The sequence below is a fragment of the Mustela erminea genome, chromosome 12 (genome assembly GCF_009829155.1).
Source record: "Mustela erminea isolate mMusErm1 chromosome 12, mMusErm1.Pri, whole genome shotgun sequence".
In the NCBI taxonomy this organism is placed as follows: domain Eukaryota; kingdom Metazoa; phylum Chordata; class Mammalia; order Carnivora; family Mustelidae; genus Mustela; species Mustela erminea.
This window is the reverse complement of record NC_045625.1, coordinates 67,324,366-67,396,454: the sequence shown is the minus strand read 5'-3', so window position 1 is coordinate 67,396,454 and position 72,089 is coordinate 67,324,366. Positions and strand designations below refer to the sequence as shown.

At 42.1% G+C, this 72,089-nt stretch overlaps 1 long non-coding RNA gene across 2 annotated transcripts; it reads left to right on the top strand.

The window, feature by feature from the left end:
• The first annotated feature begins 15,777 nt into the window (after positions 1-15,777).
• On the top strand, positions 15,778-21,875 carry LOC116570987. 2 transcript variants are annotated; one of them, XR_004277630.1, is made up of 4 exons: positions 15,778-16,392; positions 18,065-18,149; positions 20,759-20,909; positions 21,642-21,875. It is a non-coding gene; the product is annotated as an uncharacterized LOC116570987 (long non-coding RNA). The 2 variants fall into 2 exon arrangements; XR_004277629.1 differs by having other exon boundaries at positions 15,778-17,029.
• Positions 21,876-72,089: the final 50,214 nt, after the last annotated feature.

Below are 72,089 nucleotides of genomic sequence, written 5' to 3'. Positions count from 1 at the left end.
TAACTTACAGTCTTATCGTATGACATATGTTTATAGGAGCAGCCTCTTTTTTGAGCTCAGCTAGGAACATGCACATTGGGTTACTCAAATTTTTCACCGACACATCTGCCAATGATAGCAAGGTTCCCAGAGTATTGATTTTTGGAATGACCAGTACATTTTGGCCACTAAACACAATCACAAATCTGGAACATCCCTTCTAGATACTTAGAACTGTTTCTCAGTTCTTGCCTTCCTTTTCTTAGTAAAATAAAATAAAAAGTAAAATGTAGAAGGCACCTGGGTGGCTCAGTTGGTTAAGCGACTGCCTTTGGCTCAGGTCATTATCCTGGAGTCCCAGGATTGAGTCCCACATGGGCTCCCTGCTCAGCAGGGAGTCTGTTTCTCCCTCTGACATTCTGCCATCTCGTGCTCTCTCTTTCATTCTCTCTATCAAATAAATAAATAAATAAATAAATAAATAAATAAATAAATAAAATCTTCTTAAAAAAAGTAAAATGTAGAGGAGAATGAATCACTGAAAATGGGGAAAAATGGAAAGTAACAAAACTTGGAAGATAACTAGATTGGAAACTGGATTGCTGTTAGGTTTTACAATGCTTTCACAAACTCAAAACCCTTACTGAATGTTTCATGAAGGCACCAAGAGATTCAGAGATATATCCATGGTCAGATAGCTAGCAAGTCATAGGACCACAGTTTTAATCTACATCTTCAGATTTGCAAATTCTATCTAACATCCATGAACAGAATTAAAGAGGAAGCATGGTCATCATGAAGCTTTGATTAAAATGTGCAAAATGAGGAGTCCTCTGGGTGACTCCTTCAGTTAAACAGCCAACTCTTGATTTCGGCTCCAGTCATTATCTCAGGGTCATGAGATCGAACCCTCCACCCAGGTCCATGCTGACCATGGAGCCTGCTTAATTAAGGTTCTTTCTCTTCTGCTCCCTCTGCCCCTTCCTTCTCACAAGCTCTTTCTCTCAAAAAAAAAAAAAAAAAAGGCAAAATGATATTTCTTATGCGTATTTACAAAGCTCATACTAGATGGTTCCCAAGATCTTTGAACAGTAAAATATCAACCCCACAAGGAAACATTAAAGTAATTCTCACAAGGTAAAAAGTGAGGAAGTGTAGAGAGCTATTGAGGAAAATACCAGGCAATACATTTAGAGAGAAAATATTCTAACTCTGGTTACAAGATGATGGCCCTAGCTTGTCAGGACCAACTTATGAAAAGGCTCCTAAAATCACTGGAAACTGTGTTCTGACAATATCAGTCCCTGAGGTGGGGTGTAAAAGTGGCTAATAAGATACACAGGAAACAAATCTCTCTGATTAAAGGGGCACCTGAGGAGTTCCACTTGCGCTGAATTTGCTACATCTGATTTTCCAAGAAAACGTAGAAATGCTTGTTTTTATGTGAAAATCTCCATGGTAGAGACAGCTGGTGCTCACCCCAAATCCAGGAGCTCCACTACACTTTCCAGCCTCCCTTGAAGTTTGGTTAGAGCCACATTACCAATTTTGTCCAGTGGTCTGTGAACAGAAGTAGCTTTAACCATAGTGACTTAAAAACCTCTCTCTCTCTCTCTCTTATTTGTGTCCCTCTCCAGGAGAATGATGTGATTGTACCTCAGACTCTTATTGTACTCAATCAGTTCCCTCCAGGATCTCCCAGAGGTGTAAAGCATCAGAGGTATAATGCTGTTTTCCCCCTCTCTTCTAAAATCCAGATTGACCAGTAAGATATAAGGCAAAGGCTGAGAGTTGTGTCCTAATATCCATTCTTGCTTTCTTCCATGCTACTTTGGTTATCCACACACATGTTCAGAATGAAGGTTAATTTTCAAGCTATCCTTATTACTTGTCCATGGCTCTATAACCAAGTTTTGGCCAACTGGATGTTGCCATTTTGGAGGCGTTCCCTGTCTTGCCTTGTTTTTCTTCATCCTGCCAAGTCAGAAGCAGACATGGTGAAGAACCACACTGGAGCATAGGGATGAGAAGGCTGTAAAAAAATAGTGTATAACAAAATCAATAGATATTATCAGACAAAAATAATCATAAAAAGAATAGTCATCTTGAAATTATGTTAATAATGCCACATAAAAAATGTGCAAAAAATTATTATATAAATAGAGGTATAGATGACCAGAATTTAGAGCAAAAGGAATATATTCCTGTATTTTTATCTTGCATCAAAACTTTATTAAGCATATTTATGCTAAATAAATATATAACAAATGTTTACAATAGTCACTTCTGGATGGAATATTGGAATATCATCAAGAGAGTGTGTAGGCATGTATGATGTTTTCTAATATGCATTACTTAACTGGTACATATCCAGATAAAATAAATATTAAGAGACATAAAAAATAAATAAATAAATACATAAATACATAAATAAAATAAATAAATAAATAAATAAAAATACCTTCCAATATATTTAGTTCAGTAGTGACTTGTTTTGTTTTAGTATTTTATTTTTCTCTTGCTTTAATTTTAATAAAATTTATAATTTCAAAGAAAAAAAATAATAATCTCCTGGACACCATGGAGCTGCCACATTGGTACCGGATTGCTTTTGTTTGGCCTGAGAGAAATTCGAATTTGTAGAAGCTACTCTTACCATGCATGGGTCTTTGTCACAGCACTCACAGTGGATCCTAGGTAATCCAGGCATTCCAATGTTATATCTACAGCTGCAATTCCTGTCAAAACTTTTAGGAGGTAGAATTAAAGGGGTTGGGGAAGTAGCACGACATAGCCTCAGAGTATGGATTTTAAGGTCACGTAGACATGACACCGAATCCCACATGGCCACTTCCTAGCTATGTCTGTAAGACCAAGATAATTAATATGTCTGAGTTTAGTTTCCTTTGCTTCAGATTTGAGGAGGATAATACATCACTGGCTTATTGTAAAGGTTAAGTGAACCAACATATATAAAGTTCTGGGCACCCGATAAATATTCAACAAATAGTTCTTGCTGTCATTCGGGAGTCCAACACACTAAAGAAGTAGGGTGGCAGGAAGAAGGGTGAGAAGGGCTTCAACTGCTGGCCTCACGTTGACAACCTGGTGACTTGGGAGCACCATGAGGTGGCCCAGGACTGCCACAGAGATGGCAAGCAGCCAGTTAGTTCTGTGACCCCCTCATCACATTCCACCTCTCACTGCTCCACTCTGGACAGAAAACCTCATTCTTTGGTCAAATGACATCTGGACTTGGTGTGCTGTGCTCATTCTTCAAAGTTTATCGTGCACTCACTCTCTTCGCCTGCGCGGAGCAGTGGCTCCTCTTGGGCAGCAGGTGTTGATGGAGTGAGAAGGGCCTTCCAAAGAAAGATGTGCTCTAACCCCTCCAAGCTGAGTCAACGCTAATGGGCCTAACACGCCACCAAGTGCCAGAGTCACTGGAAAGTTCTGAATCCAGCTGCACATCCCAGATGTGCACGCTGACGGAATGCCAAGCCATTCCAAAGTATAGCTCCAGGCGTGATGGGCTAGCACCAGGGCTTGGGATACAGAGATGCCGTTCCAGGGAGCAGGCAGCTGGGGAAATGGGGTGTGAATGCCCACTGTAAGAGGAAGCCCTTCTCTTTAGGGTTTCCTTCCTGACTAAGGACATCTCTGCCTCGCTAATGTAGCACCTGTCCTCCAGTATGGCTGACCCATGTTGGGGTTGGTGTGGGCTGCCTAAGCCAGCCTTCACGTGGACAGTCAGGAGACACCTTGATAAGAATTGACATGATCTCCCCTTGACAGCCAAGTTGCCTAAAGCTGGCCAGCAGAGACTTACAGCTTCTTGTTTGAGGCACCAGCCTGTGAGAGTATTAGACATGGGGAGAAAATAAAATTGGTGCAGAAAGTCACTTAAACATCCACCTGTCCAGAAGAGCATAGATGAACTGACTTATCTTATGCTTGTTTCTTCTTTTCAGTATTTAGTAAAGGACAGGCAGAAGGAAAGAGCTTGGGTCCAAAGTCCCTCTGCCCCAAGCCAATTTCTCAGTCCAGACCCTCTGCATTTCCATCTCTCCTCCATCCCCCACATGCAATTTCCCCTGACCTCCCCGGTAACGATGTTCCCCCTCTTTCTGTAAGACTTCAGCCATGTTCTTGCCTTAGCAAGTGGGAATCAGAATGTTGATTCACTTACCAACACTCAGCCTCGATGGTCAGGGTTGGTTATGACCACAGTGAACCTCAGACCCTGGTGAGCTGGTCTTGAAACCCACCCTCCAAACACAACCCACTCTTGGCTTCTAACACAAACTGGTAAGTGGCTGAGGAACATATTCACAACATGTCTGAGACTGTCTGTTCCTGAAAGTAGGCGAACATCTAAAACAGTGTAGGAAAACACAGATGTGTGGCACAGAGAAACTCAAATGGGAAGAAGTTGCCAAGGTGAAGGACAGAATCAAACACTTCATTTTAAGTTTATTTCTACACAAATCTATTCCTCTTCTACCTGGTAATGAAGGAAGCACTTGGGAGGGGGAGTGAGGGAAAGAGAATCAGCTCATAATGGACAGATCTTATCAGCCTGTTCCTTCAGAAGCACCACAGCCTTGAGCTTTTCCCACAATCCACCCGTGACCATAAACCCAGAAGCCAAGGCTACTGCATCACAGAAAAAGAGAAACAGGTGGCCAGGGTTCTTCAAGCCTCTGCGCCTTGTCTACACAGGTGTTTCATTTCATGTGGTCACTCAGGATTAGAGGAATGAAAGTCTAATTTTAAATGAATAGTGGTATGCATTGTGTTTTTGATGAACAACCCCCACCCCGGCCATGAGTCAAACCCAGCTTTTCTTCCAAGAAAAGCATAAGGAATATAAAATCTTCAGAGGAAAGAACTTGACAGAAACTAGGGGCACAGAATTCCATAGTCTGTTCCTGTTTAGGAAGAGCACAGAGCACGAATGGGCTGAGTTCCCTGCACTGGCCCATCCATGTATGTCCAGCGTGGCTCTTCTTCTCAAGTCTCCATTGCACGTGGGCAGGCATACTCCTGCTCACCCTGTTCCCCCGTGTTCTTTTTGGGTAATGTCCAGAGCTTTGTGAAATCTCAGGGTGAGCTCATAAGGCACAGGTATGGTGTGTGTAATGTTTGAATGAGCAAAGGTTCTTGTCAAGTCCTCTACAGGCACAGAAAACTTTGGTGGAAGCTGGAGTAAGGAAAGGTTAGGAGGGGAGCCCCATGATCCCTGAAAGGTGAGGGGGTTCTTAACTCAGTGGTCATTTTATTTACTCCTTGCTCTTTCCCCTCTAAATTTCCAACGTTGCCTTCACCCACAAGCAGTATTTGACATCATGGAGCTCGCAGAGGGCCTCATTCCTATAATTTCCAACAACTTCCTAGTCCCACTTTCCCGAAATACGTAAGACTTGTCCCCAAGATCATTGGCTGCCTTCAATGGTGTGAGCAGGAGGCAGAGAAACTGGCTCACCAGAGTGATCAATAAAGCATAACACACACTTTCTTTAGAACTGTTCCAGCATGTTCCATTTCTGGAGTCAGTGAAGGATTGGACCAATTACATGTGATTCATTTATAGACTCTCCTGTGCACGAGCGAACATATTCAGGGTTGTGCCACACTATATGTGCATTTTTAAAATGTCCCTCCTGAGGTTTAAATAATTAGTAATTAGGATTCGATTGACATGCTATTAATGACTGAGTTATCTGCTATGAACAATACAGGAAAGGAGAGAAAAAGACAGACCATTGCCTTGAACTGTTATTCTGTAAAAGTGATCTCTATTTGGACAGGAAACAACCTACAAATGCTGGAGCTATTGGCCCCTGTGGGCTCTTTCAATAAGTAGGTCTAATATTCAAAGCCAAGTTTCAAGAACCCCAAGTTCTTTCCAGGCTCCGGATACCCCTCACAAATAGGGAAGTGGACATTATAGAAATGCAAGAGAGAGGTGGGACAGTTCTTGCCATCCTGAAGTTTTTGTGCTGTCAGATAATCAGGAGGAAACTTCAAAGCCAAGGGCATTGTGGGATCATGGAACAGGTGATCACAAGACTTAGAATTGAAGTCTTGGGCTGAACTGATTTTGAACCCTAATGCTTCCACTTATAAATCGTGTGTCTCCCTTGTCTCCTGTTCCTCGTCTGTAGAGTGAGCCTAATAATACGCACCTTAAATATATTATGGGGAAGAAAGGAGCTTTTATAATGTACTTAGTCTAGGGACTGTCAAGGGCTGGTGCTCAGTGCATTTTGTTCCCTGCCTTCTCTTGTCCCCATGCCTCCATTAACCATGGGCCACTTAGTGCCCAGTTGTAGGTAGTCTCAGTGACAACCTGTCACCTCTTGTTACAAAGACACTGTGTGATGGGATATGGGAATTTTTTAAAAGTAGATTCAGCCTTAATCTTTAAGAGCTTGTAATTTTTTATAGGGAAGATGACATAAGGGATAGAGAACACAATTAGGCAATTAGTGTTATCAAAATCTCAGCTGAGTCCCAATCCCCTGGATATTTAGGCAGAGACTGGCTGGCAGAGTTATAAACTGGGTAAATTATCATCCATAATGGATATCGAAATGTTTACCCAAAACACACACCAATATTTCCATGTGACAGCCTCCTGTAACACCCGATGCCTGGGAAAACAGGGTTTACTTTTCATGTAGAAGAATCTACAATCAGTTTGGGCACACTTAAAAGAGACAGAGAGAGGGTGTAAATTCAAGTACTTCAGGATATAAATGATGGTGTGTAAATGGCACATGGAAATGGCTTACTTAGGGTTTTGTTTTTGTTGTTATTGTATGTGATGGTTTCCCTAAACTGAGGGACAGTCACAGTGGGGCAATGACAAAGTACTGAAACGTGGCTTAGTTTAAGAGAATGCAAGATCAATCTCTCTCTCTCTCTCTCTCGCTCTCTCACACACACACACACACACACACACACACACACACAGGCACACACACATACAGGCACAGACTTTTTGCCCTGAAACTGTCCTACATTAGTCTGAACCACTCTCAGTATCATTGGGTTGGTCCATTTGAATAAGAACTTGCTCCTGCTCGGGTCTATCTGTCCCAGAACAGATAAAGAGCAAAGCCTTCTGGTTCTGAGTTACTTCTCAGTGAACTGTGATGAGTAGCAATTGGAGCAAAAGATAACTCTGAAAGCAATTTCGGTTTCATTAAGACTTGTGATTCCCATGTCTATCCTCCTCAAATAAATCTCTGATTTTGTACCTTACATCCCCAAAAGGAGAGCATGGCTATGAGTCGGGATTGCTTAAGTGCTGACATGAAACTCAAGAAGAGGAAATGCAAACTTTAAAGTTTTATTATCAGCTATGTTCAGAATCTCACAGTATTATCTTGGAAAATAAAAACCATCATGTGAGTTATGTTTATCTATACTTCATGTTTTGTTTTAAAATTTCTAATTAAATAAATATTAGTTGACAATACTTATTTATTTTAGAATATTTGAAAAATACAGAAATGTACGAATAGCTAGGTGGGGAAACCATAAGTTAACTACTTGAGGGAAAAAACAGGTAACATTTTGCATATTTCCACCAAGGGTTCTTGCTATACATGTTTTTCTATAATTAAGATAATATTTTAGATTTACTTTAGATACTGGTTTTTACCCCTAGTAAGATAGCATAAGCATCTTTCCAGGTTTTTTTGGGGGGGGGTATTAAAGTGCTCCCTATGTTGTAGGCTGTATTCTTTTTTTTTAATTTATTTTTTATTTTCAGCATAACAGTATTCATTGTTTTTGCACCACACCCAGTGCTCCATGCAATCTGTGCCCTCTATAATACCCACCACCTGGTACCCCAACCTCCCACCCCCCGCCCCTTCAAAACCCTCAGATTGTTTTTCAGAGTCCATAGTCTCTCATGGTTCACCTCCCCTTCCAATTTCCCCCAACTCCCTTCTTATTAAAACACTGTTGCCTATCTGAGAGCACAAAAGACTCCTGGTTAGAATGAACAGGTAGACCTAGAAGGTGTTAATGACCCATGGTGGTTGCAACAGCAAGGATCGCCGTAGAAAACTTTCGATGAGTCTTTGGACAGGTCTAGAGCCCCACCTATAACCATGGTGGCTTAAGAAAACTATTGACTCAGGCTACCAGTTCTCAGAAAGAGAGGTAGATAGTATTCTTTGGAAAAACAAAACAAAACAAAAAACCACACTGGAGCTCATCGAACTGGAATTTTACACTCAGCTTCTGCGAGGTGAATGATTTAAAATGATCAGATACAAGTTCAACTTCTCTAGTTTATAAACAAAGTGAAATGATCCACAAATGAGGAACAGACTCATGCAAGCCCCACAGAATGAAAATCTGTGAAGACCCAAAGCGTGGAAGACACTGGGTCCAACACTCTTTGCTCTGCATATCCCTGCTTTACTCCCACTTCCCTTCGCCCGCAGCCCACATTAGAACAGAAGAGGTGCTCACCACTAATTTTACTGGTCTCACACGGTGGAGAGGCTCAGGTGGTTAATGGCTATGAAAAGTCTTTGTAATCTGTAAATGGCCAAAAAAGAGTAAGGCTTTATTGATGCTGGTGATGATGAGGTTTGTTTCTACCTGCTGAGAGTAGGGACAGATGCAACCATCTTTGCCTCATTTATATATTCATCCAACAATTTTACTGTGTATTCCAGGCACTTGTACTGCAGTGAACAAACAGATAAAACACTGAAGGAGTTTACATTGGGGGGGGTGGGGAGGAAAAACAGTAATGAGTAAAGAGTAGGATAGTTAGTGGAAAGTGATAAGGAGGTAAAAAAAAATAGGCAAGAATAAAGTATATAATGTTCTGGGGGCGAGGCCAAATGTTAGATGGTGTGACCAGGAAAAGAAGTCATGTATCCATATGAGGGAAGAGCATTCTGGGCAGAGGGAACAAATGCCTGAAGGAGGAATGTGCCTGTGCTCGTGAGGAGCACGGAGGAGGCCAGTGTGGCTGGCTGGAGTGGAGTGAGGTAAACAGAGTCATGATGGGACAGCAGGTTGTGTGGAATCATGGAGGTTATCACTAAGGGAAGAGTTAAATAGAACTCTCCGGGTGCCCAGAGAATAGACTCAAGGGAATTGAGGGTATGGACAGGAAACAGTTAAGTTGGCAGGACTGGGTTGTTCAAACCATGCATATTCAACAGAAAAAGAGCTTTGCTTCAGGAGATGCCCTTTCTAGGCTCCTGGACACAGTCTTTGAGCCTTTGGAATGCTCCGCTTGCTGTTGCTCATAAGCCTGGGACCAAGTCAGAAGGCTGGAGTCTGAGTAGCTGGGGTCAGTTGTGCAGATGCCGTGTGCCTACATGATAGATCCCCAGTAAAAACCCTGACACCAAGCCTTCCCTGGTTGAACCCTTCATACATATTGTCACACATCTTTGCCAACAGAATGGATTGTGTCCTCTGCAACTCTACTAGAAAGACACACAAAGAAGCTTGTGCCTGGTTTCTCCTGGACTCTGCCTCATTGCCTCTTCCCTGTGCTGATTTCCATCTGCATGCCTTTACTGTGATAAACCATGATATGAGTATAACAGCTTTTCTAAGTCCTGTGAGCCCTTCTGGCAAATCACTGAACCTGAGAGTGGTCTTGGGTCCCCCACACATGGTGGGAGTAGCTGAGACCGGTGAGGTGAGTGCACTAATCCATGCGAGAGGTGATGGTGGCTTCTCCATCGTGATTTTGTCTCAGCAATATCCTGGGGGATTTCTGTTGAAAATTTTGAAGCTCATTGGCAGGAGAAGGATACCTTCCATTAATGGCAATTGACATAATCTAGGCTGTCTTTATTAAATGACGAATTCTGGTCTGATCCCTCAGAGAATCCTTTCTGTGTTTCCTGCAAGGAAGAAGTTCTTAAGAAACTTAGTTACTCTAAGACGGCAAGAAAAAATAGGAAGATTTGTTTCTCTGTTGGCGTGAGAGAGCAGATCTGCATCCATCAGCAGAAACAGTTGTAATCTGAAAAGCTCAGGAACAAAGAGATGCCTGAGCCACTCAGAATCATCTCTGACCTCCATCACCATCAACATTGCCATAACATTGTCATAATCCCAAACAAGTGGACAAATCACTAATGTTGGGGGCCTTCAGTGTAGGAAATGGGAGAACATGAGAAAAGAGATTCTTTTTTTAAAAGATTTTATTTATTTATTTGACAAAGAGAGTGAGAGAGCACAAGCAGGGTGGACAGTGGGGAGAGAGAGGGAGAAGCAGACTCCCTGCCGAGCACAGAGCCTGATGGCGGGGCTTGATCTCAGGACCCTCGGATCCTGACCTGAGCAGAAGGCAGACACCTAACCAGCTGATCCACTCAGGTGCCCTGAGAAAAGAGATTTTTAAACTTCTACTTGAATGGAGAAATGAGAACATTTCTACATTCTAGGTCATTTTATTTATTATAATTTCTCCTACAATATTAACAGCAGGAGTATATTAATGCCTTGTGTCAATGGGTTTTCAAGAGAAAACACAATGGATATTTGTAGATGAAGCCCAAGCCTTTCTGCAGAGTGAATGTTCTATTGCAAGGCTTGTGGAGGAGGGTAGAGTGTGTTCCACACAGCCATGAAAGTTTGGGGAACATAAGAGTTTTTCTCCAAGGAGTTCGATGTATGTTTAGAAGACAGAAGACAGGAGCTGAAGCTTTCTAGGTTGTTTAGCTGCCTGTACTAACCTCCCTATCTACCCAAAAGGTCAGGGTGTAGGACTGGAAGAAGCTTCTCTAGGGAACTGACTCTTGTGTGTGCAGGGGAAAGCATGGACCAAAAAACTAGCCAGACCTTGGATCAAATCCCATGTCTACCACTTACCTTGACCTTGGGCAAGTTACCTAGCATCTTCAAGCCTCTGAAACTCCCATTCTTCCTTCATTAAATAGATTATGTTACCTGGCTCCAAGCATCAGTGTATGAGGTTTAAATAATTTATGTCTGGCACCCAGCCCACAGCAGGAATCTAATGAATATTCACTACCCTTTTCTAGATATTCCATGTACTAATAAGTAATATCAGTACAAATGGAAGGAGAAAAGAAAACAAGTGACTTGCCCTGGGCAGTGGGAGAGTACTTCCTTAAACTACTCCTTTCTTACTTGCAGATTTTGATGAACAAAGATCTCCTCCTTAGGAAAAGTTTTCTATTCAAGTTTTCTGCCCCATAGCTGATTTTTTTTAATTGTACACATAGTAAGGCCATGTGGAAATTTATGATGGGTACTTGGTTGCCGTAGTTATGCTGTGCCAGTTGTTGAATATTTTAGTATTCCTCCTGGTTTTCTGCCAGTAAAATGGGATACTGGATGGAGTCAATCAGTCTTTGTTTTTGAGAAGACCTCAGTTAAGTTTTTGGCTATGCAAAAGTAGCCTTATAAATTAATGTGAGGCAGAAAGTCAAAATCTGGACTGGAACATAAGAAACTTGTGTTTTGGAGACACAAGCAGAAAGGAAGAGAGGCTATAGAAAGAGAAGGAGGCCCCAAAAGATCAAGACAAGATGGCGCCCAAGACAGCTTGACTACTGATAACTTGCCTGTTGGTCAGGAATGGTTGACAGAATCTTTGGAGAGTGATGTCTCACATCTAAGGTGAAGTTGCCTGAAGTAATCTGTTAGTTCAAACTTTCTGTAAATTTTACTATACATAAAAGACTTGGTAGTACAGTGAAGGAAGAAAGCTTTTGGAGTGATTTCCAGCATGGGATGAAGAAACCAACAAGATAAAACCTAAAGCCATATTGCCAAACTGGTTGCTCTGTAGACTTACCAGAAGACCAAGAGCCTCCCAGAAATCACCTGGGATGTTAGGAGGAGTATCCCATGGAGGGTAGGATAGGTGTTTGAGTCTTACTGTGTCACACTAAGATAAAAGGCCACCCCCGGAAGTCTGAAACACTTGGGCAGCAAATTCGAGGGTCTTTTGAGGAAAGTATTTTGTTTTCACAAGTGCACTTGGTAAAAAATAATTAAAATCACTTACAAATGCTTTTTCCTTGCATCTGCCTGTGTGAGTGAATGAGTTATACTTCTCCCAACTCTGAAAGGTATATTGTGACAACCCAGGAGCTTTAGAGGCCAGAAGGAAGCCTTGAGATTCCTTTGAGGGTTCTGAGACTTGAAATAAGGAGAGCATCTGTTCAGTGCACAGGCAAAGGACAGATCTTCCCTGCTTATTTATGAATAACTTGATAAGAGGCCTAAAAAGCAGTGACTGCTGAGTCCATTAGCAGAGTCTGCAGACTCTTGAAATTTTTCCATGCCCAAACCACTGAAATCTATTTCTGGATTTGCCTTCAACGCCAAGTAAAAATGTTCAACCCACGTGTTCATGCCCTGGCCCAGAGTTTCCCATGCCAAATTCTAGGAAAGTGTTTCAGAGAGGAATATCAGTTAACTAGGGGGAAAGCATGCACAGGCCAAAAAGGGTAAGGTGTTCTCAGTGGTTTTAGAACAAGTAAAAGAGTCATTTCAAAGAATTTCCAGAGCTGACACTGAGGCAGGGTAGTGTTTTGCTGATGGAAGATTCCATGCCTGGCAGCTGGGACCCAGTTTGTAGGTGCTTTAGCTCTGAGTAAGTTACACGCTGCTCAGATGAAGAAAGGCATGCACTCATTAAGGATAAAATATGAAAAGATTCTTTGCTTCATGAATTCCTGTCTAAAACTTCACTGGCACATATATGAGACATAGGTGTCAGGAATATTTTTGAATTCTTCTTTGGCTCATGATCATCACGAACATACAACTTTCTGTGAAGGAAGTGCCATATTTTGCTCAAACGCCATGTTCTTCTATTCCAGGAAAAAGAAATTTTAAAGGATATAAACCAAGCAGCAGTTTCTATGTGGGCCTCTTTGGCAGGGAAACAAAAGAGCTGGGAAATACAGTCCCTTGCTTGGAGTGGAGCAGAGGAAAGATTCCTTAATAAAATGTATGTACTACAAACTCCTGCCTGGAAACAAAGAATGATATAAACAAGTCATGGCTTGCAGCTTCAAAATCCAGTAAATTATATTTATGGTTGTGCATTTGTCAAGATAAGTAGCTAATGGTAATCCCATAAGCAGATAAGGGTAATAAAATGCATTGACGCAGAGCAGAAGTCAGACTCGGTGGTGGGGACACCCTTTCACACTGGCAGTTCCTGAAAGACCTTGTCAGATGCCTTCAGATGGGGATGATGGCCAGGCCAGGGGTAGAAAGTGGGAAAGAAAGGCCATTTCTGTGTGTGGCCCTTTAATGATAGAGCACTTAGCATCTTTAAGTTTTATCATAGTTGAAGTGATAGAAGAAGAAATCTGCAGCAATATAGAGAAGAGAAATATTTCTGCCTTGGAGAGCATTTTAGAAAAGAAAAATCTAGGGCAAGAACCAGCATTCTTTGGGAGAATACTGTACCTAGGCTGCAGAATTAGCACTAAACACATTTTCAGACTCTGGACTGAAATAGAAATCCAATTGTCAAGCTCTTAAAATGTGCCCAGGACTGGTTCTAACAGACTCCTTTAGATCTGTATCTGCTGTGTTGTGACTACAGGAATAGATGCAGCTCTGAACTCCCTTCTCGAGGTGTTCTGTTTCCAGGTAACCTCCTGATCCTTCTCTGCCAGCATTTTATGGTTGTAGCAAGATGGCAAGAAGACTCTCCGTGAGAGCAACTCTCCATAATCCAATATCTTAGTTACTAGGAACATATGAATGGACAATCCTGCTATAGGTAATAAGGACCATTTCAGCAAGTTAAGTCTGATCTTTGGATTAACGTTGTGTCCATGCATCAGGAGCAAGTATATCCGTGCCTTCCTATCTGGGCCTCAGGCTCCAACATGCAGTTCCATCTGGGGATACACTGCTGTCCTTCTGGCCTGAAGAAGCTGGCTTTACAGCAAGGCCAAGGCAGGACTCACCACAGTCTCTGCTTGAGCCCATTTCCAGCCTATACATGAGGGCCTCCATCTTCAGACTCCCATTGACCCAACATACACAGATCAAAGGAAAGGAGCCTGTGGCAGGATACTCTCACAACGATGACCCAAAGCATGTGATAAGATTCTCCAGTTTCTCAATTTTCTCTTGCATCGACTGTTATTCTTCCAGAAAATTCTAAAAATATTAACCATTTTTATTTGGGCTGATTTGGTTTTGTTGTCAGCATCCATTCAGGGCAGGAAGAAATTATTCTGTGTCTGCCGTCAGACCCCCTGCCAGGGTTCAGGTTCATGCTCAGTCACCGTGATCCTGAGCAAGTTGTTGAAATTCTTTGAACCTCAGGTCTGTCATCTGTGAGAAAGAAAATGACACTTTCAGGACAGGGTTGTTGTAATGATTCCAAGTCATGTGGAGCAAGCACTTGGCATATAGAACATGCTCATTTAACAGGAGCTATTATTCAGCTCTTCTGTAACTAGGTTATAAGTGTTGAAGTTGATAACAATTAATCCTGCACCTAGAGTTCTTCTGAAATGTTTATTTAAGGCCCAGTTTGCTTGACTCTCTTGTAAGTGATATCCTATGAATATCTTAAGAATATAAAAAGTAAGTTTGTTTGACTTTATCATAAGTAATATTTTATAAATATAAAAAATAAGTTCACAAGTGTTTTCAAGTTTATTATTCCATATAGTGTTCACAACTCTCAGAAATGTTGGTTTCACAGTTATCTTTACTTTAGAGATGAGGAAACAGACTAAATCACTCGGGGCCACAAAGTAAGCACACTGGCCAATATGGAGATCCATGATACCAGACTGACTGCTTCATTTATTACTGGAACACAGTTCAAGTTCACAAACAACCTCACTCTCTACTTAAACTAAGATTTTTTATACCCCTGTAGGCACTGGATAAGGTGCTGAGAATACAGCTATAAGAAAAAACGTCACAGGTCCAGCCTTCAAGGACTTCATCTTCCTTCAGGGAGCATAAGCATTAAACAATCAGAAAAGGAACCACCTTATTTTACAAAATAGACTAAGAACATCAACATACACTGCACCAAAGAAGATGAACAGATGGCAAATAAACATATGAAACAATGTCCAACATCATATGTTAAAACATAATACACCTATTAGAACAGCCAAAATCCAAAATACTGACCGCACCAAATTCTGGCAAGATGTGAAGCAACAAGAACTCTCAGAAGCTGGTGGAATGTAAAATGGCACAGCCACTATGGGAGAGATTTTGGTGGTTTCCTACAAAAATAAACATATTCTTACCATGTAGTCAAACGATCATGCTCTTTTGTATTTACTCAAATAAATAGAGAATAGATATCCACACAAAAACCTGCATCAAGATGTGTATAACACTCTTTATTCATAAACACCCAAACTCAGAAGCAACCAAGATGTTCTTCCTTAGGGGGATGGATATGGAAACTGTTACCTCCACCTTCTGGAATATTACTTAGCACTGAAAAGGAAGGTGCTATTAAGCCATGAAAAGATATGAAGAAAATTTAAATGAATATTAATAAGTCAAAAAAAAAGCCAATTTGAAAAGGCTACATAGTGTATTATTTTAACTAGGTCACACTTGGGGAAAGGCAAAACCATGGAGACAGTGAAAAACATCAGTGGTTTTCAGAGATTGGTAGGGAGGGAGGGATGAACAGGCAGAGCACAGAGTAATATTTAGGACAGTGAAACTACCCTGTGTGACATCATAATGGCAGATGCATGTCATTACACATTTGTTAAAACCCACAGAATGTAAACACTGAGGAAAAACCCTAAGTAAACCATAGGCTTGGGGGCAGAGTGATGTTTCAATCAATGTAGGTCCATCGATTATAACAAATGTATCATTGTGGAGCTGGGTGTGATAGTTGGGAAGGCTATGCAGGTGTCAGGGCAGCAGGTCTATAGAAATTCTCTCTGTTTTCTGTTCAATTTTTCTGTGAACTTGAAACTGCTCAAAAATAAATCTTTTCCATTTTTTTTTAAGTAAAACTACACCAATTGTGGGAAATGCAATGAAAGAGGTCACGCAGGGAACGTAACCGTCCAGCACAGTCTGGCAGAGTCAGGAAAGCAGTTCATCGTAAGCGACCTTTGAGCTAAAAGTTGAAGCATAAACGGTGGAAATATCAATTGTGCTAAATGCTGTAACTTGACAAACCAAAGGGATCATATGTACAACATGAACCTGATACAGGACAACATACCAGTCCTACTTAAGACTGTTACCGTATGTGGCAAGTAATGCTTGTAATGCTAAGTTCACTCATGTGAAGTGTGCCTCAAATCTGGAAAAAGAAAACACGGGAAGGGGCCAAATATTGTCATGGTAATGGAAACACAAAGCACCCAGGCTAAAGGCTTTCTAATAAGGAAGAACAGCCAGCATTCGGTGAGTGTTCCTCCCATGGAAGTTGACATCTGTTATTCATTTGTTGATTCAAGCTTTGAAGAAAAGCAGCGTAACTGGAAATACTTCTATGTTCTGGGAAAACATAGAGTGGAAGACCTCTTAGTTCTTTTTAAATATTGGTCCATTACTTTTAACATGTAGTACAAACTGGCTCTCTCCACTTCAAGAATGGGCGAGAGAGTTTGGACAATATCAAGAGTCAATAATTTCATAGCTGTGAAAGATCAAAGTTGGTGTCTTGACTAAACAAGGAGAAAGGAGCTCTCTGATCATGGAGAGGACAGTTTTGGGGTGCTCGGGAAGAAGTAAGAGAAAATGTATATTAAAGAGGAGGTGAAGAGGGCATCATAATGGGTAGATAATTATCACTGTATTGCCAATTTTAGAAAAGAAATAACAAGGTAAAGAAGAATGCCCATATAACTACCTAAATACCCATGCAGTGTATGGTTCAAAGCCAGAATATTGGTAACAAACAGATGTGGATTTCAGTGTACCTTTGACCAATGATGAGCTCTAAGTCTTCAGGCAAGTTTCTGGGTCTCTCTACAACCCAAAGTCTTCATCTGTAAGATGGAAACATTATTAGGATGTACCTCATGGGTTTTTGGCAGAAGTGAGTACTTTAGTGGGCACAGTTATGATCAATGTCTAGTGCACTAAAGCCACTCAGTAAATATTAATTATATTATTATTTTTTAATGGGGCAAGGAGCTCCCCCCAGCATAACAGATTTGCTATACAGCATTCCTGTTAATCTGTAATTCCCACTGGACCGCAAGAGTTTAAAGAAGTGCTAGAGGAAAGTAGGAATCCTTTGGTGAGTTGCCAGATAACTAAGAGAACAAAGGAAAATGTCAGACAGTGGTTTCCTGTCCCTGAGGAGTTCCATTTGGCCTCTAGATGATCTTGGTATCCACATTACTGTATCATGCAAAGATGTGCTGAGGCCTGCACTCCCCCGTTTATGATCCTGTCGCAGCCCAAGGGGTGACTGACACTGGAAAGCATGAGAAGAGTTGGCTGGCGTGCCCACCCTCCTCACCTGGTTTCATATGCCCACCTGAGTCGCCATCCAATCCCATTTGAGAAAGCTCAGCTCTAGCCATGTTCTCCATTACTGCCATGTCTGAGGATACTTTGCTCTGTGCTCATAAAAGACAACAAAATTTCACCCATTATTCTTTGCAAGACCTCAACCAAGTTATATATGCAATCTGAGCTTCCGATGCCTCATCTCTAGTGCTGGGGAGGCTTGGGCAGGGCCCAAGCAAGGCCTGCCCAAGCAAGGATCAGAGGGCCCACTCAAGCTGGATGACTGGGGACAACCTCAATGAAGGGATTATTTACAGGGTTTGGGGAAACCAGCAAGAGCTGGTAGAGGGACTACATGAGCAGTGGAGGGCCACTACCCGTCTTAGACTCAGGGCTGGGAGAAGAATGGTCATCAGAACCCGGACAGCTAACTTGACAGACAGGCTCATCTTTGCCTAAGAGATGCAGCCAACCCTTGGCAACTTCCCAGAAGAGTAAATTACTCTGAGTAAATTTATTAAAAATTATTTATTTATTTATTTATTAAAATTATTAAAATTAATTTACTCCCAGAAGAGTAAATTAACTGCTTTTCTCCTGCTTCCATCTCTGTCAGTACTAAACTATTGGTCACACTCAAGTGGACAGAGAGCCTGTTGACTCCTTTGCTCCAGACCAGCTTCCTGGAAACATGGAACAAGGTAAGAGTGGGTCTGGGTTGGGAGCCAGGAGGTAAAGCAGAAGAAGCCCAAGAAACATCAGTATGAGCATGGAACAAGTCAGTGTGTGAGGTCACGGTCTTGAACATGATAGGAGAGCAGGGAACCTCCACCCCCGCAGCCTTCACAGAGAAACCCAGAACTCTGCAGCCCCAGTCCGTGCCCCACGCTCAACAGAGATCTCAACATACACACGCACACATGCACATAACGCTCAGGGCACGTCAGGCTTTAGATTTTCAAGTTTTCAATTTTGAGGTTTTGGCTGCACTGCCCTGCACATTCTTTCATGGAGTTTTTAGCCACCCAACTTCAGCCTGTCCTTGCAAAGTTTACCAGGCTCATGATCCCCTTTTGGTGTGCACCAAAGCGGAAGTTACCTCCCAATTATGTCACCTGCTTGGAGGGATACAAGTGTCAGCACCAGCTTTTGCCGGGTCCCAAAGGGGTGAAATCTCCTTATCCAAAAAAGAAGGGAAGTCTTGGGGGCCATCATCTCCAAAAGGCTTTGAGCGCCCCAGGCGATGGAGCAGACATTCAGAGGGGGCACCAAGAGCTTGATCTCTGGAAAGAGGGCTCCTCTGGTTTAGAAACATGCGGCATATCTGTTAGCCCGCTGAGCAACAAACCTCTGCTCTCTGGTCAGCCCGCTTCATTAAATTAGTTTTAAAGACAACCAATAAAAGGTGCCAGTCATTCTACTTAACTATGTGGCTAACCATCCATTATTAATCAGAGCGCATACTTCTGGAAAAGGAGATGGGGTCTCAGAGATCTGAGCTCGATAAGCCCCATAATGCAATAACCCACGTGCCTGGTATCTTGTGATAAATGCAGTGGTTGATCAGAGCTGCAGCCAAGAGATAGATGTTCTCTGTTCTCTCTCAATCCCCTCTCCCTCCTCCCTTGTGGTTCAGAATGGCTAAAGTACGTTCCATGGAAATATATCTTTATACCAGAAGTAAACAAGCAAATAAATCTTTGCTTGTAAATGTTTATTTGCAAGAGGCTAAACCCCGGGGATCTGTAAAAATCAGGAGAAGAAAGCACACTGAGCAAATCTGTTGTATCCCTTTTCAGCCACATTTTCTTTAGAAGCAGGAGATTTCTCATAGGACAAAGTCCTACAATCGGATTGGAAATGTAGGGCATCTTTGCAGTTAGGCTCTGAGGTGACTGGAAAAGCATCTTACAGACCATGACATGTTTGGGTCCAAAGTGTCTTTCAGAATGCAGGTAAAAAGGTAAAGTCTCCCATTGAGCTAAATGTCTGCATATCCCATGCTGAGACATTTTGCAAACTGAAGGAAAACCGCAGAGTGTGTGGTTTGGGCATATCCCAAAGGGAGATGCTGTCTCATTTTCATATCTGCTCAATAGTAAAAATGAAATATAACATATTTTTTGTATAATCTCTCAGTCACTTGGTCTGGGGACCTCAACTTGCTTTACCAACGTTAGCCTGCTAATCCCCGCAGGAGCCCTAGGAGGCTGGCAGGCTCCCGTTGGTGCCATGTCAGGTGAGTTCAGGGATCGTTGCAGATGTAGTCACTGCTTAGGGGCCAGAGAAAGTGAGTTCTCCTCTACCCATTTTCCAATAATGGGTATCAAGGTATTATCACTGGGGCATTGGTAATGCTCTTGATGGGCATTTGAGGCCTGGGCAAAATGGACAGCTGAGTGTCCAGTTGTCTCTGACTCCTGAGAGGAAGAGAAGTGGGTTGGAATAAGGACAGACTGTTCACAGGGCCCATGAGTCCAGTGGTTCACAGCCTTGGTTGTCCACTGGCACCAATGGGGGACCTGCAGGAGTCACTGGTGTGGGGCGGGGGGGAGGTGTCTTGCTTCAGGAATTGTAATTTAATTAGCCTGGGGTGTGATCTGGGCCTGGAGAGTTTTTAGAGTACAAGAGGTGATTCTAATATAGATCTAATATTCTAAGATAGAAGTGATTCTCATAATTTTAGAGTACAAGAAGTGATTCTAATATAATGGTTCTGATGGTTGAAAACCATTTCCTAAAGTAAGGAGTCTGATGAGGAACTGCTCTTTTGGGGCGTTTTTGCTTTGGAAAGACCCAGTTTTGCTAGTGAACAGCAGATGTTCATCTGATGGAATTTTAAAGAAATGACCTGATCCAGTCTTTACAGTGATCTTGACCATGCCTGACAATCGTGTGCCTTGCACTGGGGGCTGTGCACTGATGTTTTCCAGACTGTTGGGCAATGGTTTATTAATAGGTGATGAAATAGATCTAGATGGTTACAACTGGCACCTTTTATTTAAAAAATAAAATAAAACTGGGGGCTCCTGGGTGGCTCGGTCAGTTAAGCATCTTACTCTTGATTTAGACTTGGGTCCTGATCTCAGGGTCATGAGTTGGAGCCCTGCCTTGGGCTCTGTGCTCATAGGGGAGTCTGCTTGAGATTTTCTCCCTTTCCTTCTCCCTCTGACTCTTCTCTTGCTTGCACATGCTCTCTCTCTCTCTCTCTCTTTCTCAAATAAATAAATAAATAAAACATTTAAAAAATAAATATGTAAAATTCTGACCTTTGATGTTAATAAAGCATTCTTGGGATGCATTTCTTCAGTTTTAGGTGGTTTCACTTTCTCCAAGCTCGTCCTGATACACCAAGTGGTGACTCAGAGCTCAAGTCCGGGTCCTGACTGTCCGCAAACCTTGAGCTCCCTCTGCCATGCAGGATGCCTTTCCACCAATCAGCATCCAGACTCACACCAATGGTACTGGCATATCTTCAATTCCCCTTGCCTAGAAGCACGAGTTAGAAAGACAGCCAGCTAACCAGGTAAAGTAAAAACAAAACAAAAAACCTAAAACCAAAAAACTCGCGACTGCTCCTTTAAACTTCTACCAAGTGAAGGAGGCTCACCTGCTTCCATCCCAGGGCTTCTCAGCCTTGGACCGGAAGGCTCTTCCTGCAGAGTCTGGTGCAACAGAGTTGAAGAGCACCTTAATTGTCCTGCCTGCCTGTGATGGCCCCATATGTTCTTGCAAATGGCACCTGGGGTACACTCAAGGTGAACAGATTCACAAAATATGAAAATGGGAATAGCTCATTCCTTCTGAAGAAGCACAACTTCCCCTAAGATACAGTCAAACCCAACTGGCTATGAGTGAGTTCTGAGCATACTAAGCAGTGCTGAGATTTTTCAAAGTAAACCTTTTTTTAAAATTTTTATTTAAATTCAATTTAATTAACATAGAGTGCATTATTAATTTCAGAGGCAGAGCTCAGGGATTCGTCAGCCTTATATAATATCCAGTGCTTATCACGTCACATGCCCTCCTTAATGCCCATCACGCAGTTACCCCATCCCCCCACCCCTCTCCCCTCCAGCGACCCTCAGTTTGTTCCCTAGAGTTAGTCTTTTATGGTTTGTCTCCCGCTCTGTTTTCATCTTATCTTATCTCTCCTTCTCTTCCCCTACATTCATCTGTTTTGTTTCTCAAAGTCCATTTTTAATTGGAGTACGACATCCATATAGGAAAGGGCATCAACCCTAAGGGCACAGCACAGGGAATCTCCACACACCGGACGCGCCCACATGACTATCACCGCACCAAGAAGGAATGCGGGACCGACAACCCAGAATCTCTTCACTTTCTCCTTTCTTGTCACTATCGCCCAAAGGACTAACCACCGCCCTGACTTCTAACCATAATTTTTTGCCCTTAAAATTTTTAAATAAAAGGAATCATACTCTATTCTGTTGTGTTGGTCTTCTTACATTCAACATGGTATCAGTGAGGTTCACCCACATAGTTATGTGGTCATAGTTGGTTCATTGGTATCGACATTTAATATTCCACTGTATTAACACATGACAATGGATTAACCCACTCTTCTATATGACCACTTGAATGCTTTCCCATTTGAGACCATGGACTGAAACGTCCAACTGAACATCTTTCTGGTGAACACAGGTTTGCACCTCTCTTAATTATTGGAATTCTTGGATCAAAGATATGCCCAAATCAGTTTCAAAAGTTCCTTCAAAAGAAGAATGATTTCCAACATTTTACCTTTTATTTTTCTAGCAAGGACCATAAAAGTTCCTAATGTCTCACATCACTACAAAAACTTGGCATTTTCTTTTTCATTTTAGCCATCCTGAAGTCATGTGTGTTGGTGTGTCTCTTTAGTGTTTATCGTGTATTTCTTTTAAAACAATTTCATTGAGGTACAACTTATGTATAAAAAACTATACCCACCTAAATTATACATTTCGATGAGCTTTGACAGATGTGAGCACCCATAAAACCACTGCCACAATAAACACAGAGAATATTTCCATATCACAAAAGTTACCTCATGCCCCTCTGAATTTTCTAGAAAAGGGTCTGGAAGACAAAACGCTTCCCTTTCCAGTTCTACGGTGGTTTCCCTTTTGTCTCTGGGAGAGTTTCCCTTTCACTTCTCTTCCAGGCTGGTGTAGCCCCTGCTAGGTGTCTACAGGGCACAGTTCCCCCCAGCTCTTGACCTGGACAGCGCAGGCAGGAGACCCAGAGAGCATCGCATTAATTGCATTAGCTGTATTTAATTTTAGTTGATTTAAGCTTAAATATAAATATTCGCATATGGCCAGTAGCTACCATATTGTGCAAAACAGGTTTAGATTTTACTGAAAGTTTATTTCAGAATTACTGTATGCTACAGTCATGTGGACACTTTTCTCTGTTATACAAATGGATTTCATGGATTCTGAGTTGCTGGCAAGAATCAATGGCAAGCCCCTGGTTGTTTCTGTGATTTGCATTTAAGCCCCAAGGGTTGTCAATCAAGAAGACCCTTGGTTGAGTATCATCCCTGGATCTGGAGCTGCGGTATGGTGAGCAAACCCGCCCATCTCTCCACATTTCAGCTTCCTCAACCTCAAACCTGGTATAGGAAGTCTACTTCATGAGTGTCTGATGCATCCTAAACCTGCAGTAAATGTGACTTGTGGCCCATACTCCCTTGATCTAATGCTGAGAAACATCCCTATCTCATAGAATTGTATTGTCGGGAAGCACAGAGCATTACGAAAAGTGTGAAGTGTTATTCCCCAAGTTAGCATGAGTAAGAAGAAATAGTCACTTCCATGAGCTGAGGCCTCAGAAATAAAAATCTCCACCAGTGTTTGGTAAGCCTGATCTCACCAAAGCCACTGAAAAAAACCTTGGCTGAGAGCCATTCAGAAACGCACCTGCTATCTGGCCAGCGGGAACAAGGGCAGCCACAGAAGGAAACCAGGACTCAGGTCAGGCCCCTCCCGTGGAAGACACCTCTCCCCTCCTCCCCACCCTGCTCTGGCCCTTCACTCCCAGGAGGTCCAGGACAGGATCTTACTTGCTCATACCTCATGGTCAGCTTCTCCTGGGAAGAGGTATCATTCACACTGGGGGGAAGGGCTCTGAGAATGGTGACCAGCCTCAGCAGTAGATACTAACTAGGTGCACAGGGAGGAGGCTACTGGCTGCTCTTGAGGGGTACGTGGGGAAAGAGAGAGACTGGAGGTAGAAAATAGGACCCCTGAGTGCCCACTGGGAGCCAGGCGTTGGTGGATTGCTTTCTTGACCATATGGTTCACCACTGTATTGACTGCTCAGTGGAACCCAGGGACAGAAACTGCACTAAACCACTGGACCCTTGCAGTCTAAAGAGCATCACTGTTCCCATCTTACAGATGATCAATGTAAGGTTCGGAAAGGAAAAAATAATTTCCTGGGACCGCACAGCTGGCTGAGATGTGTGCCCAGGTCATTGTAGTGCTAGAATCTACACCCCAGATCACCATGTCGCTCTGCCCCTGCTTGCACATGTTTTCCTGCTTCACCCTCTCAGAAACTCTAGAAGGTAGATGCCACTGCCATTTATAGATGGAAAACAGACTTCAGAGTTGATATAACATCTCCCAAATTCAAAGACCTGGAACGCTGACAGCAAAACTAAGGTTTGGACCCAGCGATTTTGACTGCTTCTGGGACCCTGTCCATCACACTTTGTAGTGACAGCAAAGATCATGATAACAAGCGTTATTAAAGACCTACATCCAGACCTCATTTTATCCTCATAAAAAGCAAAATAAAATATCTCTGCAATATCGTCCCCATTTACAGACAATGAAACCGAAGCACATCTTAAGTGCTTTGCAAGGGTGCACGGTAAATCGAGAAGTAGAATTTGAACCTGAACCATGTGGATCCAGGGTCACTTTTTAATCACTATATTAGAGCCAATCCCGACATGTGGGACCTCTCAGCCACAGGTGGGACAGCCTGCAGGACTAGGACAATGTCTCTGGGCAGGTTCAAAAGCCACAAGACGAAACAAACATCTGCAGAAGGAATAATTAAAAAGGACAACTGTGGTGGAAAGTGCTTTCAGAAGGGCAGCAAGTAAGTTCGTTAGCCAAGAAGGATTGCCCTGGTTCTTCACGGTCCACAAAATTACTTTGTTTTAATTCTAGCACACAAGACTGGCCTTGATCTAGCCATAGTGGAAATCACCCTAGTCTAGAATTGACACAAGAAGTTGATTTATTTTTATTGTTTGTTACAGCGTTTCAGTGCAATTTATTTAGGACCACTGTCTCTCACTCAGAGGCAAACTCATAATGCAAACACATTAATCTTGAGAGACAGTATCTTGGATACCAGCAGTTTGGATAATTAGATTGTTACTCTCAGCATGCATGGTCTGTTCATAAGCAACAAAGAAGCTTATCAGATTCGAATAACCCTTAGCAAATATTATACAAACTACTGTATACAAAGACATTCACAATTTGCAAAGAAAATTCCGTAACTTCTTCTCTTCTTCACCATGGGGAAGCCTAATATATTTTTTCCTTTAACTAGTGAAAGGCCATTCCTCTCATCAGCAGTCTGGCTAGAACATTTTTTATTGATTTTTCTAAAGGTTCTTCATTAAGGAAAATTTGAAATTAAAAACCAGGAGGAGTGTGACCCTGAAATCATCTGGGCTTCGATCCAAAGACAAGACCCATCAAAAATATTGGTAAGTTTCTACTGATTAGTGTTAAGTTGAAGCCCTCAGACACCTCATGCCTTTTAGCCAATAGTGTTTACCATCAAGGTTTTTGAGTTCAGAGACCTCCAAGACCCTTGAAACAGAATGTTTCAAGTGATGAGGAGGGCTTGGCCCAAATTTTCAAGCTTCAACCACCCTTTCAGTTGGACATGATGAACGTCTTGGGGTTGAAAACCTCCTGCTACATCGCCACACTGTGGCCAACTCCAAGATGTGACTCTGTCTTTGACATGACAGTGGAGTATATGTTCAATGGAGATTCTCAGAGAATTCACATTCAGAGTTTCACAGGGTCAAGCTCTCAGTGGTATAAAGTCATCAGAAATCCACAAATATCTAACATCCCAAAGATGCTCGGAGTGATGTCTCCCCCTCAGGGACTTCTAACCCATGACTGGGACTTGACACTATAGAGTTCCAGCCCACTACCTTGGTTTTGTGGATTGGATCCAGATTTTGGTTCTTGTGAGTTGCCTCACTCTCTCCTCATCACCGTCTCTACCACTGACATCTGGTCTCTGACCCCAGACTCCTGACCTGTGCCTATCGGATTCTAGGTTGCTTTGACTGATAATCATTTCTACCTAACTCAGCTGCTCTTGCACAATGTTCCACGAACCAGGGAATCCTGAGAAACCCTGTGGCCTCAAATATTTTCCTCAAATTCTGTCCTTGGAGGCAGAGAAAGCCAGGTGGGCAAGACTCTACGTCTGCCTCCAGCTTCAGCCTCCATCACAGGCCATCTGTAACTGACCTCTTTAAGGTTATGCTCGAACAAAAGGATGCTGATGCCACCATGAAATGCTCGACAACGCTGAGCCAGGGAAAATGGTAAGGCCAAAAGGAGATAAAGGTAGCCTACACCCTCCTTCTGACCTCATTCTCAGGCTTGTATACTTCTCCCTGTGCATTTACATCCAAATATGAAGATGTCATGTCTTTCCATTTGTCTTGTCATTGCTGCGAGTGTCCATTGTCATCATCTCTAGAACTGCCCCCCACCCCCATTTCTCATTTGCTTTTGCACCTCTGTTCAGCCATTTCCCAACATGGAAGGCTGTCCTCCTGCCACAGTATCTCTCCCGAGAAGGAAAGAGTCCTCCTCTGTGTTCGCTGAGCACAATGCTCATATATCCCTGCCTGGAGCCCAGTGCATACATGTGCCAAACCCTGATTCCCAGCCCAAGGTGGGTTTGCTTTTCCTAACCTCTAAGAAGGGTATGATGCTATTTAACTCACAGTGGAGAATTGTGTAAGAATTGTTGTAAGAACTAGGGGAGATGCCATATATACAAGAGTCAAGTGGGGTATTCACTGCACAGACATGTTAATAAATCAGTGCCCTTTTCCTCTGCATGACTTTGAACTATTACAGGGCAAGGAATGGACCTCAGTAGCAGTTTGATGGACATACATATTACTTACTGATGGTTTACTATGTGCAGGGGGCTGTTACATTTCCTATCTCATTTAAGCCTCACAAGAAACCCCTGAGATAAATTCCATTTATTAGCCTCATTTTGAAAATGAGAAAACTCATGTGCAGGAAGGTTACGTAGTTGTCCAAGTTTACACAGATAGTCAAGCTGGGATGCAGTCAGGTTGGCTGTCTCCCGAACCTGAGCATATAGGTTTGTCTGTTGCCTTTAGTGACAGGTTATTAAATATTTGTTGTGCAGAAGTTTCAGCTCCAAGGACCACCTCCTTTCAAAGATTACTCCTGCCCACAGTGATTTCTCCTTTCTCTGGAATCTTTCTTGCACACTCAGTGCTTCTCATTAAGAGACTAATCACTTTCATATTCAATGTTTCTTGTGCCTCCACCCAGCTCTCCCCAGCTACACTGTAACCTCCTGGCCCGGAACACAGTAGCTACCAAATACGTATTTATCATATGGGTGGTGACTGGCATGGCTGTCATTTTTATGGAATCTATAAGTCTGAAAACTCATGATGAAAACAACAGTATTCATTCAAAGCGCCTACAGTATCTTAGACAAGTCAAGGAAAATTATGACCTTGGAAATGGGCAAAAAGTTTTGATTACTAGGTCTCCTCTCTAGTACATCCTTCTGGGGTTTTTCCTCCGCCTTTTATTGATTTGAGCCATTTTACAATTTTTTAAGTTGGAGAAAATCGACAATAATGCAAATGATTCTTATCCATAGAAATGGAAATGAATTATGTCCTGTGAAACACAATTGATTATGGCCTCGTGGATAGACCAGTTATTTATAATTATTTGAAGGTTCATTCCATTATCCCTTATTGCTCATATATTTCTCATTCTTTGAATTCTCCTTTGAACCTGCTGTTAATCTTACTAATTCCCTCATTAATTCATGAATTAAATAAAGTCTCTGATAGGGGTTTATTTTACATTTGTATGAGATTCATGATTTTACCCTTTTTTAAAAAACTGCCTCTTAGAGACATCAGAAAGTGCTCAAAATAAAATATGTCTATCCGGAGTCAAAATAAGCAAGTGAATCTCCAAACACAAATTCAGGATCTGTCTCTTAGCTATAAATTGCTGGGCTGTCAGTTCATTTTGGAGATTCCTTCTTTTTTAATTGAGATAGTATTCACAGACTATGCAATCTACCATTTTAAACCTTGCAATTTGGTGGGGGTTTTTTGGTATGTACAATCATCACCAATAACTCCTGATCAGTTTTCACCCCAAACAGAAACCCCATATTCGTTAGCTGTCACTCCCTCTCCCACCTACCTCAGTTCCAGGCAACCACTAATCTACTTCCCAAATACAAAAAGTATTTGCTTTGTTTAGACACTTCATTTAGACAGAACCACATACTAGGTAGCCTTTTGTGTCCAGCTTCTCTCACTTAGCGTGTTTTCAGGTTCATTCATATTGGAGCATGGATCAATTCTTTGTTCCTTTTTTATGGCTGAATAATATTCCATTATATGGATATACCACATTTTGGTCACCCATTTATCTGCTGATGGACATTTGGGTTGTTTTCATGTGGGGGCTATTACAGATAATGCTATCATGAACATTCATATGCAGATTTTCTTGTGGACGTGCTTTTAGTTCTCTGGTGTAGATACCTAGGAGTAAAATTGCTGGGTCATACAGTAATTCTGTGTTTAACTTTTTGAGGTTCTGCCAGGCTTTTTTGCAAAGTGCCTGTCCTATCAGCAAGGTAAGAGGCTTCCAATTGCTCCACATCCTCATGGGGGTTTCTTTTGGCAAATCATAAAAGGAAAATGTCTGCAAAAGCAAAGCCCCAGAAAGTAGAGAAAGTAAGTCTTGAGTCATCACCACAGTACACATCTATCTCACAGGTCACCCAGGAAAATGCTGTCCTGCCCCAAAGACACGGGGCTCCACTGGCTCTTCCTCAAAGAGCACCCTTGTCTTGTTCTGATGCCTTCTGGCCCCATGTGTCACAATTTACAGCTGAATATTAGAATTTCTCTTTATCATGGATATTCTGCCAGGCTCGTGGAAGAAGGCTGGGTAATTTTATATTTGCACCAAATCAGACTTACACATCTAGGCCTAGCGACCACTGGGAGCCATTGGGAGCTCAGAAATTTGGCAGTGGTTCTTGTCCTTCAAGCGATAATCCCCCTGTGGCTGACCTGATTGGCTACCATTATCCTCCTTTTAAGTGCTGGGAGTCACAGGGCTAAATTCTGCTTAAATAATGCAGCTCTTTATGCCAGCACAGAGCTGAAGCCCAGAGTTGGTACAGAGAAAATTGCTCTGAGAGCAAATATGAGTCCTAATAGAAAAGAAACACTCCGCCCTGTACCCAGACCTTTCTCCAGGCACCTCGCCAGTGCCCCTGCCATTACTGACAAGGATAAGTGTGGGAAGTGAAGGGAGAGAAATGTGTTATAAGCTGGTCAGAATTTCTGTGAACTCAGAGATTTTATTTTTTGGCTGACTCTTCCAGGGCTTAAGCAGTGAGTGACATGAGTAACGGGCCATTTCAGGCTTCTCACACCCACCTTGTGGATCTCTCCAGCTCTGGACGTGTTTCAGCCAGCCTGTGGGGGATCGTAATCAGGTTTGTTGCTCGAAGGCTGGGCTTTGGTGTGGTTTCACTCCGGGCCTCTCCACCATGCCCTTTTTAAAATTTCAGCACCCCCAACCAGCTGTTATTTCACTGCCTGTGGTTTTCTGTCTAACAGTCTATAAGAAGATTAATAGTTCCATGGCTAATGGGATCATGATTTTAACAGGAGATTGCAGCCAGCTCCGAGGGAGGGCAGACAGAATTCTCTGGAGGCCTGAGGAGTCCATAAGGATCTAGGAACACCACAGAATATGCACCCTGTTTCTTGCACAGAAGATGGTAGCAAAGACAGCCAGCCCCCTGTGTAGACTCAGTCAGTACAAGAATAACTTGACCCCACATTTGGCAAACCAGTTCCCCCAGGCCTTTTTAGTCCAGTGTCTTCAGAGCTGAAGAAACAAAAATGTTCAGAGCCATGCTTTTGTTCAGAGCAAAGGGGAGCCATCTGTATATTGGTCTTTTTAGCCACATACATTAAGTTATTCCCAGCTTCTCAAGCACACTGGCCCCTTTGCAGTCAGGCCGAATGGTACAGTAGCAAGCACGATAGACATCCCCACCTCTAGGTGATGTAATCCTCTGAGCCCAAACGTTGTCCTCTGTCCTTGAGTCCTGTCTTGAGGCTCTCTCCACTGGACTCCGCTTTCATTCCCTGAGGCACTCTTTTCTGCTTTCAGGGAAGCTTCCACACTATGGATGGTTGGGCTCCTCAGGTAAACTTACAAAAGGAAGAAGATAAAGCAAGAAATAGTCATTCACTGTCTGCTTTTGTGTATTTCATCTCATGGAATCTTGAGAAATAAGAATTATAATCCCCATTTGGCAGATGAAGAACTAAGGCACCACTCAACCTAGGCCATTTGTCCAAAGGCCCACAGCTCATGGCCAAGGTTAGATTCAAACCCCAGTCTGGGTGATTCCAAATCCCAAGCTCAAGCTGTCAAACTGTATCTGGAAATAAAGAGCGTAGCAATGATCTTAGCCTTCTCCCACTGTATGTAGCGCAGTAGCTCGTTCTGTTAAACACTCAGCGTTGGTATTGCCACTAAAGACTCTTGGACAGATATATGGACATATCCTCGGACCCTGGAAGCCATGCATAATATATCAGGTCATGCCAGGTCAGTATGAGATCAGTACTACAAGATCATAAACAAAGACATAATTTTAAAACCTCAACTAGCTTGTCATGAACACATCTTTCCATTTCCAACTAGATTCTAACCAAACCATATTAGGTTACATTAAGTCCTACATATATGGGAAAACCCATTTTCCCCTAAACAAATTAACTGGGTCATCTTTCGCAATTATTGCTGTAATCAAGCTAATGTGTTATTAAGAAGACTGAAATAATTGTTTATGATCTGGTTACTTTGGTCAATGAATAATTGAATTGAGTGACCATTAGGGAAAATCTAATCCATTGCTGCGCACTGAGTCAGTCCACAAAGGGTCAGTGTGGTGGAGCATGAGGTTGTGTGTACTGAATTTTAGGGCCGATAGGAGTGTTCTGATACCGGCTACTTCAGCTTTGCCAATAAGACCAACCCATTTGCTAACCCTCCCCACTTTGTTTTATACCTTCCAATGTACTTCATCCTTTATGGCCCTTTTCCTTTCCTGGGCTGCCTCCTGCTCCCTCCCAACTTTGTACACACTAGTCCCTATTGGCATAGCAATCTACTTATCCCAAATCCACACTCAGTCTTAACTTCCTCAAGGAAAGCTTACCTGATACCCCCTAATCTTCTTAGCATCCTACTCTCCCTTCCTGTCAAGCATCCCAGTTATACTCAAGGTCTAAGGTCTAATTCATTGTCTGTCTCATTAGCCAGCATAAATGCCCTAAAAGGTGAGAGTCGTGGGGTTTGAGGTTTTTGTTTGGGGTGAGTGTAGAGGTTGGTTCTCACTGTATGTCTAGCACTTATAAGAGTGCCATCACATATGATAAAGGACAGAATAAAGGGCAGTGATCATTGCTAAGAGGGTGACTGAAAATGGAGCCAGGAGGATGCTGAAGAAATAGGGTTCATGAACATCTTCTGCCTCAAATTCTTGGCACTTTTGCTGACTTCCACCTAAAGCCAAGACATGGGCTCTCCCCACTCTAGAAATAAATAAATAAATAATTTTTAAAAGGTGCACATGTCTTGATTTCAGCTCTGATCATGATCTCAAGACCGAGCCCCAAGTTGGGCTCTGTGCTGGGCATGGAACCTGCTTAAGATTCTCTCTCTCCCTCTCCCTCTGCCTCCCCTCCCCTTGTCTCTCTCTCTCTCCTTCTCTCCCTCTCTAAAAATAAATAAATAAAAATAAATTATTTTTTAAAAGCCAAGACATGGGCACTACGTTAAAAGGGGCACAAATGGACTTTCCATGGAACACTACGTCTGGCAAACAATCACATGGAGATTAGCATAATCTTTAGCATTATCTCCATAATCTGCTGTAGCTACACCAGCACATTTTCTTCAAAACAACCTATGTAAATTTTGTGTTCCTCTGTAAAAACTCTAACCTCTTTTGTCTCTCTGGAGCTCGCTTTCTGTTTAGGTTGAATCTGAGTCTCCCACATTGCAATCTCTAAGACCCCGAATAAACACATATTTTATTTAGCAGCTTACAGTTTTGTCTTTCTTTGGCCAACACAAGGTAGGTGTTCAAAAAAGATTTGTCGATTGAATGAATTTATAGAGATATGATTAAATGGAAAGAAAGACAAATGACAAATAACACTTACTGAGGGTTGTGTGTTCAATCCTCACACAATTTTGTGAAAAAGGTGCCTGCCTCATCTCTTTTCCAAAAGAAGAGACACACTTGGGACTCCTGGGTGGCTCAGTCAGTTAAGCATCTGACTCTTGATTTGGACTCAAGTCAAGATCTCAGGGTTGTGAGATGGAGCCCAGCCTTGGGAGCAGGGAATCTGCTTAAGATTCTCTCTCCCTGGGGTGCCTGGATGACTCAGTGGGTTAAAGCCTCTGCCTTCAGCTCAGGGTCCTGGGATGGAGCCCCGCATCAGGCTCTCTGCTCAGCAGGGAGCCTGCTTCCCTTCCTCTCTCTCTACCTGCCTCTCTGCCTCCTTGTGATCTCTGTCTGTCAAATAAATAAATAAAATCTTTAAAAAAAAAAAAAAAGAAAAGTAAAGAAAAACAGATTCTCTCTCCCTCTCTGCCTCTGCCCCACCTCTCTCTTAAATAAAAGAAGAAAATACACATTTGAAGAAGCTAATTTTTTTTCTGGCGAAAACCTGAACTCACAATACAAATGTTTAAGAGCATCAGTCCACTGCTGTTTCCACCAAAGCCTACCTGCCTGCCTTCTTTCCTTCCTTCTTCTCTTTTTTTCTTTTTCTTTCTTTCTTTCCTTTCTCTCTTTCTTTTTTCCTTTTCTTTTTTCTCTCTTTTTTCTTTTTTCCTTTCTTTCTTTCTCTCTTTCTTTCTTTCTCTTTCTTTTCCTTCCTTCCTATACCCATGTATCATGAATTTCACTTCCACTTCTTAAGGTTTAACTCCGGCTGTGTGCAAGGTGCCTTCTAGGCTTCTGGTCAGTGGCACTCTGCATCCTCCCTTGGTGACCTCCCCATTGGGAAGAATCTCTGCGACCCGAGGGCTGTCTTATTTCTGGGGTGAGTCCCACCTGATGCTGTTCTTGCTTTTCCTTATCACTTCTAATGATAACCTGCAGGCAGAAGAATAGTTTTAGAATTGGACTAACCCCCACACTCCTGCCAGGATACAGCCATGCTTCCTGGTGTAAAATTAAAACAGGAATAGAAAATGTAATTTTTTTGAGAGACCATTAGGAGAAGCATTTTAGAAAGACAAGAAACCCTAGAGAACATTTACATGAATGAAGTTTACCTTCTAACTAGGGAGTATGTTAATGGAATTGCTGCTGCTACTTAAGAAATACCAAAAAGGCAACCCAGGCTCTGACTGCCCCCAGGGATGGGCGAGCCTCAGCATCGAGATTCCACAGTCCTTGGTGCTCAAAGCAAATTGGAAGCATCTTCCAGAGGTCGATGTCCGCTTCGTCTAGAGTCAGCAAGAGCCAGAAATGAATTTTATGTAACCTGTGACCTCAAATAAAGCCCATAAGGTGTTGAGGAATTAATTTACACAACAAGCGCACTGACCGTCAACTTGTAATTTTCCAGGGTTGGCTACTGAGACAGGGTCGTAAGGCTGTCCTCAGTGATGGAATTTCTTCTGCTGTTGGACTAGGCAACCTCTGGGGTTCTAGTACCTACTTCTTTTTTTTTTTTTTTTTAAGATTTTATTTATTTATTTCAGAGAGAGTACATAAGTAGGGGGAGGTGCAGAGGGAAAGCTGACTCCCCACCCAGGGAGCAAGCACAGAGCCAGACATGGGGCTCCACGGGGAGGGGACGAGGAACCCCCTCATTGCAGGGCTGGAAACCAGGACCCTGGGATCAGGACCTGAGCCCTAGTCAGACACTTAAGCAACTGAGCCCCCGCAGGCGCACCGCACGCCTACTTCTTTGTTTCATGTTCTGCTTCTGCCAAAGATTGGCTGCTAAGTAAATCACACAATTTACGACAGCCCTGAGTCACCCTCCATTTGACCCCTCCCCGCAGTTGTCAGATTAAGCAAATAAACATCTATAATACCTAGATACATTTTAATTATTCTGAATTGCTCATGCATTGTGAATTGCGGGAAAAAAATCTAGTCTGGGATATATTATACTTAAGCATTACTTGTTGTTTATCTGATAAACGGGGATCTAAATTGCCTCCTTTTCTTAATTCTATTTCTTGGACGATTTGGCTTGCCTGACCAGTTACTTGTTTTGCAGAACCTGCTCATAAAATTTCTTGCTGTTATAGACTCTGTACCCATGACATGGCTTCTACAGTAATCCCATCAACTTACTTTGCTCTTTTGTCCATCAAACATTCATCAGTGGGCTCGAATACTAACCACGGGCTTACAGAAAGCTAACAACTCTAGGCATTGCTCCTCAAATTTGGTTTCCCGCAACACATAAGGCCATCTTTCACGATGTAACTTACTTTTCCATTCTTCACAGGTGCATTGGATCTCACCAGCAATTTTTTAAATGTCCACTGACCAAAAACAAAAGCAAAAGAAGATCATGGTCATCCATTTTAAACCCCCCCTTTTTTTTTCAGCACTACACGTGCTGTAAGAGTTCTCAGTAACATCCATACAACATAATTTGATTCTTCAGGGGATAAAATCCATTTCAAAAGATAGTCATGGCAAGTCATGGTGGCGATAATTATCCATTTCAAGTCAGAATTTCTTTTCCTGTTCACAAGTAAGTTTGTCTTTTTACAAAGAGCCTTGCCACTTAAAGAGGTAAATTTCTCTGTTGTTTCTTTCTTTAACACATTCAATGGGTTTCTGTAAGCAATGGAGTGAGTCTTCAGTAACGCTATTTGCTTTTCTTTCCATTTGCATAATCCTATTGCTAAAGATATTGAAAACTGTAAGAAAAAATAAGTAGACTTCATTCAATAGATTATTTAAAAAGTCAACAAGAATTTGGAGGACCTTTTCTTCGGAATTAAAATACGATTTCAGTGCTTCAAATAAAACTGAAGATTTCTTAAAGAGAGCCAATGGGCTTTTTGAACGTGAGAATATTTGAAGACTACTAAATGCCAACAAAGTCGCAAAAATCCTTTAATTGCTCAGTTCAATAAAAATGCCTGAAATACAAGAAAAATTTCCTGACAATTATTTTGATGTCAATAGAAAAGACATTAGATGCTGTTTGAAGAGCATTTTGCAAACTATGGACAGGACAGACATATCTTCCATAGAATTGTCTGTGCTTTGCTTCAACCCTGAATAAGTACTGTCTGCACTTTTATCCAAATATTTACTAAAATTTGTGTTTGTATTATCTCCCCTAAAAGCAATATATATATATATATATATATATATACATATATATATATACACACACAAACACACACACCCCAAAGTCCAACTCAACCATGGAGTCGTGGCCAAAATTCACTATTATTGTTGAACTTTTATCTGGAAGGAATTTTATTCACAGCAGCCTACAAGCCAGTCTTCTTGTGAGAAAAATATACATACTGCACAAGCAAAGGGAAACTTTTTTTCTGCATTGTGATTGCTTCTATCCATGGCTATGCCTTAAAAAGATCTCTGATCATCTCTGTAATTATAAATGGATATAGTACATATTTTATTATTACAGTAGATTTCATCTTGGCACTTGAAAATGTGCTTGCAGTTTCAGAATCTGAAAATACTTCTGGTAGCAGTCCATTCAAACACTTTTTTGAGCTGAAAGACTAATGATAATGTACAGAGTGGAAGGAACTGCTGCGAGAACCATCTTTCACTCATCACGGGGTCTTCCCAGGAGGCTCTCATGGGATAGCTTCTCCTTGCCTCCTGGATTCCAACAAGGTATGAGGCTTTCTGTCCCACTCCCACCTCGGGTACAGCGCAGGCTATAAAAACGTAAAACTGCAGCGGGGCACGGGCTCAGCAGCACCGGGAAGGCTTCATCACTGGTGTAATCATCCAGCCTCTTTTGCTCTGGTGTCGTCTGGTGGAACAAGGGACACAGACAAGCTAGCACATTTGCTACTCTGCTCTTGCTGTGTGAGAAATAAACAGCTTCAATCGAGAAAGGGATCCTGGTTTCTCTACCAGCCGAATTCCTCAGCCTTTCCTGATACAATCCTGACACAATGTGCTGAGTCTCTTGCCAGCACACGGCACACATCTGATCCCCAGAAAACAACGGGGCCTGTCTTCCCACAAACCGAGAGTGGGGAATGATTCTAACGCAGCAAGCGGCAACCCCCCTTTTCCTTAAGCAGCCAAAGCAGTAGTCAGCAAGGACCGTGATGACACTGCATACGGAACTACCCCAGATGCTGGTGGGGTAAAAGAACAATAGTTTGTACCTGTACCTGTAGACTGGTTGGAGCAGAAGATCTGTTCCACGTGACTTTCATTCTCCCTGGGCCGGGGCCGGCCAGATGTATTCCTCTGGTGTCAGAAACAGAGGCTCTGGGAGGGCGTGGCCAAACACGCGCGCTATTCCAAGCCCCTCCTCGAATCTCATCCCTTACCATGCCATTACAAATCAAGTGACACCGTAGAGTGGTAAGTCACAGGGCAGGTGAGGTGTACTCCACCCAAGGAGATAAAGGTGGAAGGACTACGTTTTACTAATCAGGTAAAATTTCACACAGAAGAACCCCTGTGCACTCTGAGTTCAGGGGACCCAAGACAAGCTCTTAGAGGAGTTCCAGCACAGCTTTTCTCTAAAGAGGAAGCATCCCTTCTCTTAGGGAAGGGATGGTGGGTAGGGCTCAGCACAACTCCCTTCAAAGAAACCTTGTCACCCAATCTTCCCTTCATCTACTCCTATCTAGAGTCTTTTATAGTCTGAAGGAGGTTAGGGGAGTAACTGAGTTTCAGTTCTCTTCTTTGAAATCCTCCAGGGGAATATGCTGCAACTCACTTTAAGATCTGATATTTCGTGCCTAAGGGTCTCTACCAAAGCTTCCATTTTAACATCCCCTTCTATAACCAAAACCTGGCAATGCACACAGCGATGACCAATTTGGGAGCTTGTAAAAAGGCATTTTAATTATTAAAAAAATGGAGTTATTTGCCCTCTCTCTTCGCGATCAATCTATTTGGTTAGGTTTTTGGAAAAATAGGAAGCTGCATACTCAGGAGTCCTGGAAGAAGTTCTAGAGGGAATAAATCTCCAGTGACGTAGTGTCTTCTCCTACCCCTTCATCCCTCATTTAGTCACCTTTCTGGATTTTCCACCAGTAACAGTTCATATCCCCTCTCTCTATTCAGGCACCAACTGCCCAGAAACTAACATTCATCTTACAAATGCAAGACGGTTCACTCGACAGGAACGCCCCGCTTTTCGAAAGTTCATGTTAACACCATTTCACTTTTACAAAAGACCTACATTAGTACCTGCAAAAGCAAAAATAGCATGTTGCCGCCAGATTGCCTTCACATCCTCAGAAGTTTTCTTCTAAATGCTCTTGTGCATGTATCAGAACAAAACTCGCCCCCTCCCTCTTCTGTTGCTCTTTCTCACATTGAGTAAAGGAGTGTGGAGCATTGACCTGAAAAGGCACTGACCTGAAGAGGCACTGACAAGGCAGGAGTGAGAAAGAAAGAAGGGGCAGAAGTCTTTTCAGCAGAAGAAATCATCAGGGTCTTCAGCTCCCAAACTTCAGAACACTAAGCGGTTCTAGCGGAAATAAGCCACAGGCTGTAAACACTGGGATATGGCTCGAGTGTATCCTTCTGCTGCTGACCGGTGCATTTTGACTGGTGTCAAATTTGTATTAACTCATTCATTACAGCCCCACTGAGATGATGAATTTGATGGCAAGAATATTTTGACGAACCAGGTATTTACAGCCATTTAAGAAAGAATAATTATGGCGCGCTTCGGTAGCTCAGTGGGTTAAAGCCTCTGCCTTCGGCTCAGGTCATGATCCCAGGGTCCTGAGATCGAGCCCCGTATCAGGCTCCCTGCTCAGCTGGGCGCCTGCTTTCTCCTCTCTCTCTGCCTGCCTCTCTGCCTACTTGTGATCTCTGTCTGTCAAATAAATAAATAAAATATTTTAAAAAAAAAGAAAATAATTATTAGAACAGAAATCAGTGGCTTTCTTATACACTAACAATGAAAATACAGAAAGTGAAATTAGAGAATCGATTCCATTTACTATAGCACCAAGAACCGTAAGATACCTGGGAATAAACCTAACCGAAGAGGTAAAGGATCTGTACTCAAGAAACTACAGAACACTCATGAAAGAAACTGAAGAAGACACAAAAAGATGGAAGACCATTCCATGCTCTTGGATCGGAAGAATAAACATTGTTAAAATGTCTATACTGCCTAGAGCAATCTATACTTTTAATGCCATTCCGATCAAAATTCCACCAGTATTCTTCAAATTGCTGGAGCAAATAATCCTAAAATTTGTATGGAATCAGAAGAGACCCCGAATCGCTAAGGAAATGTTGTAAAACAAAAATAAAACGGGGGGCATCACGTTACCTGATTTCAAGCTTTACTACAAAGCTGTGATCACCAAGACAGCATGGTACTGACATTAAAAACAGACACATAGACCAGTGGAACAGAGTAGAGAGCCCAGATATGGACCCTCAACTCTATGGTCAAATAATCTTCAACAAAACAGGAAAAAATATACAGTGGAAAAAAGACAGTCTCTTCAATAAATGGTGCTGGGAAAACTGGGCAGCTATAGGTAGAAGAATGAAACTTGACCATTCTCTTACACCGTACACAAAGATAAACTCAAAATGGATAAAAGACCTCAATGTGAGACAGGAATCCATCAGAATCCTAGAGGAGAACATAGGCAGTAATCTCTTCGATATCAGCCACAGCAACTTCTTTCAAGATATGTCTCCAAAGGCAAAGGAAACAAAAGTGAAGATGAACTTTTGGGACTTCATCAAAATCAAAAGCTTCTGCACAGCCAAGGAAATAGTCAAGAAAACGAAGAGGCAACCCACAGAATGGGAGAAGATATTTGCAAATGACAGTACAGATAAAAGGTTGATATCCAAGATCTATAAAGAACTCCTCAAACTCAACACACAAAAAACAGACAATCATATCAAAAAATGGGCAGAAGATATGGACAGACACTTCTCCAATAAAGACATACAAATGGCTATCAGACACATGAAAAAATGTTCATCATCACTTGCCATCAGAGAGATTCAAATTAAAACTACATTGAGATATCACCTTACACCAGTTAGAATGGCCAAAATTAGCAAGACAGGAAACAACATGTGTTGGAGAGGATGTGGAGAAAGGGGAACCCTCTTACACTGTTGGTGGGAATGCAAGTTGGTGCAGCCTCTTTGGAGAACAGTGTGGAGATTCCTCAAGAAATTAAAAATAGAACTTCCCTGTGACCCTCCCATTGCACTCCTGGGTATTTACCCCAAAGATACAGATGTCGTGAAAAGAAGGGCCATCTGTACCCCGATGTTTATAGCAGCAATGGCCACAGTCGCCAAACTGTGGAAAGAACCAAGATGCCCTTCAACGGATGAATGGATAAGGAAGATGTGGTCCATATATACTATGGAGTATTATGCCTCCATCAGAAAGGACGAATACCCAACTTTTGTAGCAACACGGACAGGACTGGAAGAGATTATGCTAAGTGAAATAAGTCAAGCAGAGAGAGTCAATTATCATATGGTTTCACTTATTTGTGGAGCATAACAAATATCATGGAGGACATGGGGAGTTCGAGAGAAGGGGGTTGGGGTAAATTGGAAGGGGAGGTGAATCATGAGAGACTGTGGACTCTGAAAAACAATCTGAGGGGTTTGAAGTGGCGGGGGGGTGGGAGGTCGGGGTACCAGGTGGTGGGTATTGTAGAGGGCACGGATTGCATGGAGCACTGGGTGTGGTGAAAAAATAATGATGCTGTTATGCTGAAAATAAATAAATTTTTAAAAAATTTTTAAAAAAGAATAATATTGCTAAGTATATTTCTTAAAGGGGTTATCTTTTCTAGTGGACAAGAATTATTTCATCTCTGCCAGACAAGACCTGTGAGTTAACATGTAACTTCACAGAGTCTGAGTCTTTAATTAATAATAGAAGAACAGAGCCATAAAAGCTACATTCTCACAGACAGTTAAAGAGTCTCTTGGTGGACTTGTTAAACCATACCCCACTATGTCCTTGGAAGGTCATGTGTACTTTCTTGTATAAGTTCTGGATCATTTTTCTTAACAAGCACACCTGGGCATGTGTGCTCACTTGTGGATGAGTCTTGGTGAAACTATTTGCATAGGGAGCGAGGGGCGTCCTGGGAGATTATTTATGCTGTTCCTGCTGATGAGCTGAGACATATCTGGGCAGGTCTGGTGGTGGTTTATCAAGAGCAGGGAAGTGGGAGCAACTGGCCCTGGGCACTGGCAGTAAGAGGGTGCATTGTCTGCAGAGGGTTTAACAGCAACAGTAAAACCGACTCAAAGTTACTCTGCAAGAAATCCATAACTAAAATACGAATATTAATATTGTAAAAAAAGAAAAGATACTCTGCCTAATCACCTTATACCAGCAGTTCTAGACAACAGGAATGAAAGAGCATTCATTCCCAAGGGGTTGCTCTTCTCTCTTCCCTGGTATGCCCCTGCTGTCCAGGAAACCAGCAGAAAGTTATCACAAAATTATAATGGATAGAGGAGAGAGGATGTATCCTAAGAGAAGATATGTTAGATTAAGTCAGAAACAAAGCTCTGCCTCTCAGTAACCTGATCAGGCATTGGGATTCTGGGTATACAATTGTTATGGGTTGAACTGTGTCTCCCCAAAATTCATATGTTGAAGTCCTAACCCCCAGTACCTCGGAGTGTGATCTTTGGAAATAGGGCTGTTACAGATACAGTTAGTTAAGTTCAGAGGTTATTAGGGTGGACCTAATCCATTTTAACTGGTGTCTGTATCAAAAAGGGGAAATCTGAGTGGTGGCACATGCACAAAGGAAAAATGCCCTGTGAAGAAGGCAGAAATGGGGGTGATGTTTCTGAAGCCAAGAAATGCCAAAGATGTTTTCTGGGAAAACACTAGAACCTCGGAGAGAGGCATGGGACTGATTCTCCTCACAGCCCCCAGCAGAAACAAACCCTTCAAGCACTGTGACCTAGAACTTCTGGCCTCCAGCCCCGTGAGATAATACATTTCTGTCATTTAAGCCACCCCGTCTATGGTACTCTGTCACGGTGGTCCTGGCAAGCAAGCTCAGCAGCTTGTAGCTCTATCGAAGCCCCTCCCCCACCCGCTGTGTTTGCCTGGTTACAGTATGCAGGAGCGCTCTGCTAAAAATCACAGAATCTGGGCACCGAAACCAAGGTAAATTTCACTTACTAGAAAATTCTTAGTATCTATCTCATGAAGGCATTTCAGACAGCCAGTCCTTGGATCCCTAGATTATCCTTATGCAGGACATTGGCCAAATACTATTCTCAATTTTTAGAGGAGAAAACTGAATTTTGAAAAAAATTAAGCAAATTGCTCAAAAAAACAGAGCTCCTGGAGAAGGAGAAGCAGAATTTGAACCCAGACCATCTGATCCTAGAGCCAAATTTCCATGCACTCCCAGGATCTTAGGAAATGCCTCATGTTCCCATCACCTCTCTGCCTGATGACTGAGTTATCTTCTAGGTCTCCTGGATCTGGAATAGAATTATAACATCATACATATTCTTTCCCTTGTCTGATTAGAAAGCGAATGTATTTGAAATGGAGTCATGTAGTATACGAGCCCATCCCCCCCTCTCTTCCCCTCCCCTCCCCCCCACCTATGGGGCAGCATAGGAAGCTCTAAGAGGAAGACACAGCTGCAAACCCCAGGTGAGTATATAGGAACTTGTGCTTATTCACAAAACTATTGGGCTGAAGCAATTCAATAGACATTGCCTCCACCAAAGCAGAGACCATCCTTCCTAAACCGACAATCCATCACATATCTTCTCCTGTTGAATTAGTCTTTGTCGATCAGCATCTATCTAACCTAAGGGATATCAAAGAAGGGATATATCAATGTAAATTGCACTGAGTGAAGAAATCTTTCTGGGGAAAGTTGAGAATTGGGGCTGGGAGTCGAAGATCAACCTTAAACATGGAGTTTATGTGCACCCGGGTGGCTCAGTCAGGTAAGCGTCTGCCTTTGGCTCAGGTCATGATCTCAGGGTCCTGGGATGGAGCCCCGCATCAGGCTCCCAGTTCAGTGGAGAGTCTGCTTCTTCCTCTCCCTCTACCCCTTCCCTCTGCTCCTGCTCACTCTCTCTCACTTGCTTGCTGCCTCTTGCTCTCAAATAAATAAAATCTTTTTTAAAATGGGGTTTATAATAGGGATTTAATAATTTAGAGTTTGGGTATTTTGAGTGGGAAGAAACAGACAAAGGCAGGTGGATAATCTGTCATTATGGTGTGACATCGTACACTACTATCCTCGTAACTCCTAGAATTTTATTCAATCATTCATCCTTCAGGTATTTATTGTGTACCCATCAGGTGCTAGGCACTGTTCTACAAACTGGGCCTCAGCAGTGAACACAGTAAAATCTCTGCAGGCCTCGGTCTTACATTGGGATTAGGAAGACAGATAATACACCAAGAAGTAATTATGCCTACATACCGGATAGTAATAAGGTTTATGAAGGAAAGTAAAGCTTGGTAAGTGGAAGGTTACAGGTTACATATGCACAGTAATCTGAGAAAAGCAAATCATGGAGACATGCTAGTATCTGAGAAGAGCTTTCGAGACAGAGAAAATAGGAAGTGCAAAGGTCCTAAGGTAGAAGGCTAGCTGACACAGGAAGGAGGCCAGGATGGAAATGCCCAGCACATAATTCTTGATTGAGTAATCACCCGAGTATACAGACTCAGACAGCCTAATGTGTTTTGAGTACAGGATTTATAATGTAGAATAAAGGAAAAGATACTATCCATAGCATACATTGGCTTAAGCTTTTATATTGACCTAATTTTCAACTTAGTACGTCTTCTGGGAAATCATCATGCCTTGAAACACACACACACACACACACACACACACAGAGAAAGAACATAAAAGTTTTTATTTACTGAGCTCTGTCCCAGTGTCTGACCCTACACTAAATGCTTTAGAAACATAACCTGATTAAACCCTTATAACAACACTTACATATAGGTTTTGTTATCCTCATTTTGCAGATGAAGGAACAGAGGGTACAAAAGTTTAAATGCCTTAAGTTTATAAAACGTGGAAAGAGAAAACTGGAAAGAGCAAAGAAGGCTCTTAAACCCAAAACTTACCCTTACAGGTCAAGCTTTATATGAAAAGAACTGAAAGATATACAACTTTCTATATTATTCCTGAGTTCTGTAATATGGGACATAGAGTATATTACTTCTTAGTTTCATACAGAATACACTCCTTTGATGAATGTGTTTTCTCTCACTCCCTTGCTTTGTATATGTTTTGATTCTACCTCTTCTGAGTTTGTTTCTTTACACATTTGTCAAGCTTGTATTAACTAGTTACTGTGGGCTGGCCACTCTGCTGGGCCACAGATAAAAATGATGTGGCCTTACCTTTCATAGGGCTCAGTCCCTGCCTATAGACAAAGAGGCCACATTGTGGGTTTCAGGAAAATATCCAAGGGCTGGACCAGCAAAAAAAAAAAAAAAAAAAAAAAAAAAAAGATGATACTCTCAAATTAAGAAGTTCAAGGAGAGATAAAGGCCCAAGTTTGGGCCTTCATTATCATTTAGGTATAGGCAGGGCATAAGGAAACTGTAAGGGATAGCACAGGAGCCTGGGGCACAAGGGAAGGATAATCTTCTTACAGCAAGTATAGGCATTCCTCAATTCTGTTGGGATATTCAAATGGGGTTTGAATTAAGCTTTTCTATTTTGAATATGTTCACTGCCAAATCTAGTGTGTGAATGTCCCCAAGATTCTATTTTTAGTAAATGAAAATGCCCTTGAAGATGTGTTCTATTTTCTCCTTTTCTATCAATATCAAAAACCTCTTGTTACCAGTTGCCTTCTTCAATAATTTCAGTGACTAGAAATTTTACCAGAAAATCCTCCAATAATGTTTACTGCTATTTGCAACTTTCCCAAAGACTCCACTTTCAGACCAACCAATTCTCTTCCTAATGAGATCAAACCATCTAACTCTTAATGAGCTTTTCCTCCATTTCATCACTAGGACCTGTGTGAATCTTCAACTCAATTAGACTTCAATGAATATCCATTTCAGAGACATGGAAAAAGTATTGCTTGACTCAGAGGTGTATTAGTTATCTATTGCTGCATAACAAAGTACTCTCACAACTTAAGAAGACAGTAAACAAGTGTTGGAGAGGATGTGGAGAAAGGGGAACGCTCTTACACTGTTGGTGGGAATGCAAGTTGGTGCAGCCACTTTGGAAAACAGTGTGGAGATTCCTCAAAAAATTAAAAAGAGAGCTACACTATGACCCTGCAATTGCACTACTGGGTATTTACCCAAAATACACAGATGTAGTGAAAAGAAGGGCCATCAGTACCCCAACAGTCATAGCAGAAATGGCCACAACCAAGATGCCCTTCAATGGAAAAAGAGATAAAGAAGATATGGTCCATATATACAATGGAGTATTATGCCTCCATCAGAAAGGATGAATACCCAACTTTTGTATCAACATGGATGGGACTGGAAGCGATTATGCTGAGTGAAATAAGTCAAGCAGAGAGAGTCAGTTATCATATGGTTTCACTTACTTGTGGACCATAAGGAATAACACGGAAGACATTGCGAGATGGAGAGGAGAAGTGAGTTGGGGGAAATCTGAGGGGAAAACAAACCACGAGAGACTGTGGACTCTGAGAAAAAACTGAGGGTTTTGGAGGGGAGAGGAGTGGGGTGTTGGGTGAGCCCGATGGTGGGTATCATGGAGGGCACGTATTGCATAGAGCACTAGGTGTGGTGCATAAACAATGAATCTTGGAACACTGAAAAAAAATAAAATGAATTAATTTTTTTTAAAAAACATAGAGGCTTTTAACAGCTATCACCTCAGAGATTCTATGGGTCAGGAAATTCAGAAAAAGGTTTAGTTAAGTCATACTGAATCTGAGTCTCTCATGACATTACAGTCAAGATATCAGCTGGGGCTACAATAATCCGAAGACTTTACTGGAGCTGGTGGACCCAAGACTACTCACTCACATGGCTGTGGACAGGAAGGCTCAGTTCTCTGCCACATGGCCCCTCCATGGTTACTGATGCATTCTCATGCCATCATGCTGTCTTCCTTCAGGATGAGAGACCCAAGAGAGACAAGCTAAAGTTGCCTTGCCTTTTACAAAGTTAATATTCCATCATGTTCAATATATTTTATTCACTAGAAGTGAGCAACTATGTCCCCACTCTCAAGGGCAGGAGAATGAAACTCCACTTCTCGCAAGGAGGAATATCACAGAATTTGTGGACATAGTTCAAAGGCATCACCAGTAGTATATGGATTCACTAGTCATGCATCCATTAAATCAAAAGATTTACTGTCTCATAATTAAGTTCATTATATTTTTTTTATCTCTGAATTCTAACTGATGGCATTGGCCTCATGCCAATCACCTCACCGCTGCCCATGGCGATCTTTGGTCATTACTAGAGGAATATCACTCATAATGAGAAGACACATAAAAGCAAAGTATAAAAATAGAACCATATTGGGGGGGCTATATTTATCAATGAAAAAGCTGAATATTTTTAATCAACAAAGGACTTTACCAAGTACTCTGCCGAATAAGTATAAATGCTGGTTTCTTTACAATCAAGCCTAGCCTTTTGGACAGTTGACTGAATTTGTCATTCTCGCTAGGTTAAGTTTAATAAAAGATTTATCAGGGGTGCCCGGATGGCTCAGTGGGTTGAAGCCTCTGCCTTTGGCTGGGTCATGATCCCAGGGTCCGGGGATGGAGCCTTGCATCAGTCTCTCTGCTCAGCGGGGAGCCTGCTTCCCTCTCTCTCTCTGCCTGCCTCTCTCTCTGCCTGCTTGTGATCTCTGTCTGTCAAATAAATAAATAAAATCTTTAAATAAATAAATAAATAAAGATTTATCAGCAGATGTGTGAAATAACACAAAAAAGCCACCATAAACTTTAGGGAATCCAGAGAGTCATGCCACATATTTACAGAATTTTAGACAATGGCCCCTTACAAAAATAAAACATAAGCTGGGAATGAAAGAGAAACGCTCATGTTGACCAATGACCTGCGGGGATGGAGTATGACAGTTATGTTCCTATGTTCCATTTTGCTTTTACCATAATCTGTGATGATTGTCTCACCCTCAGCCAACACTATCACCCCTAGCATTGCAGCAGTTAAGTAGAACAGTGATGTGCCTGTGTTGGCATAGAATTGTAAGGAGGTGTAGCTGGGGAAACAATGCAATGGTGAAATGAGACCAAGAGCTGATTTTAGTATGTTTTTCATTGGCACAGTGGAAAGAGTATCTCTGATTCACCCTTCCATCTGTAAAATCATAACTAAAATAGTTCTTATATTTCATTTTCCAGGGAGTAAGAATAACACTTATAGATTCATGATCCATGATTATAAAGACTTTACAGACTGTCCCATGGAACTTTAATGCAGAAAGGAAAATTTAAATTAGCTTCAAATATGTCTCCGTGATATCTAACAAATGTCTCTAATCTATGACTGCCTTTCTTAAACCATGTAGCCGTTGTTTGGACATAAAATACCAGGTCTATGCTTGAAGCCACAGAATAGAGAGTACCCAACATTTCTGATCAGGGAGACCCTACCAAACTCCAACTTACAAACTGAAACCACTAAGGGAAAGACCAGTTAAATGATAAAAGACCATCGTTAGAATGGGACTATTCCTGTCTTAATTTCAACTAAAATATCTCTAAGATAAAAATCAGTTAATCAAAGTGAGTGTGAGACAAATACTCACATACATAATTTTTCAAAGAAATGATGGAGAACTAGTTCCATACCCTTAACCCTTCAGCAATGCCAAGGCTGGAAAGGTTGGACGTAATGTGAAGAGAATGGGGATGGCTCCTTAAAAATATCTGTTGCTACTCTGAGTCTCTAATTCCCCAAGAGAGTGAGGGAAGGAGTATTACCTTTTTTACCTAAAGCCCAGGGAAGGTTTCATGGGACCACTTAGAGAGCTTCAGAAAACTACATTTTCTCAAGAGTTGCAGATACAGAGATAATTTCACTTTAAATGAGCTCCATAATTTTGATTAATGTCTTCTAGACATTCTGATTTTTCAAAGAGACCATCTCCATGCTGTGAAGTTACTATGAAGATGTCTATTATATAAGAATGACTAGAAAAGTCCGGGACCAGTAAAGTTTTCATCCAAAGGCCTTATAAAAGATTCCTCCATACAATATACTTTAAAGGTGAGGTGGAGGGGGTGTCTGGGTAGCTTAAGCTTCTGACTTTGACTCACGGTTATGATCTCAGGGTCCTGGGATAGAGCCCTGCATCAGGCTCCATACTCAGTGGGGAGTCTGTTTCTCTCTCTCCCTTTGCCCCTGTCCCACTTGTGCGCCCACATGCTCACCCTCTCTCTGTGTCTCTCTCTCCCTCTCTTGCTGAAATAAATAAATAAAATCTTTAAAAATAAAATAAATAAAATAAAGGTGAGGTGAAAAAAAAAATCAAATATGTTTGACTACATGCTCTTTTAGCATGTCAGCTATGTATACAATGAGACCACTGACTTTCTATGTAAATTGGACCATCTCCACCCTACAAGAAATGCAGATTCTCACAATGTCAATTCAGAGTGAGGAACACCCAAAAGACCAAACTCCTAGAACTGGATATGTCAGTTTTGACGTCTGTAGTTGAGACTACGAGAGTTGGGCAAGATTACCCATGAATAGATGGTCCTGGAGGTAGAATAATTTTGGTAGAATAATTTTTAAAACATTTCCACCAACTCACTGATGTCTTCCATTTTGCAATTAGACACTTACTTCTTCCATTTAGGAGTTTAGTTCCTTTTAAATGTGAACTACTCTGGGTACTTCCCCCATCATGCTTTCTTATCTTTTATCTCAACTGATTATGATAATGGACACATTTTAAGTCCCATCTGCCTTACATAATTCAATGTAAATGAGTTTATTAGATCCATTATTGAAAGATTTTTGAAGGAACAATGAAAAAGAGGATACCAGGCTGAGAGAAAAGGAAAGGAGATAAGAGAACTCTTAAGGGAAAAGGAAAAAAAAAAGACGATGATGACCAATAGACAGAAATAAACCTTATTTGCTGAACAATATCGTGTGGACTTGAGAATGGGATCCAGTACTTAATACCACTGTGTCTCTTCCTGAGGGGTACCATGACCCCATGGATCACCAGACAATCACTCAAATGAGCACCATTTAATAAAACCAAGGACACTGATACTCTTAATGCCATTCACAGTATTTGATGTCAATAAACCCTAAACTCTTTCCAAATAGAGTATCTTGTAGAAGGACTTGTTGGATATGTAGAAGAGTCTCTGAGAGGTTTGAAAGGAAAATAATTGGAAGATGACAGTGTAAATTGGAATCAAGATCTTTGGCTCTGAAATGATAGTAAACATTATACCATGAAGCATTGTCTCCCTTCATGGATCTAAAGCTAGAAACGATCTCCCAGTATGTGGTATCCAAATTCCAGTCCCTCTTCCTTTTGACATCTTCCCCAATCTATGGTAAGCTGTCAAAGTGGTTAAGTGGCCCTAAAAGAATCCCCTAAGAGACTAGTGGTACTGTTGGTACTCAACCCAGAGATGAGAAAGATTTGCCTTCTTGTTGGATATGTGCATTTCCTCATCTACTGCTTCTCAGGACAATGGATAAAGCCCATCATAACATAGTCCGAGATACCTAAACTTGACACTGAAAAATTAACATTCTTCCATTATTATTTCCTAGAAATCAGAGTTATTAACCAATGAAAATTAATGATGAAAGATTGCCTGGAAATAGAAAAAAAAAATCATGCTCGCTTCGGCAGCACATACACTAGAAAAAAGAAAAACAACCCTGTTGCCTACAGCTGTGTTCTCTTTCTTTTCTTTGCAATAACTTTGTCAATAACTTCAGCCTCCAACTTAGCAGAGTTGCCATGGCACTAATGAAAGTCACATGTTGCCTCATTGAAGGACATTGTCCATTGATGAGGACCCCACAATCATTTCAGCCATTTTGGCCCAAGATTCTGGTATTGTTCCTCAAGCATAACAACTGGGCCACTTTGGCATAGCAATGAACCAAGTTCTAAAAGGCATATATGTTTGGAACTGGTGAGGGATATCCTGAGTGTTTTATTGGTTTCATCAACATTATAATACAATATTTATTTTACTTTAGGGCTCAAGGTTGAGGGTGTATTCTACATTTCCATATAAATTATGTCTCAGATACCAGCTGGATATTTTTGTGATGTAGGTGATGACAGTTCTTTATCCACAATCATTCACCTCAATTTGCACTTGGCATCTGTTACACATTTGGTCTACTCTTTTTATGATTGCTATTATTGCTCCGTGTCAAGAAGAGTGTGTAGACAGAATACTGACTTGCCCGCAATAATTGCTGAGACATGTAGTTTCATACTAAGGAGAGAAAGTAGTTTAGCATAAAACTCAGAGGGGTGGAGAAGAGTTTAGGAGTTCATTGAACCAAGATGTGAAGTAAAGTCATCCTTAGGCTGTCTTAGAGAGAATGAAGTAATTTTATCTAGGATGGCTAAATTCTCCTCAACAAAACCAGTCCAGCCAAAAGATGACTTAACCGCAGTTAAGCTAGGGAGGTTGTTCTCAGTAGGAAAAACGACGCCTGTAAAAATGATGAATTTTCTAAAATGATTAGGAGGTATAAAGAGATCCACCAAAAAGAGAACTGGAAAATCTAGAAAACTGTTCACAAAAAACTGGAGATGAAGCTAAAATGATGAAACCACAGGATCGTAGAATGTTTAGGTGGCAGAAACCCTACAAGTGATGAAGTTCAACCACTCATTTTGTGGATGGATAAATGGAGACCCACCAGAGGCAAAGTGGTTGGCCTAAGGTCAAACTATGAAATATTGGCTGAGCTATCACCAGAACTCATTTCTCCCCCACAAAGCAACATTTTTGCACAACAGCTGCTTCACATAGAGAGATCAAGTTGAGTTGAGATTGAAACACATGTATGTTGACTTTTATATCAGTCAGGATCAAATTAGAAAAGCAGAAATCATGTTGGGTTATTTTACAGAGAGCAGATTTAATACAAAGGATAGATTGCACAATGTTAAAAGAACAAAAGACAAAAAGACGTTGGTGGGCTAGCCAGATATTAGAAACATCAGGAAACAGTTATCACCCCAGAACTGAGGCGACAAAAGAAAGCGGATGGGATGCTCAAAACTCAGAAGCTTGGAAGAGGGGCCATTCTTTCTCCCAACTCAAGGTTGCAAAGCAAAGTCTGGGCATATGTTAATTTACAAGTACTTTATTCTGGAAATGCAAAAATGAGTAAGAGAGGGAAAGTACTAGCAGGGACGATTTTGTGGATACTTTGAGAACCCATGGTGCTAGGTGCTCAGGATTTCTGGCATAAGCCTGTCTGGGTGAACAGGACCCATCAAGCTGGTAGGAAATTTTTCTGAAAGCCCTTCTTTAATTTGGTCTAATTTAAATCCTCTTCTCATGGGGCTCTGTGCTCTTCTGTTGTGCTACTATACTGTCAGAACTGTAGTTAACTAATTATAAGTATTTTCTTACGCATTTTTTCCAATATCCTTAACAATTCCTGGGTCAGGTACTGTGATCTTCCTAGTTAACTGCTGTATCCATGGTGCTTAGCACAGTGTCTTGCACAAAGCAGGAATTCAACAAATGCAGGCAATTATATTATAGCATGAGATTCCCTAACTGGATTTGGATAATATGAATTCTTTAATTTAGAAACATGATTTGAATACACAATCTAAATAGGCAGATATCCATTAAAGAAATTGAATCAATAATTAATAACCTTCCAAAACAGAAAGGAGTGGCCCAGATGGATTCACTGATGAATTCTACCAAACATGTAAGGTGCACAGGACCCAAGGTCTAGGGATAGAGTTGTATGTAGGCAAATACGGGTGCAAAAATGTCAACCACAGTAAGATCTTGACAAATTGCACCTAAGTCCAAGCAAAGGGGCAACAAAACTTGCCCAATTCCAAGCAGATATTGAAATACAAGGAGAACCAAACCAATCAAGCAGAACTGGCAACAGACATTGTTTTTGGAAGCACAGCATGGAATGGGGGAGTGCCAAACAGAGCAAGCATGACATCCAAGAAAACAGGAAAAGTGAAACCCAATACGTAGCAGACCAGCCTGGAAAGAATAAGACAGGAAGTACGTCCTAGATGGATGATCTAGCCATGTCCTGCAGGTGGGGTTAGAGGAACCCAGGTTCCCAGCAAACCCAGAGTGAAGAGGCCAGGCTGGCAAACTGAATCACTCAGAGGTTCAGCATTTGGAAGCATTACTCCTAGGAGTTCTACTGAAATCCTCAGTACTTCAGCCATGCTGCCAGGAGCCCTCACAGAAGAACAGTAATTAACTGTACCAGAGGGTACCTGCAGAATCCTGTTTGGGAAGCAACTCTCTGCCAGGAGCCAGGCTGCAAGGCTTTGGGCATTTTTTTTCTCTTTTTCTTACTGCCAAATATCCTTTCAACCCTTTGTCTATTAACAACATTTTGTTTTCTTCAGTCAAACATCTATCTCTCCCCAGTGCACACATGCTTAGCGGATCCTAGTTCCAGAAACAAAAACAAGAATTAGGCACAGTCAATCACAGTCAGACAGGCTGCTTCAGGGTTGGGTGCATGGACTCCTCTGGACTCAAGTGTTTACCCTAGAACTTTTTCTGGAACCATGAGGGCTGGGAAGCTCATTCTTTCTGTTGGGATCATAACATGGAGCTATTGCAGACCAACTCTGCTACCACTTCAGAAGTAGCTACCCAGGAATAAGTTCAACAGAGAACAGAAAGATGGAACGAGATATTTTGGTAAATACATGTTAACACCTGGATCCAGCTACTCCTGAACACTCTACTTACTATGCCAGGGCTTTTCAGTTAGCAGAGGCCAACGTATTCCCTTTTCTGACTCAAGCCAGTTTAAGTTCTTCTGTCACTTAGAGCGAAAAGAGTGAGGGAAATAACTTTACCTGTCTGAAACCATCTCTCTCTTCATCCGTATTCATGCCTTCCAAGGCTGCCTTCATTTTGGATGCAAAGACTAAAATGATTCCTGTGGATTGTTCACAGCCCCCTGAGGATGCAGCCCTTCAAAGACAGTCCTACAACCGCCAGCCACTCCCTCCACTCTCCTTTAAAACAGGAAGGATTCCTCCCAGCTAGAGAAAGGTTTGGTCCATCTACATAATGAAGAAGGAAGGCACTAAAGGGGGAAGCTTGAGTTGAAAGCAGGACCTGACTAGGAGTGGAGAGGGGTTTGGCAAAGGACTGTGGGGACAGTTCTCAAGAATCCCTGCAGGGGGTGATGGCAGTAAACAGAAGTCAGAGGCTTCCAGTGGTTGTTGCCAGGGATCCACATGTGGCTTTTGCAAAGTGGAGTCAAGCATTTGGCTGACTTCCCCAGGACTGTATTCTTCAACCATGGGTTCTCGCTAAGGCGGAGCCCCAGGGCACTGAGTTTTGAAAGGTTCTTGCCCATCCTCACTCTGTGTCAAAGACTATGACCTACTCCCTCCTCCAAGAATGTGATGATCCGATCCTGCTGCAGATGGCACCAGGGAGAAAAGGAAGGGTGCTCTCTCACCTGAGCAGCTGAGTCTGTGGAATGCCAATGAGTAAACTGTTGGGAGATTAGTCTTAGGTTTCTTGGCTGTCATATGGGCTAAAAAAAAAAAAAAGAAAATCAATTGATGGATGAGTGGTTAAGCCAGCTCTGTGGTTAAGCATTTGTAGTGGTACTTGTCTGGTTGTTCTAGCCATTTTAACAAATAAATTGGATTGAATACTTGGCAGGTGATCAATGGTCCAGTGTTCAGCCATGACCATGAACACACACGGAGATATGGTGGTCACCAGAGCTTTCCATGCTAACGCTGCTGGAGCTTCTTCTACTATCGATTCTCCACAAGTCAGTAAGCAAGAAGTCTGCATTACTAAGAAATTCCATGAAAAATGCATTATTAGGATCATGGAGGTATTTAAAAAGTAAATGATGCATAGATTTGTAAAAACTAAATTAAGGGACAATCAAGATGAGATTGACTCTTCAAGAAACAGTTTATGATAAGGATAAGTCTTCTGAGAGCACATCTCTAGCTGCATGACTTTGCTACTGAAAACCTTCCAATTATCTATCATTAACTATCTATTTCAGTAGAAAGTCTTCTTATTATTCATGATCCTGTGTAATATAGTCTGAACCTGCCTTTCCAGTCTGCTATCCTTCTAGGCTAGCGGTCCACTTATCTTCCCAAATTGCATGCAGAATTGGGTTACATGTATATGTGCTTTTTTTTTTTTTTTAGTTTTTCAAATTTGGAGGTAGGAAGATCTATAGCTTGCATCAGATTCTAGCAGGAGTGAAGAAACGCAGAGAGACTAAACACCATTGCTCAAGGCCAGGGTTCTACGAATTTAGATGGAAAAAAGAAAAAGTAGATCTTTATTTTTACTAATCTCTGAAATCTAGCTTTTTTTTTTTTTATTGTGAATAAGCTCACAAAGTATGTTAAGTAATTGCAGCCTCTATGCTCTTCTCAGCAGACATTCCAGACACTTTCCTATCATGCTGCATATATAGTAGACATTTCAAAATGCCACACATGCGCATCCTCACTTCCAAATTATGGAAGTTAATTAAGCACTTAGACCTACCACTGGATCGACTCACTGAATGCATTCATAAAGAAGCACATGTGTTTTTTAATTTATTAATTTCTTAATTCTTAATCTGACTTTTTAATATTTATTTTGAAGAATATTTTTAAACTTTTTTTAGTATTTTTAATGCAACTAAAACATTAATCTACAAAGACATGCATGCACATATTTGGCCATGTTATCAAAGAAGTAGAAGGTACCCAGAAAATAATTAAATAAAGTTTGAAGAGTCGTTTCTCCCCCTCCCCCCACCGCCATGTTAGCTTATCAAACCCAGCACCCCATCCAGGCCAGGACAGCATGGGGTGTGGCAACTTTACCCCACATTTTCTGACTACAGCACTTTTGTTCCATCTGTTTGTTCCACTTGAAATGCTTTCTCCCCACTGTCAGAATTTTTCCGAATCCTTCCCACCTTCAAGGACCATCTCAAGTACTTCTTTAAGTAAGAGCCCTTTTATTTCCCCCAACCATCAGATAGTCGACTGCTCCATCCTTTGACTTTCTACTGCCACATGCTTGTACCTCTCTCATGTGGTTTGTAAATTAAAAGAGGTGACATAACAGAGCTCTGCGTGGTGAACAGGGTAAACACTTACATGAGCCGGTCTGGGTCTGCATCCCACCTGTATTTGTTTGCTAGAGCTGCCATACCAAAGTACCATAGGGTGGGTGGCTCAAACCACACAAGTGTTTTCTCACAGTACTGGAGGCTAGAAATCCAAGATCAAGGTGTTGGCTACACTGAATTCTTCTGAGGCCTTTCTCCTTGGCTTGTAGGCAGCCATCTTATTCCTGTGGCTTCACATGGTCTTCCCTTTCTACCTATGTCCACATTTCCTCTTCTTATAAGGACACCAGTCATATGAGATTTGGGCCCACCCTCATGGCCTCATTTTAACCTAATTACATGTTAAAAGACCCCAAGTCCAAGCACAGTCATCTATTCTGAGGTACCAGGGGTCAAAGATTCAACATATAAATTTTGGAGAGACACGGTTCATCTCATACACTCTCTACACTACAGCCCAGCTGTATTACCTTGGAAAAAGTTCTTAACATCTCTATTAGCCTTGGTTACCTCACTTATAATATGAAGATGATAATGGAACTTCCTTCATGAGACTGTTCGAAGAATTAAATGAGTAAATTCCCATAAAGCACCAGGAATAATGCCTAAAACATAAGTGTGCACATCAACAAAGTTAACAATGACTGTGCATGGCACATTGGCCTGGACTTCGCCTCTACCAGAGAGAAAGTTTCTGGAGGGCAGAAATTTCTTCATAACCACCTTTTTCTTCTGCTGTTAGGACATGGCCTTTAACACAATAGCTATATTTTGAATTGAACAATTAATGAATTTTTTAAAAACTGCTGAATTGGCTGGGGGCTGGGAGAGAGAGATACAGAGAAAACCTGATAAATGGAACACAGTTCTGTGAGAAAAAATAATCCAGTTCTTTTCTTGCCTTTCAAGACCAGAGCCCCTTTTGAAAATACCAATGCTAGTATTCTTAGCATACCCAACTCTGTAACTCTTAGACCCTCCAAGAAATTCCTTCTTTCTGAAGGGAATAGAGGGAGTTGGAAAGGAAGCCTGCAATAAGCCTTGTTTCTGCAATAAATTTAAACAAGGGATGTTATCCAAATTTTGTCACATAAGTAAAAGGAAAATTCTCAGGTCACTGGGGATATCTCCATATTGAACCTGGTTTCAATTTTATCCTATTAAATGTAAATGAATCAACTACTTTTGGAATACAGATGTTATATGATGTACAAAATGCTCCGAGAACTCAATGTAAAAACCACTTATTTCAATTGTTTCACTTATTTCAATTCTCTTATTTTTTTTTTTAAGCCAAATACATATATGCTTGCAAGGTCAGCCCATGCTTAATGGAAACTGGAAAGACATTTGCTTTGTGATCATTTAAATTGATAGGCTGCCATGGAATTAGTTTTATTTTTGTGTGAATGCCTTGTAATTATTAGGAATTGGCTCTGCATGGCTGCCTCAAATGAAGCTGAGTTCTGTGAAAATAATTTTCTTAATGTTTGCATAGCATAGTTTCTAAGAAAAAAAAAAAACACCAAAAAAAAATAAATAAAGACCTTAAGATGGTTAAATGTATTTTATTTCATGTTTTTATTTTAATGGTGCTTTTGGCTCAAAGCCCTTCATCACTGCCATTTTATTTCCCTTTATATTTGGTCCCATTTTCCCCAACCATAAAACGCTCTGAGCACAATTGGATTCGGAGTTGGGCTGGCCTACAGGGCAGTCACATCTGTGACTCCTCTCTCTATGCACAGGGAAGGGAAAGGCATAATGGAAGGGAGCAAAGGAGTCACTTTTCTGTCTCCAAGAATGAGTGCTGGGAATGTAATTTCAAATAAGAATCTCTTTTGGATGATTTTTCTAAAATATATCCTCCTTCCCATCCCTGGTCCTACTTCCTCAGTCTCCTAAAGACACTTTGTGTTTAAAAGGCTAAATAAAATATTGTGGGGACATTTCTCTTTCGATCCTAGCATGAATTTTGGCAAATCTGAGAAAATTAGGGTGTCTATATAGGAATCTCCAAGGGAAACCCAACAGCAACTCCTGGTGGTGGAACCAGGGGCTGAGCTACCATACAGCACATCCCCACGCACAGACTTCAGACCCTACAGGGCCCCCCCGCCACTTTAATTCCCAGATCCATTTTCCCAGGGCTTTTGTGCCATCTTCATGTCATTGGAAGGATCATCAATGTCTTTATGAGTAAGGCTCAGCCTTCACTACCTTCCTGTAACTGTTCTAGGCTTCCAGAATATAAATTGCACGTTGGTATCTATGTTCCTTTTTAACCCATATTTCCAGGAAATACATATACATATTTCCATATTTCAAGAAGCAAGAATACAGTAGGGAGCCTCTAACATGGCCCACAGTACTTGTTGTCTCCTGATTTTCACTTCTTTATGTAATTCCCCCTTTTGCATGTGGGCCGGACTTAGTGATTTGCAAATCCAATGTGGCAGAAGTATTGGAATGTGAGATATCACTTCCAAGATTAGGTTATGAGAAGACCGGCTCCCACACTCATACTCTCTCTTGTTCCTTCATGGATGGCTCACCCAGGACCAGGGCCTGAGGCAGTCCTGTAGACAGACACATGTGGTGAAGACCGAATCAAACCACCATATGAGTTTGGTGCTCAGAAGCAGATTGTATTAGGGGTCTAAAGGAACACAGAACCAATATGTGTGGGTGTACAAGTATGTATGTATATACATATATACGTGTATGGTGTGATTTATGATAAGGATTTAGCTCACACGATTATGGAGGCTAAGAAGTCCCAAGATCTACCGTTAACAAGCTGGAGACCCAGGTAAACCAATGGTGTGGTTCTCATCCAAGTCCAAAGACCTGAGAACCAAGAGAGCTGATGATGTTGACTACTAGCCCCAAATCTGGCAGACTGACCCAAAAGGAGCCAATGTTTCAGTTCAGGTCTAAAGACAGGAAAAGACGGCTGAGCCAGCTCAAGACAGTGAGGTAGGAAGCGTTCCACTTTAATTATGGGAGGGTCAGTCTTTCTGTTCTATTTAGGCCTTTAACTGATTGGATGAGGCCCACCATATGAGACTAGTCAGTCTACCTATTCAGGTGTTAATCTCATCAAAAAACATCTTCACAGGAACATCCGGGATAATAACTGACCAAGTGGCAAGCATTGTGAGCCCCTGGCCCAGACAAGCTGACACATGAAACTAATGACCCCACCATTCCTTGTAATGTTTCAGAATGGTAACTCTCCTAGTCAATAGCTTGCTCTCCCTCCCAAGAGACCTAGACCATGTTGCAAAAAATAACTTTTGTATTTAATGTGTGTCCCAAACATAGAATGGGACTGGTACTAAAAAATTATCCTTTGTTCCTCTGAAATTCCAATTTAACTGGGAGCCTTGCTTTTTTATTTCCTAAATCTGATGACCTAGAACTTGACAGAGAGACACCAGCCAGCTGTGCTGTACTGGCTCTTCCTGACCCACAGAAAACTGTGAGATAACAGGTACTTGTTTTCAGACACTATGCTTAAGTCTGCTGTAACTAATACAAGGGGGCATTTGTAACAGAGGTAACAGAACAAGGAGGAATTAAACAGGAGCAAGTGTTGGCCATAGGACAGCAGAGCCAAATGTTGGTCCACATCTGTTGTTTTATGTTCTGGATTTGGTTGAAAAATGACCCATTCACAGGGTGTGCTATGTACCTGATAGGGGTACGAGCTGTGAGAACCAAGAATAAGTGAGCTCCCCATTGTCTGAGAGGTAAGAAACACTCTTAGGCCCAGAGGTGGTAAAGGGGATAGGGCTTCTCAAATTTTAATGTTATTTGAAACTCATGGTGTTCTTACCAAAATGCAAGTTTGGATTCCGTAAATCTAGGGGGGCATCTGAGCATCTGCTTTCCTAACAAGCTCCCAGGTGATGCTGATGCTGCTTGTTCCCAGTTGACATCATCAAGGCCAAGGTGGTAGGATATCCCCCTTTACAAAGGGTCCTCGCTGTGTGATAATCCAGACTGGTGGAAGGTGTGACTTTTTTTTTTTTTTTAAGATTTTATTTATTTATTTGAGAGAGAGAGAGAGAGAGATGACAAGCAGGGGGAGGGCAGAAGGAGGGGAAGAAGCAGACTCCTTACTGAGTAGGGAGACCACTGTGGGCCTCGACCCCAGGATCCCTGAGATCATGACCTGAGCCGAAGGTGGCCTCCTAACCGACTGAGCCACCCACGTGTCCCAGGTGTGATGCTTCAGAGGAAGAATGGTCACTGTCAAACTTCTCATTGTGGACTTCGAGTATCTTAGGCTCTTAGGCTCCTGGATTGAGGAAGTGACTACAATTAATCAGGAAGCACTTATTTCCATAATCTCATTCACATTTTTACTTATACATATTCAAAAGTGATTCTTCAGGGGTTGAAAATCAGAATTTCTGGGGTTGTGTGTGCGGTATGAAAAGAAAACAGAAGCCATGTCTTCTGTTTTCATTTGTTTTTAGTTACAAACTTTAGCCAGTCTTGGAATCTTAGTAGTATTTAAAAAAGGACACTGGCTTCTTATTTTATAATTTAAGACAAATTTTCCTTTTTACAAAAGCAGCATATATATATATATATATATGTATATATATATATATATACATATATATTATAAAAAAATTAAGCAAAACAAGAAAATAGATACATCATATGCCCATAAATCAGAGACGAATCTTAATAACATCTTCATGTCATTACCAGATCTGTTAACGACTGCCACATTTCCTTGTCAATTAATTTTCACCACGTCAAACATCCAAACCAATCAAACTTCCCCCAAGTTGTCCCAAAAGAGAACAGTAACATGAATTTTTTTTAAGATATTATTTATTTATTTGACCGAGAGATCCCAGACATCCAGTAACGTGAATTTTAAGAATAATTTTGAGGGGTGCCTGGGTGGCTCAGTGGGTTGAGCCTCTGCCTTCGGCTCAGGTCATGATCTCAGGGTCCTGGGATTGAGCTCCACAACAGGCTCTCTGTTCAGTGGGGAGCCTGCTTCACACCCCCTCCTCTGCCTACTTGTAATATCGCTCTATCAAATAAACAAATAAAATCTTAAAAAAAAAAAGAAGAAGAAGAATTTGGAGAAATCCTCCAAAGATGCCCCCAACTCAGTCACTGACCTCAGCAGTCTGTGTGGGATGGATATTTCAGTGTGTTGGGGTGGGGGGTGGGGTGCGGGGACACTTGAGGACAGCTGTGAGGAGGGGTCAACACAGCTCAGCCGAGCCCACAAGCATGCTTTCCCCCTGCCACCTGCCTGGCAATCAGACATCTGAATACAGGCAACGTATCCTGATTGGAGAGCTGGATGCGAAACAGAGTACCAAGAGTGAGTTCAGCCTATGAGAAGAGAAAATAATTAACCGAAATGCTCGTAACTCTGAGAAGGAGACGTGATCCACAGCCCAAATGGGCAGTCATGATGCTGTCACAGTGACATGGCGTAACTTTTGGTCAAAGATGCTGCAGGGCCAAAATATCCTGTGTCCTAAATTCTGCCGCAGTTGCCATGGCAACTCTCTCCTGCATGTGGCCCAGGAAAAGATGATGGTGAGATGCAGGGCCTGTGTTTTTATTTCTTGGGAACTAATGAAGGCTGGGGCCACGGGGAGCATACCTCTGGGCCTGCCACGGGCAGGAATCATGTGGAGAGAATGCTTGGGACCTTAGAAAGGCACAGGTACTCTCTTGCTGAAGAATAAACCAGATATGGATTCGACTTGTTCATTCCGGGAGACAGGGAGCCTCTGTTTGAGGGTCAAGGCAAGGTTTCATAAGGACTGGGTAGCTAGGTTTTTCTGGAAGTGCTGATAGGAGTTCCACAGTCTCATCAAGTCCCATCAAGTCTCATCATGGTCTCATCTTGAGAAGGCACCTTCCCCACCCCCACTGGGCACTTTTCCCGAGTCTCGATGTGAGTGTGGGCTGCAGCAGACGTGTGTGAGCTGGAACCCTGGGGATCCCTAGGAACTCTCTCTGCGATGGAACCGTGCCTCTGGCTTGATGGCAGCAATGGACACAGGATGGATCTGCTTGTTCATGAACCTCATCCGGGTCCCAGGGTGTTAGCTTAGGTCGGGCGACTCCCCACTTCCTGCATCGGTTCCCACATTCATTAAATGGGGAGGCTATAGACGACCACACAGCATTCTGTTGGTGGAGATTAGTCAGATGCTCCACAAAACCATCTAGCATCAACCCTGGAATGTAGTCGGCATGCAGTAAATAAGTATTCCCTGGCTTTGCTTCCACTGCATAGGGCCCAAGACCCAGTCCGCTTTCCTTGCCCCGGAGAACTATCACCATCTGCTCAATCTGCTCTGCTTTGTCTCCTCTGAAGATCGATTTGAGGGCAGGATAGGGTTTCCTCGGCTCCCTGCTAAAACATACCTCAAGATGAGCTCAAGGACTATGATTTCAAGGATTTTCTAATAATTATAATAAGGGGATAGAAACAGACTTCCAAAACAGAAAAAAAAAATTAAGATTTTATTTATTCATTTGGCAGAGAGATTAAGACACAGCTAGAGAGGGAACACAAGCAGGGGGAGGGGCAGAGGGAGAAGCAGGCTTCCTGCTGAGCAGAGAGCCAGATGCGAGGCTGGATCCCAGGACCCTGGGGACCACAACCTGAGCCGAAGGCAGACGCTTAAGGACTGAGCCACCCAGGCACCCCCAAAATAGCAAATGTTCAGGCCTATTGACAAGAATGACAAAGCTGGCTCCTTGGTCCTAACTGCCTTCTGAAGTGGTAAAAGGAAAGGACATTGAACTTTCACCCCTCAGGAGACTGGCCACGCATTCTCCCTGTCGCTCCTTGTCTGGGTCATGGTGCTACAGAAGCGTAAGAAGGTATCTGCACCCAGCACGGATCTGGACTAATGGCACAAACTGTAGAAACAATAGGTACCCACTCGCTCCAGAATATGATGGACCTTCAACATTTATTTCTCAAGGATCCAGCTCTGGTCGATGCTGGGGGCGCCCATTCCCCAGCACCTCCTGCCTCTGGGGCCCTGCTTTGGGCCTGTTACAGATGAAGTGCTCATCTCTGCCCCTTGACCTTGGACTTAGACGTGTGGCCAAGGGGATGTGGCCAGCTGTGACAATGTGCCCGTTTCAAGCGAGGCTTTCAGGGGTCTCCTACTTCTCCTGGCCCACTTGGGCCTTTGTTGTCACTGCGAGAACACATCACAGCCAGCCTGCTGGCCCCAGGAAGAGGACAGAACAACAGAAGCTCCAGCAAGGCCTAGACCAGCGACTCAGTAGTGGGCAGACTCTAATTTTATACCTGGGGCATGTCCCCAGAAACTAAAACCAGTGTCTTTATATTTCTATAGCATCATGACTGATATAATACTTTGGCAAGAGGTATTATAGTGATTAGAGTTTGTAGAATTCTTTGAGTCTGAGTTACATAGTAGGTATAGAACTTACAGCTCTCTTTTAATTTTTAAAAAAGCACTATTTTTAATTTGTATTTAAGATTCAAGTTTGCTTTTGAATAAGGAAGGTCCCTGGTATGTTGAAAGAGCCGTACTAGCATTGGCAAATCACAAGCGATTTTGGTTTTTTTGCCCACCGCGTGATCAAACCTGCTCCTTGGTTGGTTCTTGATCCCCTGCCCTGGAGAAACTCCCCAGGAGGCCTCCAGCCTCGGGCAATTAAAGCACCTCTGTTCTCTTTAATCTCTCAATTTATCTCATTTCAGTATTCTCCATGTATCCAGTCCAAGGTAGTAATCAAACTCAAAACTTCATCTAGAAGCTTCCCAGACCACCTGCTGAGGCTGGCTTCAGGCAAGAATGTCATAGGGAGAGAGAGAGGTGTGATTAGCTTCTTTATTTCCCTCACTGGGGAAGGCTTGCAAAGGAGAGAGGTAGAGCCTGAAAGTCTTACTTCATGGACCCTGACCTTGCAGTGGTGGTTCGTAGTTGTGGGAGATGTCCTTTCATGGCAGGCTTTGCCGGAGTCTTGGTGGATACACTTCCATAGGCCTCCCTGACCTGCAGGCCCCCGGCACAGTGATGACAGGTCTCCCCTGCCCGGCACCCCTGCCCTCTCTCTCAAGCCCTGTTCTCCCCTGTGGGTTCTCTTTGGTTCTGTAATACATCAGCCTGAAATCCTGCAGATTTTTATAGTGGGAGTGGGACACCATTCTTCAGACTTGAGGGGTCACAAATCAATGGCTTCTCAAAGCTCAGTTTACCCCATTCCCCCTCTGTGAGGGGCAGGAGTAGGACCCAGAGCCTAGATCTCTCCAGAGAAAATCCTTGACCTAATCTTCAGCTTCTTCTGGGGCCTCTCAACCTCTCTATAAACCAGGAGTGGGTGGTCAGCTATGGTCTCTAAATCTGTACCTCAGTGTAGGCTTAGGAGGCTGAGAGCACACCAGGTTCCAGAACGTGAAAGAGTTGATACCAGTGGCTGTGGGCCTTCAGCCAATGCTCAGACAGAACCCCAGCACTGCACACGTGCACGCCCACACACTCTCTCATCTCCTGAGTAAGGTCAGCAGAAAGGGAAAGCAGGCAAGACCATCATTTCATGATTTACTGAAATATTAAAGAGGCAACTATTAACCACGTGTGATGGTCTCCCCCCTCCCCCCCGCCCCCCCATTCTCTCACTTACTATCTTTCACAGCCCCATTAACTTCCTGTTGACATTCCCATACATGATGGAAGATCAATGCTTTCTGAAAGGGAGAGGGTTTCATGCAAGACAAAGAACCAAAAAAAAAAAAAAAAAAAAAGAGGGGGGTAGTGGGGAGAGGAGGCAAGAAGGCAACTTTGCCATCATGCTTGAGACCAGGGCATCCAGACAGGGCAGAGCTCTTCTTCAATCACCTCTCCAACCAACTATACCCTCAGCTGCCACGCTGTTCATTACAATTCAGAAAAATACAAGCATTTCAAGACTTGAGTGTCTTCTGGAGATGTCAGGAAAGAGTTGGAAACCTCATGTAGCCAGAATCACTAGACAACTCTTCCAGATGCCAGGCGCTACCAAGACAACTGGGCAACCCCACATGTGGAAAACATGTCCCTCCCAGAAGATTGTTGAGGAAACAGTTTGCAATAATTCATTAATAGTTAAAAGCACAGGGCTCTTTCTTACACAACCGAACTGTTTAGCCTTTCTTTTTTCTTTAAGGAGCACATTGATGGAGATAAAACATGTTGGTGATAGTGATCAATGGCGCGTTGGTGGTCTGTCCACTGGCCATGGCCGCCATATTGCTTAGCTGGTCCTCCAGGTGTCTGGCGATGAGAAGGAGTAGCCCTGACCTGTACTGAAGAAAAGGCAAGGAAGTGAAGAGAATATGAAAAGTATGAATAAGAAAGGACAAACAATGGTGGCAGAGACTCTCCACTCTCCTCATTCATTTTGGTGTTGCTTCTTCTCAAATAAAAAGAATAAGCAAATGGGGAGGAGAGGAGGCAGAGATAGGCACATTATTGGCTCAAAGTACCCCGGGAAAGAGAACGATGAGACACTGAGGTAGAAGGAACTGAAGCAGGAAAGAAGGTTTAGATAATTATCGCCAATAAAGAACCTAAATTTTGTACATAGAAAAAAAAAACTTTACATAATAAATATTACTTTGAAAGGATATGTGCTGAGATTTAGCCTCAATGATATTTCCCTTGCAACTGTTCATAATTACAACACATTAGAAACAAAGTGGCCAAAAATATTTTTAACAGTTATCTAAATTACGGCCATCAAAGCAATGGCATAATATGTAGCTATTACAAATTAAACATACAAATATACTTATTGACAATGCAAGACACTCATACCGTATGGGTAACTTTAAAAATGCAGAATATAAAAAGTACAGGCAGTATGATCACTACTCAGTTATATAAGTTACATTTCCTCAGATATAAATGTGCAGAAAAATGTCTGGAAGGATGTACCCAAACTCATTGCAAGTAGTAATCCTTGAATGATGACATTGTAAGTAATTTTAATTTTTCATTTTCTTGAATATTTTTTACATCATATCCAATAAAAGTTATTTGCATGCTTATCAGGTAACTATAATACGTAAAATTCTTATAGAAAGAGGACAATTTTAGGAGAGAAGAAAAGCCACCAACCTATGAAGATGGTTAGCTCTGCAGCCAGAGCTGAGGGCTCCCAGGTACGGGCATGACTGTGAAACTAGCAGGACAGGAAGGCCTCTCACGTCCAGACAGGGAGAAGTGGAGAAGGGTCTTTCTATTTATTTACTTGTTTACTTATTTATTTTTGCTGTTTGCTTAAGTACTGAAACTAAAGGGAAGTCCAAGGAAGGAAAGATTCCCTGCATCTATACTCCTGCATATGCCATTTGTTATAATGCCAGCATTTATTTCCTCTTATTCATGGTACTAGCCTACCATTTATGATAACACAAGAATGCATTTGAGGGCCACTGGAACCTCACAGAAGTAGCTGTCTAAGATCTAAGTGGGTCCTGTTCCCAGCTCTGCCACTAAACTTGATGGATCTCAGATAGTTTCAATGTAAGTCAATAAATATGGATTGGGTGCTTATAATGTGTCAAGTACAGAGTTCAACACTAACATACAAGATGAGTTTGTTTTATTCCTACATCTGAATAATCCAAAGGCTAGCCACAGAGACAAGCAAACAAACAAATGGGTGTTAGACAGTGTGGTACATATTATAGTAAAGATATGAATAAAATACCATGAGATCACATTGACAGCGAGGACACATCTTCTATCAATAGTGGTAGGATTGGGGCATTAGAAAAAAGATTGTTTTTGAGTTGGGCCTTAAAAGACAAAGCAAGAACGGGCATGCCAGGAAGGTCACTTTGCCTCTCTGGGCCTCAGAATCCTTTTAAGATGAGGACTTGTCTGGAACATTCTCCAGCATCCGCATTGCTCGGGAAGGAATGACGGGCCGCCCACCCTAACAAAAGCCCCAGCCTCGGCCATGTCACTGATGCAGTCCGGAGCTCCTCATACGTCTGTGTGCAAGGCAGGGACTGGGCTACTGAAACAGTTTCCCTCTGTTGGGAAATTGGATTAAAGCAATCACTTGTGTTAAGAAAATGTGTCCAAATTTGGCACCAAGGCCAAGAGGATGACTGCACACTTTCAGTGCCATACTGAGACACTGCTCCTCTGGCCCTGGAGGGGTTATTCAATTCTCTGGGAGACAGCACCTCTGTTGACATTTCTATTTACTATTGATTAGAGCCCAGACGCTGTGAAGTTAAATGTTAACTCGTGCATTGGTGTCTGCTAGAAATGCAAATTACTCCGCTCAGTAGAAGAGATGCCCCAAAGGTTACAGTTACATCACCCTGTAGGATTGTGACCCGATTTGCCTCTAACTCATGCACATGTGAACACACGTGTGTACATGCACACACACACGTGCACATGTGCACGTTTCCACGTATGTATTCCCTAACGGACTTCGTAAACTCCAGTTCCATAAATGTCCTTTGCAGCTTTATCATCTTCCTGGTCTCCTTAGTAACGAGCCAATACATTTTGACACTTGTCCATCCTATGTTTGAATGAGTCATGCCTTTAAAATTTTTGAAAATTACCCTTTGTCATATGAAAAATTTTTTTCGCCCTCACTCTCTGAGAATCTATTGCAGAAATTTTGCTCTTTCCAGTATTTACTGAGGTTACCGGCTGCTTTTTGTGTGGACTCTTCATCTGCCGGCACTTACTTCCTCTTGTGCCAAGAGAGTATTTCGGGTTTATTCTTGTGACGCCTACCATGTGACAATGCTCAAGGTGAAGTTAGCAGTCCATACATACACTGGTGCATACAGCAGACACACACACACGCGTGCATGCACACATGCAACAGACTGGTTTGCTAAGTTCCTGTAGCTATTCTAAAAATGCAAGCACAATTAGCAAAAATAAATGGCAAAGCTGAGACCTCGCTTCTATTATGAAGTGTTTATTAGCTATAGTACCAGTTAAAAATTATCTAAGAATGCTGACCAGAAATGTGAATAATTGTTGAGGGTGAATGATAAAAATGTGGGGTTTCATTACACCATTCATTCCGCTTATATATATTCAAACATTCTTTCATAATTAAACATTTTAATTTTTTTACATTGGCTAAAAGGAAGAAGAAATTATCAAGAATGTTATTTGCAATATATATTTATGTCCAGTGTTATTAACACTAAGTTTCTCTCTAATTGTTTATTGGGTCTTAGGAGATAAGCTAAAGAAAGCATGAAGACTTCAGGAAGTAGTAACACTTCAAAATTTTGTGTATTTCATCTTTATATCATCGTATTTAACTTCTATATTTCTAAGTATGTTTTGTAATATACACTATATGTCAATACCATAGTACAGGTATATATGTGTAACGGGAATGGAGACCTCAACATTTTTATTGATGGGAGTACACAAGCAAAAATTTGGGTGCTGGTTGTGCTTAAAAAATTAAGAAAAGAAATAAATAAGAGGGGCGCCTGGGTGGCTCAGTGGGTTAAGCCGCTGCCTTCGGCTCAGGTCATGATCTCAGGGTCCTGGGATCGAGTCCCGCATCGGGCTTTCTGCTCAGCAGGGAGCCTGCTTCCTCCTCTCTCTCTCTCTCTCTCTCTGCCTGCCTCTCTGCCTACTTGTGATCTCTCTCTGTCAAATAAATTAAAAAAAAAAAAAAGAAAGAAAGAAATAAGAGGAGAAAGTGGATAATATGCAAATATGGAGATTACTAATAAAGATCTTAAGGCCCAAGTGGGGAGGATAGTGGCTAATAATATTAGGGAATATCTACTAATAGGGTTAATGCATACATGCATTACTTATATACACAAACATTATGTACAAAGTTGGTAAAGCTCTTTGAAATCCTCTGGGATGAAAAACGCATAAAACAATATATTATTAATATTACTATTATGTTGCACGCTTGTGTTTTCTATGTAACTCTGCCAGAAGAGTCTTTTAATGGTCTCATCTTTTATGCAACTTAGACCAGTCTCTATTGAAAAGACTTACATTAATCTAAATTATTGAGATGAATTTTAATTTGGTTGGACAATACTAAAGCTTGGAATGACTAAAGACTAAAAGAAAAAAAAAATCAGCTCCTCACACTGAAAAATAAACATTAAATGCCTGAGACAATGGAGAACATATTTTTTTACTCCCACACACTCATTCCATGAAACGGCTGTGCACAGAGGTCCTGCAGCAAGGCTCCTCAAGTGTAGTGGAAGGGGTAATGTGGGGCTGGAAAATCCTATATTTTTATCTTTCTGTGACAATGGTTATGCATTTGGTGGGGGAGGGGGGACATGATTGCATAATTTTACTGTAGTCTTAAATAAAAGCCAGGAAAACACCTCACCACTCTCCCATCAAGAGACCAGCGAGATTTGTTGCACTGATTTCATTGTGATGACTTGATTTTTTTTAATTAGTTGGCCAATGGAAAGTGAATAGATTAAGGGGTTGCTGTGTCCTGTGAATGGTCTGTGGCTCACAGGTGTAGGAACTGTACTTTAGTGTGGTCGGTCTGCTTTCATTCCACATTCATTAGTTTTTGACGAACTTTCAAGCCATACTCTTGGCCCCAGAGGATGAAGACATCACCTTATTAAAAGAGGTCATAGCACAATAGGCCACAGACCATTCACTATTGGGTGCCTACAACTTCTACCCTGACCTCTCATGCCTTCTCCTCTGAACCCACCCCACTTCCCAGCACTGCCCCTCCTGTAATATACAAGCTGAACCGTTGTCTAGGTCCTGTTTCTCAGCAAGCACCATGATTCACTAAAACGCCCACCCTTGGGGACCACGTGCCCAGAGGGGCTGTGCTCTGGCTTTAGCAATAGCTTACCGGACAAGTCCAGGCTTGAAGTCTCCCACCTGCAAAATAGGCTTAGTTTCCCACAGAGTGAAGGAAGCCAACAGTATGGTGTGGAAGCTAGCCTGTGACGTCGGCCTGTGCTAAAATCACAATTTCAGCAAGAACAAGTGGTCAGAACTTGGGCACATTCCCTAACTGCTCTGAGTCTTGGTTTTCTCTCTGGAAAACAAGGATGGTCATCGTACTCACACCACAGACTTGCTCTGGGGGTTAAATAAAATTCTCCTCGTGAGAGGTACCTGTATCTGTGGTAAAGACTCGATAAACGGTAGCCATTCTCACCTAACAACAACAAAATAATAGTACGAGCTGCCCGATTCCAAGGAACCCCTGTGAGGAAGGGTTAACTCCTTGTTTCTTGCCTGGTATAAGGCAGTGAAACACACTTCCTGAGGTTTACTTGGGGACCTGAGCTGCAGGTGTAACTAGATGCAACAGAATGGCTACAAAGTAGGTAGCTGATGTAGGGCACACATTTCTATGGAAATAAACCCTAGTTGCTATCAGTGATTTTTCCCACAATGTGCATTACACATTACATAGAAATTAACTGTGGCTCAAAATATCTTTGAAAATCCATCCAACATATTTGAATTCGCCAGGACATAGACCCACTGGTGTTCAAAACCTCAGAAATAAGTTACAGTGTTTCTCTCTGCCTTTGGCTCTAGCTTCCCTTCCTCTGGGAGGCTGAAGACCCAAGATATAATTTGACTGGGGGTAATTCTTTCACAGCATACAATGGAAATATCTCCCCATGTTGCTTAATTGGAGGGGTTCATTTTATATTAGCTTAATGTGGGCATGATATGAGTTTATTATACTCAACCATTATCAATCATTTCATCATATATCTATTTAATGTACTTTTAGAAGGATATTCTATCCGATGAATGTGACTAAATTTGGAATCAAGCAACAGGTGTTTCAATTTTACTGTGGAGCCTTGACTGCTTTGGCCAAGCAGAACCAACCAGAAAACCAAAGAGGAGGAGGAATTAGACTATACCAGGACCTGCTGGTATGAAAGAACTCTCAAGCATCATCTGCCCATCCTGAATCAATCTGATCCGGAAGCCCTCTTTATAGAATGCAGTCCAATCAGGGCTAATCTTAGGGGTCTACCCCTGACTCTAAATAAGCCAGTGAGAGCAGATGTTCAAGGAGTTGCAAGGTTTCTACCAGGACCAGCACTCTGACCACACATTCCAACTCCCGCGTGGTCCAAGGTTGTCTCCAAGAACCATAATGGTGCTTCTCATTGGTATAGTGATTTTCAGTTTTACAAATATCTCACATTCCCAACTTCCAAAGTAAACATTTTTCTTGGTGTATCAGTACATTCGGAAAAGAAACCCCTTCTCATTTCACTCTCTTTATGCCAAAAGTAACAAATACAGAAGGAAGTGAGGTTTGGGTTTCTGGGGTTGTACCTCTGGTAAGGAGTAAAAAGGTTTCCGAGCACAAAGTCAAGGTAGCTGGCTGCCAATAGTTAACTTAGGCATCTTTTATAAGATGCCTCACATTTTCTTTCTAACTTCAGGAAAGGGGACTGGAAGCCCAATCTGGAAAAATTCTTTCTTCCTGAAGCTCCTAACTCCTCCCACAACCATTCCAACTCCAAGGAATAAGACAACAGATATTTTTTCTGTTTGCCATGAGCCTTGCTTTTTGCTTCTGCAAATTAACAAAAGTAGTAATACTTTCAGGGGAGTGGAGTGGGAGGTTGGGTGAGCCTGGTGGTGGGTATTGTGGAGGGCACGTATTAGATGGAGCGCTGGGTGTGGTGCATAAACAATGAATTCTGGAACACTGAAAATAAATTTAAAAAATAAATTTAAAAAGGGCGCCTGGGTGGCTCAGTGGGTTAAGCCGCTGCCTTCGGCTCAGGTCATGATCTCAGGGCCTCGGATCGAGTCCCACATCGGGCTCTCTGCTCGGCAGGGAGCCTGCTTCCTCCTCTCTCTCTGCCTGCCTCTCTGCCTACTTGTGATCTCTCTCTGTCAAATAAATAAATAAAATCTTTAAAATAAATAAATAAATAAATTTTTTAAGTTGTAAAGGTTAAAAAAATAGAAAGATAACCAAGATTTCTGGTGTCGATGCTACAGTTCAAGGGAAATTGTCTTCGGGGTGCAAAAATGCCTCTCTGGGGAGATCAGGGGCAAGGTTTCTCCAAGAGACAGGAAAAGCAAGAGTGTGTTGCCCCTCTTTGCCATGTCATAAATTAAGAAGGAGATGAATTCTGCTATTTCAATTTGTGTCAGTCTGAAGGTCAAGCAGAAGCACATAGTAAATTCTGTTTCTGGCTCAGGCGGGTTGCAAATCCAACTGATCTCCTCCCCCCCTTCCCGCCCCCATGAAAACCTTTGTTTGGATCCCAAACATCCAAGAAAGTCTTCCCCAGCCGTTACAAGATTATTCTCATGGGTGGAAGGTTTGCCTCTGCTCAACGGGAAGCAGTAAACTTCTGTGGTTATTTATTCTATCCAAAATTCTGGATCTATTTCTACATCCTCAACTATTTAACCCCAGAAAGGTTGTTCAAATTCTCCCTGTGGCATCTCACGTAAAGCAGCTACCACCCGCTTGGGAACATATGAAACCCTCGGAGGATGAGGCAAAGCCAGTTTTATTTCACTGCAACACATCAGGGCAGAAAACAATACCACGCCACATGTGAACAGATTAGCCCCACAACAGGGGACATAGCTACCTGAAATGTTTCATCTCTGACTTGCACAGTCCGGCTTAATTGCAACCGCACTGAGAGACAGGGCGAGGATGGAAAGGAACAATAACATTGCATCGTTGTCAGATGGTCTCAACATTCCATTAGACATTCTTCAAAGGCGCTAAACCACAATCAAAGAAAACTTGTAAATGGCTATTAAGCGCTGGGATGGTGATGAAAAAGGAGAGTGTCACAGATGTTGTCATTTCCCACTCTGCCCCCCTCCTTACCTGTCAGTGCGCCATCTTCCAGCTGCGGGGAGTAACACCCCGCCCCTTCTTCAGAAATCACTGAGGTCCTCTACCCCACGTCCTCAGGCAGAGGCTCAGTGGGAAGGGTTTACAAAATGCTGACCCTTGCCTCAAGGTGAGAGCAGCTCCCTGGTGTTTCTCATCGAATGCCTCCATGTCTTATTTGTGCCGATTCCTATTCTGAACTTGGTAGGCTTCTCCTGGAGGGGTTAACTGCATGCCTGTGTGTGTCAATTGTTTTCTACTTTTGGATAAGATAAATAGAGCCCCTCCGAAGAGGAAGCAGGGACTGTGAAGGACCAGCAGACACTGGGGTGTGGTCTGCCTTGCAAAGAGTAGAGGACACTCTCCAGGTCCCCCCAAATCCCCTCAGCCCTCAAGGAATATCCCTGTAAACTTCTCCACCCATACCAAGGGCTCCTCACTTCTCTTTGCATGAGGGTGTCCTCTCACTGGGGGATGGCGAGGTCCTCTGCCACAGGCAGGGCTGGCCAGAATTGAGGGATGTTAGTGGGTGGTTGGGTATCCCAGTTTCCTGGTCCCTGAGTGATGGCTCTTCAGTTTCTCAGAGGGTCCTCTGTCAGGTTGAGCCCCAGTTACTGGTTACTTGTTTATTAATACATATTGTAATATCTTTCCTCTATTCTCTGGCTCCCTTCCCAACTGTGCTTCCTAGAATCCCCCCCCCACACCAATGTTTATCTCGCGCATTTCTTATCTTGCGGTCTGCCTGGGGGAAATTGAGATTAAGACAGGAGGGTAGGTGCAGAAGGTCCTGGTGACCCTGGAGAAGAGATGGGCCCTCACA